Consider the following 66397-nt stretch of genomic DNA (forward strand, 5'->3'; position numbering starts at 1 on the left):
GCTACGTACCGGTGAGATCCATCCTGAACTGTTCTGCTCAGAGGCTACGTAGCGGTGAGATCCATCCTGAACTGTTCTGCTCAGAGGCTACGTACCGGTGAGATCCATCCTGAACTGTTCTGCTCAGAGGCTACGTACCGGTGAGATCCATCCTGAACTGTTCTGCTCAGAGGCTACGTACCGGTGAGATCCATCCTGAACTGTTCTGCTCAGAGGCTACGTACCGGTGAGATCCATCCTGAACTGTTCTGCTCAGAGGCTACGTACCGGTGAGATCCATCCTGAACTGTTCTGCTCAGAGGCTACGTAGCGGTGAGATCCATCCTGAACTGTTCTGCTCAGAGGCTACGTACCGGTGAGATCCATCCTGAACTGTTCTGCTCAGAGGCTACGTACCGGTGAGATCCATCCTGAACTGTTCTGCTCAGAGGCTACGTACCGGTGAGATCCATCCTGAACTGTTCTGCTCAGAGGCTACGTACCGGTGAGATCCATCCTGAACTGTTCTGCTCAGAGGCTACGTACCGGTGAGATCCATCCTGAACTGTTCTGCTCAGAGGCTACGTACCGGTGAGATCCATCCTGAACTGTTCTGCTCAGAGGCTACGTACCGGTGAGATCCATCCTGAACTGTTCTGCTCAGAGGCTACGTACCGGTGAGATCCATCCTGAACTGTTCTGCTCAGAGGCTACGTACCGGTGAGATCCATCCTGAACTGTTCTGCTCAGAGGCTACGTACCGGTGAGATCCATCCTGAACTGTTCTGTTCAGAGGCTACGTACCGGTGAGATCCATCCTGAACTGTTCTGCTCAGAGGCTACGTACCGGTGAGATCCATCCTGAACTGTTCTGCTCAGAGGCTACGTACCGGTGAGATCCATCCTGAACTGTTCTGTTCAGAGGCTACGTACCGGTGAGATCCATCCTGAACTGTTCTGTTCAGAGGCTACGTACCGGTGAGATCCATCCTGAACTGTTCGTACCGGTGAGATCCATCCTGAACTGTTCTTGAGGACTATAAACATTTAGGGGTACCCCGTTCAGGTTTTAGGTGTTATCAGAGAAAGTAAAAGATCAGTGTAATCTTTTTTTCATTTGCTGGTTTCTTTAGTTTTAGGGATTTTAGTAGTTTTTGACAGCGGGGCAGGGGCATTTTAGCATGGGGCTAAATATGTATTTCTTTACAAAATGTTATAGCGATTTATTTTTTTATTATTTACTCTAGTCCTACTAGACCCCAAGAAATTACATCTGGCCACAAAAGATCACGGGATCTACTGAATGTGTCAAACTGACATATTGAGCCTACAGTATGACACAGTGTGGCTTCCCATTTCTTCACATTCAGTAGATCCTGTGATCTTTTGTGGCCAGATGTAATTTCTTGGGGTCTAGTAGGACTATAGTAAATAATAAAAAAAAGAAATCGCTATGACATTTTATAAAAAAAAATACATATTTAGCCCCATGCTCGAATGCCCCCGCCCCCGTCAAAAACAGCTAAAATCTCTAAAACGAAAGAAAGCAGCAAATGAAAAAAAAATGACACCCATCTTTTACTTTCTCTCATAACAACCTAAAACATGAACCTTGGTTGAAAAAAACTAAAGTTGTCCTTTAACCGTTTTGAGCGGAGGAACGCTGCGTTTCTTTGGATCAATTAAGGAACTGCTATAGACTTGTGTGCGCGCAGTGTTTAATTAAGGAACTGCTATAGACTTGTGTGCGCGCAGCGTTTAATTAAGGAACTGCTATAGACTTGTGTGCACGCAGCGTTTAATTAAGGAACTGCTATAGACTTGTGTGCGCGCAGCATTTAATTAAGGAACTGCTATAGACTTGTGTGGGCGCAGTGTTTAATTAAGGAACTGCTATAGACTTGTGTGCGCGCAGCGTTTAATTAAGGAACTGCTATAGACTTGTGTGCACGCAGCGTTTAATTAAGGAACTGCTATAGACTTGTGTGCGCGCAGCATTTAATTAAGGAACTGCTATAGACTTGTGTGCGCAGCGTTTAATTAAAGAAGAGGACGGACGCAGACTTTATTATTTATAACACTAAGCGCGGTGTGGCACAGTTGACTTTGGGGGTTGTTCATTGTTTTGTTTGTAGTAGACGTTGTGACGCAAAGCGCTGCAGGGACTTGTTTGGGGCGGGAGGGGTTTTTGAACGTGATTATTGTTTGTTGACTTAAGATTGTTTTCTTGTTTATTAATTTTACTTTATAGGGAGAGCGACAGGGACAGACGCACTTTGCCAAGTGCATTGGTTTAAATGAACAGTTTATTCTGTCCGTTACCTTTTTGTGGAATCTCTATATAAATAAACAAACTAAAACCCTACCATCCCGTTGTTTCATTTTCCTTAGTAGTGATTTGCCTTAATGTAAGAAGGGGCGATTGTTACACTATAAGCAGTAAATGTACACTCCATTGATGAATGAGATGTAAATGTACACTCCATTGATGAATGAGAAGTAAATGTACACTCCATTGATGAATGAGATGTAAATGTACAATCCATTGATTAATGATTAAACATAGTTTAGTCAGACGAGCAGCATTATTGGTTTAGGAATGGAACACAAAGGGCAGGTCTACGCTGCTGTATTTTAACATCAGTTATTATAGGAATGGAACACAAAGGGCAGGTCTACGCTGCTGTATTTTAACATCAGTTATTATAGGAACGGAGCACAAATGGCAGGTCTATGCTGCTGTATTTTAACATCAGTTATTATAGGAATGGAACACAAAGGGCAGGTCTATGCTGCTGTATTTTAACATCAGTTATTATAGGAATGGAACACAAAGGGCAGGTCTACGCTGCTGTATTTTAACATCAGTTATTATAGGAATGGAACACAAAGGGCAGGTCTATGCTGCTGTATTTTAACATCAGTTATTATAGGAATGGAACACAAAGGGCAGGTCTACGCTGCTGTATTTTAACATCAGTTATTATAGGAATGGAACACAAAGGGCAGGTCTACGCTGCTGTATTTTAACATCAGTTATTATGGTGGTACTTGGAGAGCAAAATATTTTCTGAGGTGGTTCGTCAGTATAAATAGGTTGGGAACCGCTGGTCTAGAGGGTTTAAGAGGTCAAAATGCGCAGTGTAAATGGTAAATGGTGCATTTATATAGCGCCTTTATCCAAGGCGCTTTACATTCACCCATTCACATACACATTCATACACCGGTTGCGGCGGAAACCATGCAAGGCACCAACCAGCACATCGGGAGCAATTTGGGGTTCAGTGTCTTGCCCAAGGACACTTCGACATGTAGACAGGAGGAGCCGGGTTTCGAACCGCCGACCCATGGATCATTGGACGACCTGCTCTACCTCCTGAGCCACAGTCGCCCCGGTGTCCTCTGGCCTGGTCTAATGTTTACCTGGTGTCCTCTGGCCTGGTCCTGGTCCTGAGAGGTGGTCTGGTCCTGGTCCTGGGAGGTGGTCTGGTCCTGGTCCTGGGAGGTGGTCCTCATGGTACCTTCAGACGGCTCCTCGTTGTCGTTGCCCTTTTTTAGAGGAGGTTGTCCATCCTGGTCCGTCTGGACATCCAGGGGACGCTTCAGGGAGACCGACGGCAGTGAGACAGAGTCCTGAGAGACAGACAGACATGTCATTCACACCGCGGCCATGGCTACACTGTCCAATCCTTGGAGTCAGTGTTACTTCCATGTTGCGTAGCACTGTCCAATCCTTGGAGTCAGTCTTACTTCCATGTTGCGTAGCACTGTCCAATCCTTGGTATCTTTACCGTTCATGTGTGCTCTGCGGGCAGCAGCATTTGTCACGATCGCGCTAATGAAACCAAGCGCTACACGGTGACGCTACAGGATTATTATTTCATGTCAAAACGATAAGATGATGTCATCCAGGTAAAGTAGTGGCCTAATGCCTAATGTGTCACTCTGCATGTTTAACTAAGTTTTCCACATGTCCAAAGTAATTTATGAAAAAGACATGAGCCTAACTCTTTTTTTTTTTTAAATAATGAATTGCATTTTTATAGCGCTTTTCCAAGTGCTCAAAGTGCTTTACAATGGTTCATTCATTCATACATTGGGAGGTGAAGCGACGAACAGTCGACGCCAGCGTCCTCACTTCCCACATTCACACACCAATGGTGGCGAGCTTACACCGACCGACTCACATTGGAGGCAATGTAGGGTTCAGTGTCTTGCCCAAGGACACTTCGACATGTGGACAGGAGGAGGAGCCGGGATTTGAACCGCCGACCCAGGGATCATTGGACGACCTGCTCTACCTCCTGAGCCACAGTCGCCCTTCAATTTAAAATCATACTATCATTGTTGAGAATGATATAACACCATTTAGGTCAATGATATATAACAATAGGCCTATAGCAGCGGGTAGCCTATTTAAGGGCCAGTCAACTGTCTTCCATGAGAACGTTAGGTTTTGGTACGATGACGCGGAGTTGGGTTAGATGGTCTTACAGATCTGTTCAGGTTGTGGACGAGGTTCTTGAAGATCTGCATTCTTCCTTCTGCTCTGTCCTCCAACATGTCTCTCTCCTGGAGCAGACGCTCACTGGATGCGCACACACACACACACACACACACACACACACACACACACACACACACACACACACACACACACACACACACACACACACACACACACACACACACACACACACACACACACACACACACACACACACACACACATTATATATTATAAAGTGTATAATATTAGTATTATAGTATATTATATAAATTATAAAGTGTATAATATTAGTATTATAGTATATTATACATTATAAAGTATATAATATTAGTATTATAGTATATTATAAAGTGTATAATAGTATTATAGTATATATTATATATATATTATTTATTAAACGTACTTAAAGTCTCGCTGCATCTGGTCGATCAACTCGGTGAACTCTTTGGCCACTTCCTGTCTGATGTGAGCCTCAAACTGCAGCTTGTCTCCTCTCTCCTTATGCACTTCCTCCTGGAGACGAGCCAGCAGCGCCCCCTGGCTCTGTGGAGGACCCAATGCACACAATGTTCACACCCAACATCCAAATAGAGTGCGATTGGAAGAGAAGCGAAACCCCCGTTTTAGAATGCTGTTCTTTGATGCGCATTAGGATTCCAATACAGTTAACCCATTTTGGTGTTAGCATTATGTTATGCTTTAGCTAATGAAAAATAGCAGATCTACAAGCTCATAGTGCGCCACCGAGTGGCGCGCTACGAGCTTGTAGGTCTGCTATTTTTGAAAAATCGAAGAACGACTGACATAGAAACATAGCTTTTTCAGAAATTTGTCAGGATGTAGAAGACATTTTTAGAATCTGATGTCAGGTCAAAATGGGTTAAATATACAGGTGTGATGGTACAATTCTGGAGTTTACCGGAGTTTGTTGGAAAGTTTAACGGGAGTTTCCTGTAATATACACATGGACTGGACTGGATTAATCGCAGTAAAGCTTTCTGGTGTGAAGGCGACCTAAAATGACTGGACTTTGACGGACTAACAGTTCATCAGTGTTTCTGTCCTTGTCCTTTCTACTGCTGTTTGGATGCACTAAACAGTGTTTCCTTTGTCCTTTCTACTGCTGTTTGGATGCACTAAACAGTGTTTCCTTGTCCTTTCTACTGCTGTTTGGATGCACTAAACAGTGTTTCCTTTGTCCTTTCTACTGCTGTTTGGATGCACTAAACAGTGTTTCCTTGTCCTTTCTACTGCTGTTTGGATGCACTAAACAGTGTTTCTTTGTCCTTTCTACTGCTGTTTGGATGCACTAAACAGTGTTTCTGTCCTTGTCCTTTCTACTGCTGTTTGGATGCACTAAACAGTGTTTATTTGTCCTTTCTACTGCTGTTTGGATGCACTAAACAGTGTTTCCTTGTCCTTTCTACTGCTGTTTGGATGCACTAAACAGTGTTTCTGTCCTTGTCCTTTCTACTGCTGTTTGGATGCACTAAACAGTGTTTCCTTGTCCTTTCTACTGCTGTTTGGATGCACTAAACAGTGTTTCCTTTGTCCTTTCTACTGCTGTTTGGATGCACTAAACAGTGTTTCCTTGTCCTTTCTACTGCTGTTTGGATGCACTAAACAGTGTTTCTGTCCTTGTCCTTTCTACTGCTGTTTGGATGCACTAAACAGTGTTTCTGTCCTTGTCCTTTCTACTGCTGTTTGGATGCACTAAACAGTGTTTCCTTTGTCCTTTCTACTGCTGTTTGGATGCACTAAACAGTGTTTCCTTGTCCTTTCTACTGCTGTTTGGATGCACTAAACAGTGTTTCTGTCCTTGTCCTTTCTACTGCTGTTTGGATGCACTAAACAGTGTTTCCTTGTCAATTCTACTGCTGTTTGGATGCACTAAACAGTGTTTCCTTGTCCTTTCTACTGCTGTTTGGATGCACTAAACGGTGTTTCCTTGTCCTTTCTACTGCTGTTTGGATGCACTAAACAGTGTTTCTTTCCTTGTCCTTTCTACTGCTGTTTGGATGCACTAAACAGTGTTTCTTTCCTTGTCCTTTCTACTGCTGTTTGGATGCACTAAACAGTGTTTCCTTGTCCTTTCTACTGCTGTTTGGATGCACTAAACAGTGTTTCCTTGTCCTTTCTACTGCTGTTTGGATGCACTAAACAGTGTTTCTTTGTCCTTTCTACTGCTGTTTGGATGCACTAAACAGTGTTTCTTTCCTTGTCCTTTCTACTGCTGTTTGGATGCACTAAACAGTGTTTCTTTCCTTGTCCTTTCTACTGCTGTTTGGATGCACTAAACAGTGTTTCCTTGTCCTTTCTACTGCTGTTTGGATGCACTAAACAGTGTTTCCTTGTCCTTTCTACTGCTGTTTGGATGCACTAAACAGTGTTTCTTTGTCCTTTCTACTGCTGTTTGGATGCACTAAACAGTGTTTCTTTCCTTGTCCTTTCTACTGCTGTTTGGATGCACTAAACAGTGTTTCCTTTGTCCTTTCTACTGCTGTTTGGATGCACTAAACAGTGTTTCCTTGTCCTTTCTACTGCTGTTTGGATGCACTAAACAGTGTTTCCTTGTCCTTTCTACTGCTGTTTGGATGCACTAAACAGTGTTTCCTCGTCCTTTCTACTGCTGTTTGGATGCACTAAACAGTGTTTCCTTTGTCCTTTCTACTGCTGTTTGGATGCACTAAACAGTGTTTCCTTTGTCCTTTCTACTGCTGTTTGGATGCACTAAACAGTGTTTCCTTGTCCTTTCTACTGCTGTTTGGATGCACTAAACAGTGTTTCCTTGTCCTTTCTACTGCTGTTTGGATGAACTAAACAGTGTTTCTGTCCTTGTCCTTTCTACTGCTGTTTGGATGCACTAAACAGTGTTTCCTTGTCCTTTCTACTGCTGTTTGGATGCACTAAACAGTGTTTCCTTGTCCTTTCTACTGCTGTTTGGATGCACTAAACAGTGTTTCCTTGTCCTTTCTACTGCTGTTTGGATGCACTAAACAGTGTTTCTTTGTCCTTTCTACTGCTGTTTGGATGCACTAAACAGTGTTTCCTTGTCCTTTCTACTGCTGTTTGGATGCACTAAACAGTGTTTCTTTCCTTGTCCTTTCTACTGCTGTTTGGATGCACTAAACAGTGTTTCTTTCCTTGTCCTTTCTACTGCTGTTTGGATGCACTAAACAGTGTTTCCTTGTCCTTTCTACTGCTGTTTGGATGCACTAAACAGTGTTTCCTTTGTCCTTTCTACTGCTGTTTGGATGCACTAAACAGTGTTTATTTGTCCTTTCTACTGCTGTTTGGATGCACTAAACAGTGTTTCTTTCCTTGTCCTTTCTACTGCTGTTTGGATGCACTAAACAGTGTTTCCTTGTCCTTTCTACTGCTGTTTGGATGCACTAAACAGTGTTTCTTTGTCCTTTCTACTGCTGTTTGGATGCACTAAACAGTGTTTCTTTGTCCTTTCTACTGCTGTTTGGATGCACTAAACAGTGTTTCCTTGTCCTTTCTACTGCTGTTTGGATGCACTAAACAGTGTTTCTGTCCTTGTCCTTTCTACTGCTGTTTGGATGCACTAAACAGTGTTTCCTTGTCCTTTCTACTGCTGTTTGGATGCACTAAACAGTGTTTCCTTGTCCTTTCTACTGCTGTTTGGATGCACTAAACAGTGTTTCCTTGTCCTTTCTACTGCTGTTTGGATGCACTAAACAGTGTTTCCTTGTCCTTTCTACTGCTGTTTGGATGCACTAAACAGTGTTTCTTTGTCCTTTCTACTGCTGTTTGGATGCACTAAACAGTGTTTCTTTCCTTGTCCTTTCTACTGCTGTTTGGATGCACTAAACAGTGTTTCTTTGTCCTTTCTACTGCTGTTTGGATGCACTAAACAGTGTTTCCTTGTCCTTTCTACTGCTGTTTGGATGCACTAAACAGTGTTTCTGTCCTTGTCCTTTCTACTGCTGTTTGGATGCACTAAACAGTGTTTCCTTGTCCTTTCTACTGCTGTTTGGATGCACTAAACAGTGTTTCTTTCCTTGTCCTTTCTACTGCTGTTTGGATGCACTAAACAGTGTTTCTTTCCTTGTCCTTTCTACTGCTGTTTGGATGCACTAAACAGTGTTTCCTTGTCCTTTCTACTGCTGTTTGGATGCACTAAACAGTGTTTCCTTTGTCCTTTCTACTGCTGTTTGGATGCACTAAACAGTGTTTCCTTGTCCTTTCTACTGCTGTTTGGATGCACTAAACAGTGTTTCCTTTGTCCTTTCTACTGCTGTTTGGATGCACTAAACAGTGTTTCCTTGTCCTTTCTACTGCTGTTTGGATGCACTAAACAGTGTTTCTGTCCTTGTCCTTTCTACTGCTGTTTGGATGCACTAAACAGTGTTTCTGTCCTTGTCCTTTCTACTGCTGTTTGGATGCACTAAACAGTGTTTCCTTTGTCCTTTCTACTGCTGTTTGGATGCACTAAACAGTGTTTCCTTGTCCTTTCTACTGCTGTTTGGATGCACTAAACAGTGTTTCTGTCCTTGTCCTTTCTACTGCTGTTTGGATGCACTAAACAGTGTTTCCTTGTCAATTCTACTGCTGTTTGGATGCACTAAACAGTGTTTCCTTGTCCTTTCTACTGCTGTTTGGATGCACTAAACGGTGTTTCCTTGTCCTTTCTACTGCTGTTTGGATGCACTAAACAGTGTTTCTTTCCTTGTCCTTTCTACTGCTGTTTGGATGCACTAAACAGTGTTTCTTTCCTTGTCCTTTCTACTGCTGTTTGGATGCACTAAACAGTGTTTCCTTGTCCTTTCTACTGCTGTTTGGATGCACTAAACAGTGTTTCCTTGTCCTTTCTACTGCTGTTTGGATGCACTAAACAGTGTTTCTTTGTCCTTTCTACTGCTGTTTGGATGCACTAAACAGTGTTTCTTTCCTTGTCCTTTCTACTGCTGTTTGGATGCACTAAACAGTGTTTCTTTCCTTGTCCTTTCTACTGCTGTTTGGATGCACTAAACAGTGTTTCCTTGTCCTTTCTACTGCTGTTTGGATGCACTAAACAGTGTTTCCTTGTCCTTTCTACTGCTGTTTGGATGCACTAAACAGTGTTTCTTTGTCCTTTCTACTGCTGTTTGGATGCACTAAACAGTGTTTCTTTCCTTGTCCTTTCTACTGCTGTTTGGATGCACTAAACAGTGTTTCCTTTGTCCTTTCTACTGCTGTTTGGATGCACTAAACAGTGTTTCCTTGTCCTTTCTACTGCTGTTTGGATGCACTAAACAGTGTTTCCTTGTCCTTTCTACTGCTGTTTGGATGCACTAAACAGTGTTTCCTCGTCCTTTCTACTGCTGTTTGGATGCACTAAACAGTGTTTCCTTTGTCCTTTCTACTGCTGTTTGGATGCACTAAACAGTGTTTCCTTTGTCCTTTCTACTGCTGTTTGGATGCACTAAACAGTGTTTCCTTGTCCTTTCTACTGCTGTTTGGATGCACTAAACAGTGTTTCCTTGTCCTTTCTACTGCTGTTTGGATGAACTAAACAGTGTTTCTGTCCTTGTCCTTTCTACTGCTGTTTGGATGCACTAAACAGTGTTTCCTTGTCCTTTCTACTGCTGTTTGGATGCACTAAACAGTGTTTCCTTGTCCTTTCTACTGCTGTTTGGATGCACTAAACAGTGTTTCCTTGTCCTTTCTACTGCTGTTTGGATGCACTAAACAGTGTTTCTTTGTCCTTTCTACTGCTGTTTGGATGCACTAAACAGTGTTTCCTTGTCCTTTCTACTGCTGTTTGGATGCACTAAACAGTGTTTCTTTCCTTGTCCTTTCTACTGCTGTTTGGATGCACTAAACAGTGTTTCTTTCCTTGTCCTTTCTACTGCTGTTTGGATGCACTAAACAGTGTTTCCTTGTCCTTTCTACTGCTGTTTGGATGCACTAAACAGTGTTTCCTTTGTCCTTTCTACTGCTGTTTGGATGCACTAAACAGTGTTTATTTGTCCTTTCTACTGCTGTTTGGATGCACTAAACAGTGTTTCTTTCCTTGTCCTTTCTACTGCTGTTTGGATGCACTAAACAGTGTTTCCTTGTCCTTTCTACTGCTGTTTGGATGCACTAAACAGTGTTTCTTTGTCCTTTCTACTGCTGTTTGGATGCACTAAACAGTGTTTCTTTGTCCTTTCTACTGCTGTTTGGATGCACTAAACAGTGTTTCCTTGTCCTTTCTACTGCTGTTTGGATGCACTAAACAGTGTTTCTGTCCTTGTCCTTTCTACTGCTGTTTGGATGCACTAAACAGTGTTTCCTTGTCCTTTCTACTGCTGTTTGGATGCACTAAACAGTGTTTCCTTGTCCTTTCTACTGCTGTTTGGATGCACTAAACAGTGTTTCCTTGTCCTTTCTACTGCTGTTTGGATGCACTAAACAGTGTTTCCTTGTCCTTTCTACTGCTGTTTGGATGCACTAAACAGTGTTTCTTTGTCCTTTCTACTGCTGTTTGGATGCACTAAACAGTGTTTCTTTCCTTGTCCTTTCTACTGCTGTTTGGATGCACTAAACAGTGTTTCTTTGTCCTTTCTACTGCTGTTTGGATGCACTAAACAGTGTTTCCTTGTCCTTTCTACTGCTGTTTGGATGCACTAAACAGTGTTTCTGTCCTTGTCCTTTCTACTGCTGTTTGGATGCACTAAACAGTGTTTCCTTGTCCTTTCTACTGCTGTTTGGATGCACTAAACAGTGTTTCTTTCCTTGTCCTTTCTACTGCTGTTTGGATGCACTAAACAGTGTTTCTTTCCTTGTCCTTTCTACTGCTGTTTGGATGCACTAAACAGTGTTTCCTTGTCCTTTCTACTGCTGTTTGGATGCACTAAACAGTGTTTCCTTGTCCTTTCTACTGCTGTTTGGATGCACTAAACAGTGTTTCTTTGTCCTTTCTACTGCTGTTTGGATGCACTAAACAGTGTTTCTTTCCTTGTCCTTTCTACTGCTGTTTGGATGCACTAAACAGTGTTTCTTTCCTTGTCCTTTCTACTGCTGTTTGGATGCACTAAACAGTGTTTCCTTGTCCTTTCTACTGCTGTTTGGATGCACTAAACAGTGTTTCCTTGTCCTTTCTACTGCTGTTTGGATGCACTAAACAGTGTTTCTTTGTCCTTTCTACTGCTGTTTGGATGCACTAAACAGTGTTTCTTTCCTTGTCCTTTCTACTGCTGTTTGGATGCACTAAACAGTGTTTCCTTTGTCCTTTCTACTGCTGTTTGGATGCACTAAACAGTGTTTCCTTGTCCTTTCTACTGCTGTTTGGATGCACTAAACAGTGTTTCCTTGTCCTTTCTACTGCTGTTTGGATGCACTAAACAGTGTTTCCTCATCCTTTCTACTGCTGTTTGGATGCACTAAACAGTGTTTCCTTTGTCCTTTCTACTGCTGTTTGGATGCACTAAACAGTGTTTCCTTTGTCCTTTCTACTGCTGTTTGGATGCACTAAACAGTGTTTCCTTGTCCTTTCTACTGCTGTTTGGATGCACTAAACAGTGTTTCCTTGTCCTTTCTACTGCTGTTTGGATGAACTAAACAGTGTTTCTGTCCTTGTCCTTTCTACTGCTGTTTGGATGCACTAAACAGTGTTTCCTTGTCCTTTCTACTGCTGTTTGGATGCACTAAACAGTGTTTCCTTGTCCTTTCTACTGCTGTTTGGATGCACTAAACAGTGTTTCCTTGTCCTTTCTACTGCTGTTTGGATGCACTAAACAGTGTTTCTTTCCTTGTCCTTTCTACTGCTGTTTGGATGCACTAAACAGTGTTTCTTTCCTTGTCCTTTCTACTGCTGTTTGGATGCACTAAACAGTGTTTCCTTGTCCTTTCTACTGCTGTTTGGATGCACTAAACAGTGTTTCCTTTGTCCTTTCTACTGCTGTTTGGATGCACTAAACAGTGTTTATTTGTCCTTTCTACTGCTGTTTGGATGCACTAAACAGTGTTTCTTTCCTTGTCCTTTCTACTGCTGTTTGGATGCACTAAACAGTGTTTCCTTGTCCTTTCTACTGCTGTTTGGATGCACTAAACAGTGTTTCTTTGTCCTTTCTACTGCTGTTTGGATGCACTAAACAGTGTTTCTTTGTCCTTTCTACTGCTGTTTGGATGCACTAAACAGTGTTTTCTTGTCCTTTCTACTGCTGTTTGGATGCACTAAACAGTGTTTCCTTGTCCTTTCTACTGCTGTTTGGATGCACTAAACAGTGTTTCCTTGTCCTTTCTACTGCTGTTTGGATGCACTAAACAGTGTTTCCTTGTCCTTTCTACTGCTGTTTGGATGCACTAAACAGTGTTTCCTTGTCCTTTCTACTGCTGTTTGGATGCACTAAACAGTGTTTCTTTGTCCTTTCTACTGCTGTTTGGATGCACTAAACAGTGTTTCTTTCCTTGTCCTTTCTACTGCTGTTTGGATGCACTAAACAGTGTTTCTTTGTCCTTTCTACTGCTGTTTGGATGCACTAAACAGTGTTTCCTTGTCCTTTCTACTGCTGTTTGGATGCACTAAACAGTGTTTCTGTCCTTGTCCTTTCTACTGCTGTTTGGATGCACTAAACAGTGTTTCCTTGTCCTTTCTACTGCTGTTTGGATGCACTAAACAGTGTTTCTTTCCTTGTCCTTTCTACTGCTGTTTGGATGCACTAAACAGTGTTTCCTTGTCCTTTCTACTGCTGTTTGGATGCACTAAACAGTGTTTCCTTGTCCTTTCTACTGCTGTTTGGATGCACTAAACAGTGTTTCTGTCCTTGTCCTTTCTACTGCTGTTTGGATGCACTAAACAGTGTTTCCTTGTCCTTTCTACTGCTGTTTGGATGCACTAAACAGTGTTTCCTTGTCCTTTCTACTGCTGTTTGGATGCACTAAACAGTGTTTCTTTCCTTGTCCTTTCTACTGCTGTTTGGATGCACTAAACAGTGTTTCCTTGTCCTTTCCACTGCTGTTTGGATGCACTAAACAGTGTTTCTTTGTCCTTTCTACTGCTGTTTGGATGCACTAAACAGTGTTTCCTTGTCCTTTCTACTGCTGTTTGGATGCACTAAACAGTGTTTCCTTGTCCTTTCTACTGCTGTTTGGATGCACTAAACAGTGTTTCTGTCCTTGTCCTTTCTACTGCTGTTTGGATGCACTAAACAGTGTTTCCTTGTCCTTTCTACTGCTGTTTGGATGCACTAAACAGTGTTTCTTTCCTTGTCCTTTCTACTGCTGTTTGGATGCACTAAACAGTGTTTCCTTGTCCTTTCTACTGCTGTTTGGATGCACTAAACAGTGTTTCCTTGTCCTTTCTACTGCTGTTTGGATGCACTAAACAGTGTTTCCTTGTCCTTTCTACTGCTGTTTGGATGCACTAAACAGTGTTTCCTTGTCCTTTCTACTGCTGTTTGGATGCACTAAACAGTGTTTCCTTGTCCTTTCTACTGCTGTTTGGATGCACTAAACAGTGTTTCTTTGTCCTTTCTACTGCTGTTTGGATGCACTAAACAGTGTTTCCTTGTCCTTTCTACTGCTGTTTGGATGCACTAAACAGTGTTTCCTTGTCCTTTCTACTGCTGTTTGGATGCACTAAACAGTGTTTCCTTGTCCTTTCTACTGCTGTTTGGATGCACTAAACAGTGTTTCCTTGTCCTTTCTACTGCTGTTTGGATGCACTAAACAGTGTTTCCTTGTCCTTTCTACTGCTGTTTGGATGCACTAAACAGTGTTTCTTTCCTTGTCCTTTCTACTGCTGTTTGGATGCACTAAACAGTGTTTCCTTGTCCTTTCTACTGCTGTTTGGATGCACTAAACAGTGTTTCTTTCCTTGTCCTTTCTACTGCTGTTTGGATGCACTAAACAAAGTTGCATTGTATTTCATACAGCGACAAAATAAAGACCTTATCTTATCTAAAATTTGATCTTTTCGATGCAGTTACAGACTTATAATAATCTATAAATTAAGACGTTTATTTAACCCTGACGTTAGGCCTGACGTCGAAATCAAAAATAAAGTCTTCTGAGACTTTATCTATTTTTCAATATCTAAAGTATAACATAATGCTTAGTTAAAACACCAAAACGGGTTCCCGTCCAGAATGGGTGAACATGTGTGAGGAACACTGGATCAAAACAACGACAGACTGACCCTGTGTGGATGCTTGTTGGCGGTGACGTCATCATCACCATCATCATCATCTTCATCATGGAAGGTGCTTCCCAGGGTCTGCTCTTCCTCACTCTCACCATCATCATCCTCCTGTAGAGAGAGGTCAGAGGTCATCGTTTATTTGTACATGTGTGTATGTAGGTCTGTCTGTACGTCTGTCTGTACGTCTGTCTGTACGTCTGTTCCACACCCCCAAGGGGAGTGTTCCACACCCGTGGGGGGGTGGAACACTCCCCGTGGGGGTGTGGAACACTCCCCGTGGGGGGTGGAACACTCCCCGTGGGGGGTGGAACACTCCCCGTGGGGGGGTGGAACACTCCCCGTGGGGGGTGGAACACTCCCCGTGGGGGTGTGGAACACTCCCTGTGGGGGGTGGAACACTCCCCGTGGGGGGTGGAACACTCCCTGTGGGGGGGGTGGAACACTCCCCGTGGGGGGTGGAACACTCCCCGTGGGGGGTGGAACACTCCCTGTGGGGGGTGGAACACTCCCCGTGGGGGGGTGGAACACTCCCCGTGGGGGGTGGAACACTCCCCGTGGGGGGGGTGGAACACTCCCCGTGGGGGGGTGGAACACTCCCCGTGGGGTGTGGAACACTCCCCGTGGGGGGTGGAACACTCCCCGTGGGGGGGTGGAACACTCCCCGTGGGGGGGGTGGAACACTCCCCGTGGGGGGGTGGAACACTCCCCGTGGGGGGGTGGAACACTCCCCGTGGGGGGGTGGAACCAGGCTCTGGTCTCAGACCAGGCTCTGGTCTGAGACCAGAGCCTGAGCCTTGTCTCAGACCAGAGCCTGGTCTCAGAGCTGAAGACCCCGGACCCGGGCCGGCACCCGATTGGTTGAATGAAGGCCACGCCTCTTACCTGCACGTCCTCCAGGCTGCTCTCCCAGCCAATCCCGGAGCTCCTCCTCTTCCTGGGGGCGTGGTCCACCGGGTCGGGGAGCACCACGGGAAGAGCTCTGCTCGCCAGCACCACCACCTGGACGGGGGCGGAGTTATGGTTAATTAAGTACTCAAATAACGGATTACAGTAATGTAACATTTAGGACCCTACTAGGCAGGAAGCAAACCACAGTCCTAGAGACTTCTCAGGGCCTGCAGTCCCCCCAAGAACAGACACCACAGTCCTAGAGACCTCTAAGGGCCTGCAGTCCCCCAAGAACACAAACCACAGTCCTAGAGACCTCTAAGGGCCTGCAGTCCCCCAAGAACAGACACCACAGTCCTAGAGACCTCTAAGGGCTTGCAGTCCCTCAAGAACACAAACCACAGTCCTAGAGACCTCTAAGGGCCTGCAGTCCCCCAAGAACACAAACCACAGTCCTAGAGACCTCTAAGGGCCTGCAGTCCCCCAAGAACACAAACCACAGTCGTAGAGACCTCTAAGGGCCTGCAGTCCCCCAAGAACACAAACCACAGTCCTAGAGACCTCTAAGGGCCTGCAGTCCCCCCAAGAACAGACACCACAGTCCTAGAGACCTCTAAGGGCCTGCAGTCCCCCAAGAACACAAACCACAGTCCTAGAGACCTCTACGGGCCTGCAGTCCCCCAAGAACACAAACCACAGTCCTAGAGACCTCTAAGGGCCTGCAGTCCCCCAAGAACACACAAACCACAGTCCTAGAGACTTCTCAGGGCCTGCAGTCCCTCAAGAACACACAAACCACAGTCCTAGAGACCTCTAAGGGCCTGCAGTCCCCCAAGAACACAAACCACAGTCCTAGAGACCTCTAAGGGCCTGCAGTCCCCCAAGAACACAAACCACAGTCCTAGAGACCTCTAAGGGCCTGCAGTCCCCCAAGAACACAAACCACAGTCCTAGAGACCTCTCAGGGCCTGCAGTCCCCCCAAGAACACACAACGAGGCTCCATGCCTCCTGTTTGCTCTGGCATAGAGAAAGGACAACAGCTGGAAGCCTGGAGGAGCGGGGCAGTGACTTGGCCAATCACTGCTGACCATCCAACTGGAGAGTGTAGTGGTTGAGGGTTGAAACCTTAGACTCTAAGTCTAACTCTGGTGACGTCTCTATTAATATATACTCTAAGGCTTAGAGTATATATTAATAGAGATGTCACCAGATTTCTCCTCCAATCCACTTGCTCTAAAGCGCATGAGGTGATTTCACTCCTCCTTCCGGAGCCTGAGAGACACACACACACACACGAGTAAGACACACACGAGTAAGGAACTATTCATAGACTGGGAAGGAAGGAACTATTCATAGACTGGGAAGGAAGGGAACTATTCACAGACTGGGTAGGAACTATTCACAGACTGGGGAGGAAGGAACTATTCACAGACTGGGGAGGAAGGAACTATTCATAGACTGGGAAGGAAGGAACTATTCACAGACTGGGAAGGAAGGAACTATTCACAGACTGGGGAGGAAGGAACTATTCATAGACTGGGAAGGAAGGAACTATTCACAGACTGGGAAGGAAGGAACTATTCACAGACTGGGGAGGAAGGAACTATTCATAGAATGGGAAGGAAGGAACTATTCACAGACTGGGAAGGAAGGAACTATTCATAGACTGGGAAGGAAGGAACTATTCATAGACTGGGAAGGAAGGAACTATTCACAGACTGGGAAGGAAGGAACTATTCACAGACTGGGAAGGAACTATTCACAGACTGGGAAGGAAGGAACTATTCATAGACTGGGAAGGAAGGAACTATTCACAGACTGGGAAGGAAGGAACTATTCATAGACTGGGAAGGAACTATTCACAGACTGGGAAGGAAGGAACTATTCATAGACTGGGAAGGAAGGAACTATTCACAGACTGGGAAGGAACTATTCACAGACTGGGAAGGAAGGAACTATTCATAGACTGGGAAGGAAGGAACTATTCACAGACTGGGAAGGAACTATTCACAGACTGGGAAGGAACTATTCACAGACTGGGAAGGAAGGAACTATTCACAGACTGGGAAGGAACTATTCACAGACTGGGGAGGAAGGAACTATTCACAGACTGGGGAGGAAGGAACTATTCACAGACTGGGAAGGAACTATTCACAGACTGGGAAGGAAGGAACTATTCACAGACTGGGAAGGAACTATTCACAGACTGGGGAGGAAGGAACTATTCACAGACTGGGAAGGAAGGAACTATTCATAGACTGGGAAGGAAGGAACTATTCACAGACTGGGAAGGAAGGAACTATTCATAGACTGGGAAGGAAGGAACTATTCATAGACTGGGAAGGAACTATTCACAGACTGGGAAGGAAGGAACTATTCATAGACTGGGAAGGAAGGAACTATTCACAGACTGGGAAGGAAGGAACTATTCATAGACTGGGGAGGAAGGAACTATTCACAGACTGGGAAGGAAGGAACTATTCACAGACTGGGAAGGAAGGAACTATTCACAGACTGGGAAGGAAGGAACTATTCATAGACTGGGGAGGAACTATTCACAGACTGGGGAGGAAGGAACTATTCACAGACTGGGGAGGAAGGAACTATTCATAGACTGGGAAGGAAGGAACTATTCATAGACTGGGAAGGAAGGAACTATTCACAGACTGGGAAGGAAGGAACTATTCACAGACTGGGGAGGAAGGAACTATTCATAGACTGGGAAGGAAGGAACTATTCATAGACTGGGAAGGAAGAAACTATTCACAGACTGGGGAGGAAGGAACTATTCATAGACTGGGAAGGAAGGAACTATTCATAGACTGGGGAGGAACTATTCACAGACTGGGGAGGAAGGAACTATTCATAGACTGGGGAGGAACTATTCACAGACTGGGAAGGAACTATTCACAGACTGGGAAGGAAGGAACTATTCACAGACTGGGAAGGAAGGAACTATTCATAGACTGGGGAGGAAGGAACTATTCATAGACTGGGAAGGAAGGAACTATTCATAGACTGGGAAGGAAGGAACTATTCACAGACTGGGGAGGAAGGAACTATTCATAGACTGGGAAGGAAGGAACTATTCATAGACTGGGGAGGAACTATTCACAGACTGGGGAGGAAGGAACTATTCATAGACTGGGGAGGAACTATTCACAGACTGGGAAGGAACTATTCACAGACTGGGAAGGAACTATTCACAGACTGAGAAGAACCCCTATCCAGAAGAACCCCTATCCAGAAGAACCCCTATCCAGAGCGCGACTCCAGTCTCTCGAGACTGACGGATGCCAATGGAGAGTACTACTAACTACTGGTTAACTAGTACTACTGTACTAGTACTAATGTACTAGTACTACTAACTACTGGCCAATTCCAGGACTTGTCAGACCAGAACATTCTCTCTGTGACGCACGCGGAAGCTCCTCCCACACTGACTGACCGACCTGTCTCACCCAATCAGAACACACCCTACCCCACTGACTGACTGACTGCCAACTATACTGTGTGCATGCGTGCGTTCGTTCATGTGCGTGTGTGTGTGTGTGTGTGTGTGTGTGTGTGCATGCGTTTATGTTTGTGTGTGTGTGCGTGTGTGTACCTTCTGGGCCAGAGCAGAGAAGCGGAGCACGTTGAGCGTCTCGTCGAACACGGATGCCGATTGGTTGATGTTAACGATCATGGAGGCGTGGCCACGCCCACTCAGGTAGCTCTGAAGGTACAGTGTGAGTTTAGACTCTCTGAACGGAACGTGGAGCCTGAGAGACACACACACACACACACACACACACACACACACACACACACACACACACACACACACACACACACACACACACACACACACACACACACACACACACACACACACACACACACACACACACGGTGTTAAAAAGTGTTGTTGGACCATAGCCGTCATCATTTGGCTGTTTTTAGCCCAATTAGTGTTGTTTTTTTTGTGCTAAACTATTCTGAATGGATTCAGAATAGGGATGTGAATTATCGATTATTGCATTAATAGTTAATTGATACGTTTTGATAAGGTTATCGACCGTTAGTTGATAAGCAGCGTTTTTTTGTAAAAGATCTGAGAATCTTAATTTCCCTCAATGTCTAACATACAAATCTACATTTAGCTGATGTACAGAAATACTACAGAAGACGATTAATTCCTTAATCTAATATTGATGTGACCATTGACGATACAGGGCCATATCGTCAACATAAATATTAGATATAATAGATAAAGCGTTCATATTTTGAACGAGAGGCGGATGAGAAGTCAGAAATGAAGAGCTTAGTATAGCTTAGTTTATCCATCAGATGAAAACCTTAGTATATCCATCAGATGAAAACCTTAGTATATCCATCAGATGAAAACCTTAGTATATCCATCAGATGAAAACCTTAGTATATCCATCAGAAGAAAACCTTAGTATATCCATCAGATGAAAACCTTAGTATATCCATCAGAAGAAAACCTTAGTATATCCATCAGATGAAAACCTTAGTATATCCATCAGATGAAAACCTTAGTATATCCATCAGATGAAAACCACGTAGAGCTTAGTATATCCATCAGATGAAAACCACGGAGAGCTTAGTATATCCATCAGATGAAAACCACGGAGAGCTTAGTATATCCATCAGATGAAAACCTTAGTATATCCATTAGATGAAAACTACGGAGAGCTTAGTATATCCATCAGATGAAAACCTTAGTATATCCATCAGATGAAAACCACGGAGAGCTTAGTATATCCATCAGATGAAAACCTTAGTATATCCATCAGATGAAAACCTTAGTATATCCATCAGATGAAAACCATGTAGAGCTTAGTATATCCATCAGATGAAAACCATGTAGAGCTTAGTATATCCATCAGATGAAAACCACGGAGAGCGCCCTGGATTAGCAGAGACGAGGCATTCTTTCTGCCGCGCTAACAGCTAAGTGAACGGAACGCTAATATGGACGAAGAGCGAAGCGTACGGTGGCCTTTAAGAGTCCCACTCAAAAAAAAGAAAAAGGAAAAAATTCAGAATATTATTCTCTCGCCTGATATCATTGAGGATGCTATGGACGTGTACACACGTCCATAGCATCCGTCGATTGGATTCCCTACGACGTGTGGACACGTCGGATGGACGGAACCTGTTAACACAGCCGACGCGAATCGCGTATCAATACGTTATCAATTAATCAAACGTCGGGTGCGGATCACGTATCAATACGTTTCAATCACTTTTTTATAGCATACTTTCATTCATCTTTTTACCCACCCGGACAATGAAGAACCATCGCCCTATCATTGCTGCTTAGTCCCGCTCACGTGATCAGAAAGAAAAACCAAAAAAAAAAAAAAACCCCTCCCCTCCTGAAAACAGGAGGGCGGGCCGCTTTACGTGTATAAACCAGTGTAGAATGGATGCGCCCATGCCGATGTAGCCCGTGTGTGAAAAGAATCAAATTTCACCTAACCTCGCCACACCAGGCTTACTCGATTCCCCCCTCCCCTCCTGTTTCTCCTGCAGGAGGAGGGCCTTGCGAGATGGGGGCTCATGTCTCGGAAAAAAACATACGGAACGCTGTTACGCTGCCTAACACATGATCTGCAGATTCTGCACCAGATCGGCAACACACATGGACAGATGCATGTTTACTTCTTCATACTGTAGCGACCAAACGATCCCCGAGCCTACAATACTACGAACTAACAAACGAACTACAGTATCGAGAGGGGCCGCCATGACAACAGACAGTCTACCGTTGGTGGATCACGTATCGCCATGCAGAGCCGTCATAATCGGAGATCGCTCAGACGTGTGATTGTAACGCTTTTTTATTCATTATAATTGTAGTGATAAGACCGCAATGAACGCGTCGGGGACGTAATCGACCCGGGTGTAATGTATAACGAACTTTTCCGCGTCCTAAACCGTGCATGCCCAGGCATGTTCCCTATACTAGCTTGAAAAACAAAATCAGCTCATGATGACAACGCGTCTCACCGTTATACTATAGTTCTGAACCGAACGGTGGAATGGGACTTTTTATAGCCGTACGATCAAGACTTTTGCTGCCCAATGTGCCCATGACCCCCCCCCCCCCCCCCCAATGTTACTGCGATCAAAACAATGAAAGCAGTGAATCATCATCATCATCTAAAGGATGCAGAGTTATGAAGGTTTATAGTCAGACATTGACAGGCAGATATAACAATAAACACAATAAATATGCTATACATCCTATACACCGAATGAAAGCCCTGAATGTGTACTTTTACGAGGAAAAGAGTAAACATTTGTAACAATCGCCCTCTTCACAGCAAGGCAAATTGTTAACTAAGGAATAAATAAGCGGGACCGTAGGGTTAACTCTTAACACTTTATAGGGATACTCAAAAGTTGTATTATTACAGGTAAACAGTGCACATCACCATGACGTCTTTCCCTGTCTCTGTCCCTACTAAATAATAAACAAACAAGAAAACAAACTCAAACCAACAATCAATGATTACATTCAAACCCCCCTCCCACTCCAAACCAGTCCCAAAGTCAGCGGAACGCAACTGCGCTTCGAACTAAACAATTAATAAAGACCGCATCCGTCCTCCTCTTCCAACGAGGCGCGTGCACGCGAGAGTCTGTATAATAGTTCAATCCAACGCAATGAACGACACGCGTGGGGTACCCCTTAGTATTTATAATCCTTCAAGAACACTTTGGAATGATCTCACCGGTCACAGCAGCTCTGTTAGCCTCCAACCGCCGGCAGATATAGATTCCAACGTCGACCCCCGACGGCAGCAACAAGCGCGATGCTTTACCCGACGGGCACGACTGTTCTCCAAATGTTACGGCTGCAGATAAATGCGTTTAAGCTTTACTAACGGTTCAAACGCTATCTGGCGCCTGGAGCTCCTCTTCTCCTCCGTGCAGGCCTACACCCTGTTTGTTTGGGAGATCTCTCCCGTGTGTCACTTCCTACCTAAGTAAACTTGGGTGGTGGCATCAATCACTGACACCTGTCAATCACCCTTGTACCAGCCCCGTTACCTTTCATATATGAATAAGAAAGAATAAGACTCTCACAACCCACATGTTACATAGCTCTCGACAATAAATAACATGTACAGAAAATAAAGCAGAACAACATTAATAATGTGCTTTTGTCACAGTCCCCCCCCCCCCCCCAGCTGGAAGCTAATTCTCCAAGTCCTCCCAAAGGAGGGTTTGAGGTTGACCACATTAAACAGTTCCGCTTTAACAATCTTTCCGTTCCATTAGGTAAATTCAAGGGCCTATTTGACTCGTCTTATAACTGAACCTGACCACTTCGGGGGCACTAGCTTTGACGAGTATGCAGATGCTTTTGGGAGTGGAGAAGTTCTCGCCCAGTCCAAAGTGTCTGGCTGGAACTGCGCATTGTTCCGCCAGGTTTCATACTTGGCTTTTCTGGCCTGAGATCCCCCCACCCCTCGTTGAACTTCTCTGACCATGGCCCACCTGGTGCTGTAGTCAATGGTGACCTGCAGCATCGTGTTTCTTCTCCCGCATCTCGAGACCGGCCCCGTCGGGTCGATCACAAGGACAGGTGGTGCCTGGTCTCCTTGAGTGGGCTGCAACCTACCGGTTGGCTCGCTGTTCTCTGGCCTGCCCCGCTGACACACGTGACATCTGGCGATGTACTCCCACACGTCTCTGCGGATCGTTGGCCACCAGGACACTTCAAGGATCCGGAGAAGAGTCCTCAGCCGACCAGGATGACCACTAGTCCGACAGTCATGGAACTGTTCCAGGAAAGGATGGGTCAGGTCTTCCGGTACCACCACCTGGTACTTCCGTCTAGAGCCGTTGGTCGACCGCCTACGATACAGGATTCCCTGGATCTCCTCATAGCCCATGCGGCCCGTTCGCTGGTCGGACGGGTCCAGATCTTCCCGTAGACGGATGAGTTTAGGATCCGCACGTTGAACCTTCTTTAGGCCTTCCAGGGTTAACCCTGACGGCCACCTCTGGATCAGGCATTCCACCTCAGGTGGGACACCTCGACCCCGGGACCCTGGAGTGGCACCACCACCACCTCTCGATGGCGGAAACTCACCCTTGACCTGCTGCACCAGTTTGACGTCCGCGTGTGCCAACTGAGCCCCCTTCCTCGTCTCCTTTTTGAGTCCTTTGTTACCGCCTTGTCTATTAGCCTTCTTGGTGCTGGAGGGACGGCCATGGGAGTCCAGATGGTAGGGAGCGCTGGTGGGACAACCGTGAGGGTTAGGCAGAGTGTTGGACCCTAGGTGTGATGCACTGGCTCTTTTCATTTTCAACGCTTCACTGTTCCATTTCTCGTCAATCCTCATAAAACAGTTTTTCTGTACCTGCTCTACTGAGTTCTTGACGAGAATCTCCATTTCTGCCATTCCGCGATCCACGTACCCTCTTAGGACTTCTTCCCTATTAAAAGTACTCTCCATGGACATCTCGAACTCACCCTGCACACACTGCACCTGGTTTTTGAGGATTTGCAGCTCCTTCCTAATTAAGGCCAGCTCCACAGTAATAGTGCCCTCACTTCTCTCCATGTTTTTTTTTGTTGTTTTTTGCCGTGTATATTTCTTGTTTGATCTTGGCTTTTTTTTTTTACAGTGTACTATTTTACCCTTTTTACAACAATTACCAAATCAAGCTATCCCCATATTGTTTTAACCCGCAGTCCCCGTATGGGCCACCACCTGTAACAATCGCCCTCTTCACAGCAAGGCAAATTATTAACTAAGGAATAAATAAGCAGGACCGTAGGGTTAACTCTTAACACTTTATAGGGATACTCAAAAGTTGTAATTGACGAAGTCACAGGCAAACAGTACACATCACAATGACGTCTCTCCCTGTGTCTTTCCCTACTAAATAAAATAAACAAACAAGAAAACAAACTCAAACCAACAATCAATGATTACATTCAAACCCCCCTCCCACCCCAAACCAGTCCCAAAGTCAGCGGAACGCAACTGCGCTTGGAAATACACAATTAATAAAGACCGCATCCGCCCTCCTCTTCCAACGAGGCGCGCGCACGCGAGAGTCTGTATAATAGTTCAATCCAACGCAATGAACGACACGCGTGGGGTACCCCTTAGTAGTTATAATCCTTCAAGAACACTTTGGAATGATCTCACCGGTCACAGCAGCTCTGTTAGCCTCCAACCGCCGGCAGATATAGATTCCAACGTCGACCCCCGACGGCAGCAACAAGCGCGATGCTTTACCCGACGGGCACGACTGTTCTCCAAATTATTACGGCTGCAGATAAATGCGTTTAAGCTTTACTAACGGTTCAAACGCTATCTGGCGCCTGGAGCTCCTCTTCTCCTCCGTCTCGCCTACACCCTGTTTGTTTGGGAGATCTCTCCCGTGTGTCACTTCCTACCTAAGTAAACTTGGGTGGTGGCATCAATCACTGACACCTGTCAATCACCCTTGTACCAGCCCCGTTACCTTTCATATATGAATAAGAAAGAATAAGACTCTCACAACCCACATGTTACATAGCTCTCGACAATAAATAACATGTACAGAAAATAAAGCAGAACAACATTAATAATGTGCTTTTGTCACACATTGATCCCATGTACAGTCTGTCATAAATTGGTTACTGGGTGGATGCACATTGCGCCCACCAGATATAACTGCAGAGAAGACATGGACCCGAACTCAATATTCACAAAATAAGGCCTATAGCGACATATAAATACTATATACCGTATGAAACAGAAGACTCTCTGCTTTCATAAGAAAAAAACTTCTACTGTAGTAATAATAAAAATCACACCCATGTGAAGTGAGTGGTGCAACTCTGTCCCATATTCTGTTCTCTGCTTATTCAATAGAGCTCGCTATATACGGACTGAGGCAGAAAGTCATGTAAACCTTTTATTTACAGTTTGGTCTGTAAACTTCTACTGTAATAATAAAAATCACACCCCTGTGAAGTGAGCGTTGCAACTGTTCTGTACTTATTCACTACAGCTCGCTATATACGGACTGAGGCAGAAAGTCATGTAAACCTTTTATTTACAGAACAGCGAGCTCTATTGAATAAGCAGAGAACAGAATATGCGACAGAGTTGCACCACTCACTTCACATGGGTGTGATTTTTATTATTACTACAGTAGAAGTTTTTTTCTTATGAAAGCAGAGAGTCTTCTGTTTCATACGGTATATAGTATTTATATGTCGCTATAGGCCTTATTTTGTGAATATTGAGGAGTTCACGTCCATGTCTTCTCTGAAGTTATCTGGTGGGCACAAGCTGCATTCAATAACCAATTACTGTCTAACTGTACATGGGATCAATGTTTACTCTTTTCCTCGTAAAAGTACACATTCAGGGCTTTCATTCGGTGTATAGGATGTATAGGATATTTATTGGGTTCAATTTTATATCTGCCTGTCAATGTCTCTGACTTTAAACCATCCATAACTCTGCTCGCTGTTCAAGATAACCACTTCCAGGCAAATGCAGGTGTTGCAAAAAGGTCAATATCTCCAGAATGGAACATGGTAAAATCAAAATGTATTTTTTAAATTGAAGTGGACAAGTTCAGCTTTCTTTTGATGTATGCGTGTGATTCTCGCTATAAGAGAACATTTTGCTGTGGGCCCCCGAACAAGGCCTTTGTGCAATGTTAAACGGTAGCAACATCCAAATAGGCCTGTCGAGATCTCGTAGCAATCAAAGTGTTAACACTAGCGCGTCGGAGCGGTCTGGCTGACCGATTTTGAAATTTTGAAGTGGATTTTCTTTGCCCATGAAGTCCTGAGAAAGTTCCCCTTGCATGACTTTTTCTAAATGTTCGATTCAAACCCTCTGTTTTTTTTTCATCTGAAACGTTTTGGAAATATGATTTTAGACATAATTCTACTACTAAGTCTGCTCTTTTTCGGTCCGTGGGACCGCTCTTAGACTCCTCACCCTTTCTCCCCCGCAAGCAGTGAAGTTCACACCTCCCTCCCGGCTGGAGACGGGCATTGTTCAAGCTAATGTGTCATTTGCATTCCAACTACTTCCACATGTATAGGCAAACTTACATTACGAATGTACTCACAGCATAGACTAAATGTTGTTTAATAATAAAGTTTATAGCATGGTCTGTTTGACCCGACCGACATTTCCTTTCCTTGGAGCGAGAATGCTTGCCGATGCGCGATTCAAAATAAAAATGACAGTGTTTGAAATCAGTCCAACCCGATAGACGCCCCGAACCTCTAAATGTTTTGTCAGTGAAAAGATAACAGTTCTGTCCGTCCTTCTTTGTCTGTAAACTTTTCTGCACGCTACCAGTGGAACTGTGGAACTCATTTTCATGCATCACGTCTCTTTTTTTTTCTCTCTGAGAGGGAGAGAATATGTTCATGGATCCAAGTAACTGCCGGTGAGGTATGCGGAAGTGCATTTTAGATAACGCTGTAGCACTATTTGTGGCGGCGATGCGTCACATGACTTGTTCTATCCTATGGTGTATATATAAACCGTGCTGCTATAAAAATTCTGCTACGGACCTCTCTGCTGGCACAATCAATCAAATATATATAAATTACATCGATCATAGGCAGCGGGCCTGTAAGGCTAGGCAAGGCTTTGCCTTCACAAAAAAAGAGAAATAAACAGACATTGTTTGTGACTTTATTTTTCGGAGGGCACGCTAAACGAACAGTGTAAAAATGACATCAATGACATGAATCATTCCAACGCGATAGACCTCCCTCCCTATAATGTTCCCCCTCTATATAAAAATGACAATATATAACGCTAATGTCGTATTTCTCTGTGTGTGCCTGGCTCTGGCTGTTACAATAACGTGTGTTAGCCTATTGTATTCTCTCAATACAAAGTCGGACAGTGTTTGCTGCGCAAGGGTAATTAATTATAGTGACGATGTGAGCGCTATATTGAATATATAGCGCTCACATCATCACTATAATTATAGTTTGGTAAACTGAAATGAAAAAGAAAAAATAACTTGAGTTGTCCTGTCAGTTGAAACTGCTGCCTTGAATTAGTTGGAATGTAACATTTAGAAGACAATGGCAAGCCGTCAACGGGTGCAGGGAGGTGTGAAGAACATTAAACGAGTGGGGGAGATAATGGCCAATCAAATCACATGAAAAACACGGTCAGCCCAACTGTTAGCCGTCTTACTAGTAGAGATTTTAAATCAGGCATGCTAGTTAATGGTATACAACCTTGTATAGGTTTGTAAAACTTTAGGGTACTCAAAATGTCTGGGTTCACAATGGGGCTCTATGGGCTGGAAGGCAGACAGACAGACAGACAGACAGACAGACAGACAGACAGACAGACAGACAGACATACTTGGCGTGCTGGGTGTGTCTCAGGGCACTGATAACCTTCCCCAGGGTCAACAGGGAGGTGTTGATGTTTCCCGCCTCCTTCAGTCGATCTCCTCTGTTCTGAGTTTTAGCACAGCGTTCTGAGCCGGCCAGGTCACACAGACACAACCTGTTAAACATCATTATAATATTAATATTAATAATAACCGTAACCCTAACCCAGGTCACACAGACACAACCTGTTAAACATCATTATAATATTAATATTAATAATAACCGTAACCCTAACCCAGGTCACACAGACACAACCTGTTAAACATCATTATAATATTAATATTAATAATAACCGTAACCCTAACCCAGGTCACACAGACACAACCTGTTAAACATCATTATAATATTAATATTAATAATAACCGTAACCCTAACCCAGGTCACACAGACACAACCTGTTAAACATCATTATAATATTAATATTAATAATAACCATAACCCTAACCCAGGTCACACAGACACAACCTGTTAAACATCATTATAATATTAATATTAGTAATAATGTTCTGAGTTTTAGCACAGCGCTCTGAGCCCGCGGAATGAATTCTGTACTGGCCATATATGGAGCGTGTCTTCAGTGTACAGAGTTTGATGAGGTCACATCAACAGATGGAATGTCAGAACAGGTTCTGACATTATATCCATATACTAATATTGATGACATCAGGGATCTCCATATATGGGCTTAACACAGCCGACGCTAATCGCGTATCAATACGTTATCAATTAATCAAACGTCGGGTGCGAACCACGTATCCATACGTTTTAATCACTTTTTTATAGCATACTTTCATTCATCTTTTTACCCACCCGGACAATGAAGAACCACCCCCCTGTCATTGCTGCTTAGTCCCGCTCACGTGATCAGAAAAAAAAAAAAAAAAAAAAAACCCTCCCCTCCTGAAAACAGGAGGGCGGGCCGCTTTACGTGTAGAAGCCACTAAGCCAGTGTAAAATGGACGCGCCCATGGAATGATCCAGTCGGTGTGTGAAAAGAATCAAATTTCACCTAACCTCGCCTCACCAGGCTTTCCTCCTCACACCCCTGTGAAGTGAGCGGTGCAACTGTTCTCTACAGTTGCACCGCGCAACTGTAGAGAACAGTTGCACCGCTCACTTCACAGGGGTGTGATTTTTATTATTACAGTAGAAGTTTACAGACCAAACTGTAAATAAAAGGTTTACATGACTTTCTGTCTCAGTCCGTATATAGCGAGCTGTAGTGAATAAGTACAGAACAGTTGCAACGCTCACTTCACAGGGGTGTGATTTTTATTATTACAGTAGAAGTTTACAGACCAAACTGTAAATAAAAGGTTTACATGACTTTCTGCCTCAGTCCGTATATAGCGAGCTGTATTGAATAAGCAGAGAACAGAATATGGGACAGAGTTGCACCACTCACTTCACATGGGTGTGATTTTTATTATTACTACAGTAGAAGTTTTTTTCTTATGAAAGCAGAGAGTCTTCTGTTTCATACGGTATATAGTATTTATATGTCGCTATAGGCCTTATTTTGTGAATATTGAGGAGTTCACGTCCATGTCTTCTCTGAAGTTATCTGGTGGGCACAAGCTGCATTCAATAACCAATTACTGTCTAACTGTAGATGGGATCAATGTTTACTGTTTTCCTCGTAAAAGTACACATTCAGGGCTTTCATTCGGTGTATAGGATGTATAGGATATTTATTGGGTTCAATTTTATATCTGCCTGTCAATGTCTCTGACTTTAAACCATCCATAACTCTGCTCGCTGTTCAAGATAACCACTTCCAGGCAAATGCAGGTGTTGCAAAAAGGTCAATATCTCCAGAATGGAACATGGTAAAATCAAAATGTATTTTTTTAATTGAAGTGGACAAGTTCAGCTTTCTTTTGATGTATGCGTGTGATTCTCGCTATAAGAGAACATTTTGCTGTGGGCCCCCGAACAAGGCCTTTGTGCAATGTTAAACGGTAGCAACATCCAAATAGGCCTGCCGAGATCTTGTAGCAATCAAAGTGTTAATTGCGACAGCAGGTCACATTTACTATGATACGATCCCTGATTTACTATCATCCCTGATGATGTCATAGTGATGTCACGAGACCTGGGCACAATATATAGGGGCTTGCCCCATGTATGGGGATTTCATGTATGGGGATTTCATGTATGGGGATTTTGAGTGACAAAAAATGCAAGGTTTCATAGTTAACTGCGACCTTCATACAGTATATGCCCCAGACACAATCTGAAGAAATAAGACATTTAATACATATTAATGAATGTAAATGAGATGTTTACTGTATGTAAATATATGTAAATGAGATGTTTACTGACTCGCTGATGCTGTTGACACGAGGAACTGGAGCTGAGCCGTCTTCAATCCTCAGCAGACGAACCGAGAAGATACTGTGGCTGGAGACCCAAAACCAAAGACGCTTCATTAGAGACCCAAAACCAAAGACGCTTCATTAGAGACCCAAAACCAAACACGCTTCATTAGAGACCCAAAACCAAACACGCTTCATTAGAGACCCAAAACCAAACACGCTTCATTAGAGACCCAAAACCAAACACGCTTCATTAGAGACCCAAAACCAAACACGCTTCATTAGAGACCCAAAACCAAACACGCTTCATTAGAGACCCAAAACCAAACACGCTTCATTAGAGACCCAAAACCAAACACGCTTCATTAGAGACCCAAAACCAAACACGCTTCATTAGAGACCCAAAACCAAACACGCTTCATTAGAGACCCAAAACCAAACACGCTTCATTAGACCCAAAACCAAACACGCTTCATTAGAGACCCAAAACCAAACACGCTTCATTAGAGACCCAAAACCAAACACGCTTCATTAGAGACCCAAAACCAAACACGCTTCATTAGAGACCCAAAACCAAACACGCTTCATTAGAGACCCAAAACCAAACACGCTTCATTAGAGACCCAAAACCAAACACGCTTCATTAGAGACCCAAAACCAAACACGCTTCATTAGAGACCCAAAACCAAACACGCTTCATTAGAGACCCAAAACCAAACACGCTTCATTAGAGACCCAAAACCAAACACACTTCATTAGAGACCCAAAACCAAACACACTTCATTAGAGACCCAAAACCAAACACGCTTCATTAGAGACCCAAAACCAAACACGCTTCATTAGAGACCCAAAACCAAACACGCTTCATTAGAGACCCAAAACCAAACACGCTTCATTAGAGACCCAAAACCAAACACGCTTCATTAGAGACCCAAAACCAAACGCGCTTCATTAGAGACCCAAAACCAAACGCGCTTCATTAGAGACCCAAAACCAAACACGCTTCATTGGAGACCCAAAACCAAACACGCTTCATTGGAGACCCAAAACCAAACACGCTTCATTAGAGACCCAAAACCAAACACGCTTCATTAGAGACCCAAAACCAAACACGCTTCATTAGACCCAAAACCAAACACGCTTCATTAGAGACCCAAAACCACACACGCTTCATTAGAGACCCAAAACCAAACACACTTCATTAGAGACCCAAAACCAAACACGCTTCATTAGAGACCCAAAACCAAACACGCTTCATTAGAGACCCAAAACCAAACACGCTTCATTAGAGACCCAAAACCAAACACGCTTCATTAGAGACCCAAAACCAAACACGCTTCATTAGAGACCCAAAACCAAACACGCTTCATTAGAGACCCAAAACCAAACACGCTTCACTACAGAGACCCAAAACCAAACACGCTTCATTAGAGACCCAAAACCAAACACGCTTCATTAGAGACCCAAAACCAAACACAGTTCATTAGAGACCCAAAACCAAACACGCTTCATTAGAGACCCAAAACCAAACACGCTTCATTAGAGACCCAAAACCAAACACGCTTCATTAGAGACCCAAAACCAAACACGCTTCATTAGAGACCCAAAACCAAACACGCTTCATTAGAGACCCAAAACCAAACACGCTTCATTAGAGACCCAAAACCAAACACGCTTCATTAGAGACCCAAAACCAAACACGCTTCATTAGAGACCCAAAACCAAACACACTTCATTAGAGACCCAAAACCAAACACGCTTCATTAGAGACCCAAAACCACACACGCTTCATTAGAGACCCAAAACCAAACACACTTCATTAGAGACCCAAAACCAAACACGCTTCATTAGAGACCCAAAACCAAACACGCTTCATTAGAGACCCAAAACCAAACACGCTTCATTAGAGACCCAAAACCAAACACGCTTCACTACAGAGACCCAAAACCAAACACGCTTCATTAGAGACCCAAAACCAAACACGCTTCATTAGAGACCCAAAACCAAACACGCTTCATTAGAGACCCAAAACCAAACACACTTCATTAGAGACCCAAAACCAAACACGCTTCATTAGAGACCCAAAACCAAACACGCTTCATTAGAGACCCAAAACCAAACACGCTTCATTAGAGACCCAAAACCAAACACGCTTCATTAGAGACCCAAAACCAAACACGCTTCATTAGAGACCCAAAACCAAACACACTTCATTAGAGACCCAAAACCAAACACACTTCATTAGAGACCCAAAACCAAACACGCTTCATTAGAGACCCAAAACCAAACACGCTTCACTACAGAGACCCAAAACCAAACACGCTTCATTAGAGACCCAAAACCAAACACGCTTCATTAGAGACTGTAATGGCAGTTTTAGAATGCCAATTCTACTATTCAATAAGAACTATAATTGTATTCCATTCGGTCAAATAGGATGAGACAATCATTCACTACGCAGTCAAACCAACCAACAGCTGTCAATCTGACAGCTGTCACTATTGCCTCTACCTACTTGGGTGTGTTCTCAAATTAGTTGTTTCCTGCTTGCCTCCAACTATCTCCCATTTAGAGCAGTCTTCCTGTCAATCTAACAGCTGACTTGACTCCTCCATACTGTCAGCAAAGGTATACTTATTTGTGTGTCACCCTTATCTTTAGCGCAGATCCTTATATGAACATTTTGTATAGCATCTCTGTTATCCCATTTAGAGTAGTTTCCTGTCTGTCAGCAAACACCATGAACAACACCATGAACGGAGATGTTGTAACACCACCTGTTATTATCTGTCCATGTCCTGTTGTATTTGAATAAAACACCTGTCACTGACTGTCAATTTGGGGGTGTGTGGTTGGGAAATAAAGGGGAGGGAAAGGGACAACTTGGGGGAGGAACGGGGTGATGCTTCACTTTTGACTGTACGACGATGAGCAACCATGCTACGATTCTGCTGTACTGAGATGATACGAACGATGAATAAAGAACGATGATGACCATATGCCGGACTCCTTGTGCTGTGTCATGCCTTCGCCTCCCTCTGCTAATTGCCAATGATGGGACCTCATAATTTCCTTAACAAATGACGCGGTGTGAGCAGGGTATTTCAGAAAAATGGCATCAGCGTTGGCCAGACGGGTCATTAACAAATGACGCAGTGACGCAGGGCCGATATTTCGTCTTCACCATAGATGAGTACTTGGAAAAAAACCCGACGATTTTAAAGATGGGGGCAAAGCAGAGCCGAAAGAAACTTCGACAAGAAATGAGCGACGCACAGCAAAGGGAGGCGATACTTCGACTCCAGCTGGAGGACCAGAAAAAGCTAATCGACCAGGCAGAGTCACGAGTGACACTCTTGGAACAAGAACTTCAAACTGCGGCGTTACTACTACACGCCAACACAACCAACCACCCGGACCAAGCCAACTACGCCGAAACAACCATTCCTGTCAACGATGAAGATGATAGCTACTACAACGACCAAGGAAGGGACACACAACCCCACGTGTCCCTACCAAACAACAACTATTATGCCGACCGCAACCACAACAGAGACCAGCCAGAACCAGACTTTCAAATGACCAAACACAGAGGAAAAGAAATGACCAATCAACTGAGCGGCTTCCAGCTAGACCACATCAGCAAGCCTACCCCAAGACCAAGACAACACCCACCGCCGTGGGAAGCCTGGTGTAACCAGCCTGGCAACCCAGGACCATACCACAGCCGACCAGTGAGAGGACAAGTACAAACCCGAGCCAGGGTTGATGCTGTACTCCAGGAAAGGAAGGACAGAAGAAGACGGCAACTAAACCACGCACGCCACATGGGAGAGGATGAAGCCAGCGCAGCCAACACCATTCCTGTCAACGACTTGTGCTATTACTGCGGCCAGACAGGTCATATGAAACGTTGGTGTCCACTGAACCATGCTGCTGTATTACGCCGCACAGCAACGACGGGCCAGCAAATCAATTTTGGCTAAAGAAAACAAACTACGAAAGGGTAAATACAATTGAAAATAACTAGGTCTTTAGTTTGTAATTTACCCTATGTGATTTAATCTATTTAGTCTTACATGTGCAAGTAGTGAACTACAAAAGTTTTGATAAACTACTAAAAATCTAATCTAAATTTTAATCTAACTAGACTCCAATCTAAAATTTGTAAAAGTGTAGGCAAGAACAACAATGTTAGAAAATCCTAAAATAGGATGATAAGATATTGGAATTCATTTCCACGCACATATACTGTACTAAAAGGACTCCTCATTTAACACCCCGTGCCCAAAATGGCAAGAGGGGGAGGGGTCATTGGTACAGCCTATGTGTGGGTTAGTTAAAAGGAATACATTTATAGTTTTGCAAATAAATTAATATGGATCTAAGTAATTATTCAACAGTGAGTGTTTCAAGGTGTTAAATCAATAGTGTGAAATCAATCGTTTATGATGGTTTAACAAGGTTAAACGTCTAATATTATTTTATCTCCTGTCATTCTGGTATTTACTAGGTAGCACTAGGCCTTTAGTATAGAAAACAGAGAGAAAGGATTTATTTTCGGGGTGAGATCTGCAAAAAATCGAATCTAGTGAGCTTACGAAAGTTAAATAGTTCCTTTCTCTTCAAGGTTGAACGTCCTTTATCAGTATAGTAATACATGATATAAAGCAGTTTCGGGTTGAACGTCCCTTATCAGAAAGTCACTGGTATAAATATGAGATATTCTTTGGTTGAACGCTAACTTAAGTAATATAATACAGAAAATGTTGAACGAATGGAGATAATATTTAGACAGAGAAAACCTCACCTTGTTCACATTAGCAACAGTTTAATTTGAATTAATTCGATATTGGAAAAAACAAATGTCTGATTGACAGCCTTCCTTTCTCTCTCTTTCTCTGTCCAGCTGGCAGAATGGGGGGGGGAGGAAAGGTATTTGTGTATTTGTGGGTAACTGAGTTAAAAGTAGCAGAGAGCCTAAACTACAGGATTTGGTCACGGTCAGTTTATTTATTTATTTATTTTCGGGTGTGAAAACAGCCTGAGAGGTGAACTAAACGTGGCCATATTCAATTATTTTATTGTTGAAGTGTTTACATTCTATCCTAATAGAATCCATTTTAATTCTTTCCATTTGAATGTAAATCCTACCCTAATTGTAAGTTTAATCATTTCAGTTAATTTTGTTCTTAAACTAAACTATTATAGGTACGTGTAGTGTGGAATTACACTTTACCAACAAATAGTATTGGAAACGGAGCAAAGAATAACTACCTTTTCGAAAATTAGCAGATCTACAAGATCTTCTAGATGTGCCTATCTTCTAATTTAACTATAGATGTGTTTTTTTCTTGATTCTAGATGTGTCCAGTAATTTTTAAATTTCTTAATAGCGAAACCTTCTTTATCTGACCACTGTCATCAAACATGAATCTAGCCATACAGTTTTAATCATCAATATTTGTCATTCTAAAAATCTCCTGGGCCATGTAAATTAATAAGGTATCAATTTTCATATATAAAGCGGTGGATTGTAATGGCAGTTTTAGAATGCCAATTCTACTATTCAATAAGAACTATAATTGTATTCCATTCGGTCAAATAGGATGAGACAATCATTCACTACGCAGTCAAACCAACCAACAGCTGTCAATCTGACAGCTGTCACTATTGCCTCTACCTACTTGGGTGTGTTCTCAAATTAGTTGTTTCCTGCTTGCCTCCAACTATCTCCCATTTAGAGCAGTCTTCCTGTCAATCTAACAGCTGACTTGACTCCTCCATACTGTCAGCAAAGGTATACTTATTTGTGTGTCACCCTTATCTTTAGCGCAGATCCTTATATGAACATTTTGTATAGCATCTCTGTTATCCCATTTAGAGTAGTTTCCTGTCTGTCAGCAAACACCATGAACAACACCATGAACGGAGATGTTGTAACACCACCTGTTATTATCTGTCCATGTCCTGTTGTATTTGAATAAAACACCTGTCACTGACTGTCAATTTGGGGGTGTGTGGTTGGGAAATAAAGGGGAGGGAAAGGGACAACTTGGGGGAGGAACGGGGTGATGCTTCACTTTTGACTGTACGACGATGAGCAACCATGCTACGATTCTGCTGTACTGAGATCAGGCCTGGAATTTCATCATTTTAGGGGCAAGGCCACTTGGCCTTTATTGTGGTCAACTTTTTGAGGGCACAAGGCCAAGTGCCAGGGCATGAAGGCCATCAATTAAAACAATGATTTTAAGTCCCCGGTCATCATTATTTTAGCTTAAAGGTTAAGGATGATTACATTTTTTTTATTTAAAGGTGAACATTGGTTCAGAACAGTGCTTCTTAAATACATAATCACAGCTTTAAATAACAAAATATAAGTAGCTACTGTAAAATATTGTAAACATGTCTGTAACATGGGGTCCCAGTGCAGAGATGAAAATCATAATGAAATGGCCTAGGACCCTGTCACCCTAGGTTAATTCATATACATTTAATTTGGGGGTCCTTGAAATTAAAATGGCTGAGGATCACTGGATTAAACTGAGTTAATTCACAGAAAATACAATGACAGACAGCCTACATTCATTTTTATAGCCCTGTTTCTGTTCTGCCTTGTTTGTTTTTGTTCTGCTATATTGTCACAACTGTGTGATATGTTCCTTGTTTTTAATTTTCTTCTATTGTTTATACTGTGCAAATTGTTCAGCACCTTCTAACTTTGTTTCGAAAGGTGCTTTATAAATAACATTTACTTACTTAACTTTTGAATGAGGGCTTGGTTTAGAAAAGCCTATAGGCTATTTTGTGCTAAAGTAATATATTGAATAACATGTAAATGTAGATTTTAAGGCTAGACTGGCATATGGCATTGTGGGGCTGCAGGACTGAGGACTCTGGAGATAAGTCAAGTGTAAGAAGCATTTGTACAATTGTGTGCTTATATGAACATTTACCACGTTATGTCCGCATTGATGAATGATTATTAAGCGAGCGACGCGTGGTGTACAGTGAGCACGCTCTGGTGCTTGGCTACTAGCGTTTGGCTAGCGATATTAGCCGTGGCCAGCGTTGGCTGTTTAAACAATTTACTCTGTCAACTAACGTAGCAGACGATAGCGTGGTAAATGGTGGAGGAGTCCTGCAGTCTATGCTGTTGCGTGGTGTTGTTTTGTGAGTTTATATCCATGAAGACGAGTCACGTTGGTCTTAACACACAGGCTCTGTGTGATAATAATCCTGAAGCACCGCACCAGCCGGGCCGAGTGTCAGTGAGTGAGAGCTGTCAGTGCGTGTATACGTGCATGGAGCGGAGGAGGAGGGAGGAGGCAAAGTAACGCAAAAGAATCAAAACACTTGGCAAATGGCAACACAACTACAATACAGACAATACAAGTCTGCGCGAGACGTTTGGGGAAGGTTACTGTAATGACTGGAAAAACGGTAAAATGAACTGCTGTGGGCACCGGTCGGGGCACCGCGGCCACTGTGGCCGTCTGGGCATATCATTTTTCGAGGGGCACACGGCCAAAGAGAGGGGCAACGACGGCCATGGCCGCCGTGGCCGTCGTGAAATTCCTGCCCTGACTGAGATGATACGAACGATGAATAAAGAACGATGATGACCATATGCCGGACTCCTTGTGCTGTGTCATGCCTTCGCCTCCCTCTGCTAATTGCCAATGATGGGACCTCATAATTTCCTTAACAAGACCCAAAACCAAACACGCTTCATTAGAGACCCAAAACCAAACACGCTTCACTACAGAGACCCAAAACCAAACACACTTCAGGCATCAATTAATGAAAGAATAAATGAGTAATTAGTACCTCCGGCTGGACAGCTGGTTGAGTTTGGTGCTGGAGAAGCTCTGGTTCCTCCTCCCCAACCTGACCACCTTCAGAGCTTCATCTGGACCGTTCACCTGGACCCACCGGAGGTCTGACCGCACGCACACACACACACACACACACACACACATGCGCACACGCACCGCACCATACGCACACACACACACACACACACGCGCACCGCACATGCATGCACGCACCGCACCATACGCACACACACACATGCGCACCGCACATGCATGCACGCACCGCACCATACGCGCACACACACAACCACACACACACACACACACACACACACGTAAAGATATGGTTAAAAAAATTAAAGAAAACAGGTTTAATTACCTTTTTATCTTTCATTCCATATCGCTACACTTTGCCTACACTGATATAAATGTGTGTATTCTGTGTCCATGTCGAGGTGCCCTCTGCCCGTAGCCCCTCCCCTAGCCCGTAGCCCCTCCCCTAGCCCGTAGCCCCTCCCCTAGCTCGTAGCCCCTCCCCTAGCCCGTAGCCCCTCCCCTAGCCCATAGCCCCTCCCCTAGCCCGTTTTATGTAAAGACACAACACAAATATAATGTCCATGTTTTTGCTTGCTTGTTTACTTTATATCCATAATTATAAAAAGACTGTATGACGGAAGCATTTATATTGTATGCGTGATCGGAGCTTCCGTTGCTCCAACGTGACACACACACACACACACACACACACACACACACACACACACACACACACACACACACACACACACACACACACACACACACACACACACACACACACACACACACACACACACACACACACACACACACACACACACACACACACACACACCTCTGACGAAGGAGTTCCCCTTGACGTCCTGGCTGAGGCGCAGGGCGGGTCTCCTCAGGCCAGCGTGTGGAGCCTCCAGAAGGTCGTGGATGGTCTCGTTGTAGATCTCGCAGAAGGAGACCCACACGGAGAACAAGGAGTTCTGGAGGTCCATGTTGTCTAGGAGGACACTGCAGTGGTCCTCTGGGAGGACATTGCTGTCCTGGTGTGAGGAGGACGAGGAACCTGGTGGAACCACAAGGGGTTTTAAAGCATTATGTTATACTTTAGCTGTTGAAAAATAGCAGATCTACAAGCTCATAGCGTGGCACCGAGTGCCGCGCTATGAGCTTGTAGATCTGCTATTTTTTGGGAAAAATCGTAAACATTTTGGGGGCAAATCTTTTGAATATATATTCTTTCAGAGCGAACGTTTTTAACTCAAATCTTTGCTTCTGGGAGGAGGTCCCTGGAACTACATATTTTCAGATGGGGGTCCGCAGGCAAATATAGATAATTCTGGGGGTCCTTGACATGAAATAGGTTGAGCAACCACTGATATAGAAACATGAGGCTATTCAGAACACTGTCAGGATTTAGAAGACTTTTCGTAGAATGGGCCTCGGGTCTGATTGGGTTATTGAACAGCACATACCTTCCAGGGTGGTCCTGCTCGTCTGGGTCTGGGTCTGGAATATGAACCATAACATGTTAATACCATGAGGTCTGGAATATGAACCATAACATGTTAATACCATGAGGTCTGGACTATGAACCATAACATGTTAATACCATGAGGTCTGGAATATGAACCATAACATGTTAATACCATGAGGTCTGGAATATGAACCATAACATGAGGTCTGGAATATGAACCATAACATGTTAATACCATGAGGTCTGGAATATGAACCATAACATGTTAATACCATGAGGTCTGGAATATGAACCATAACATGTTAATACCATGAGGTCTGGAATATGAACCATAACATGTTTAATAACATGAGGTCTGGAATATGAACCATAACATGTTTAATACCATGAGGTCTGGAATATGAACCATAACATGTTTAATAACATGAGGTCTGGAATATGAACCATAACATGTTTAATAACATGAACAATAACATGTTTAATAACATGAGGTCTGGGTCTTCTGACAATCTGAAGGACAGAATATGAACAATAACATGTTTAACACATTGAGGCCCCGGAGCTATTTAATCAATTAATAAAATGTGCCCATCATTTATAGCGCCCGGACCCTTACCGGGGGACCGGAAGTTGTTGTGAATGTCTGTGTAGCAGCTAACAATAGCCACACCACTCTAGAGTCGATCGACAACAACGGGATGATTTAGATCGCGAGTTATGAACGTTTTAAGATTTTTGTTTTCGTCCACTAAACAGGCAGGGAACATTTTCGATGACGTGTCACTGTTGTGCAACACCGAGGATTGGGCAACAAGCGCTCCCAGGCTGTGGAGCGATGCGACCGGTTTTGATATCATTAATCTCCGTCCTATTTATCAATCTCCGTCTCGGGCAACTGACCGTGCACTTGGACTTGACGGTGATCTCTGTCTGGGGCCTCCAACCTGTTAATAACATGTCTAATAACACAAACATTGCCTTGTGATTGGCTGATCACCCCATAGCGATGATTTAATTGGCTGAGCAAAGTACATAATATTGAAGATAAAAGTGAGGACGCAAACTGTGATTGGCCAGAATGAGATATTTCAGGATAATATTGTTTACTAATGAATGACATTGTTTCGGTACGTTGGTGTTTAAACGTTAGCATTCCTACTTCATCTAGTGTAAACTCTAAGCATCTCTCTCTCTCTCTCTCTCCTATTGGCTGATCTGGGGTCAGTATTACCTCTCTGAACAGGCTCCTATTGGCTGATCTGGGGTCAGTATTACCTCTCTGAACAGGCTCCTATTGGCTGGTCTGGGGTCAGTATTACCTCTCTGAACAGGGTCCTATTGGCTGGTCTGGGGTCAGTATTACCTCTCTGAACAGGGTCCTATTGGCTGGTCTGGGGTCAGTATTACCTCTCTGAACAGGGTCCTATTGGCTGGTCTGGGGTCAGTATTACCTCTCTGAACAGGGTCCTATTGGCTGGTCTGGGGTCAGTATTACCTCTCTGAACAGGGTCCTATTGGCTGGTCTGGGGTTAGTATTACCTCTCTGAACAGGGTCCTATTGGCTGGTCTGGGGTCAGTATTACCTCTCTGAACAGGGTCCTATTGGCTGGTCTGGGGTCAGTATTACCTCTCTGAACAGGGTCCTATTGGCTGGTCTGGGGTCAGTATTACCTCTCTGAACAGGGTCCTCTTGTATCTCCTCTCCTGGGTCTGCTGGTCTGGGGTCAGTGTGATGACGTCTCTAGAGCGGTGAGGCTTCAGGGTGGTCTGAGTGGACACTCTGCCCTCCATGAGGCTGAAGAGGAGGCTGAGAGACCGAGGCAGCACGCCCGCTGACGACCCCTCTGAGCCTGCAATTTACAATGTAGGCATTAATAATAAAAATCACACCCGTGTGAACTGAGTGGTGTAAGGTTTTATATAGCATGGTCAGCTGTGGTCTGACGTAATGTCTGACGTAATGAAATCACACCCGGGTGAACTGAGTGACCACTTTCCTATATAAGGTAAGGTATTATATAGCCTGATCAGCTCTGATCTGACGTAATGAAATCACACCTGGATGTGATTTCACAACTGGCATTTTTTGTGAAGAGAAAATGAGCATGGTTGCTATGGTCATCCAGTTCACCCGGGTGTGATTTAATTACGTCAGAAATTATTTTGAACATAGCAACCATGCTCATTTTTTCTGCACACAAAAGCCAGTTGTAGGAGTGGTTTACACCACTCAATAATAATAGATTGCATTTTTATAGCGCTTTTCTATGCACTACGTGTTTACTCAAAGCGCTTTACAACGGTCCATTCATTCATACATTGGGAGGTGAAGCGGTGAACAGTCAACGCCAGCGTCCTCACTTCCCACATTCACCAAGACTAGTTAACTCACCTAGGAAGGTGAAGGTCTAGTTAACTCACCCAGGAAGGTGAAGACTAGTTAACTCACCCAGGAAGGTGAAGGTCTAGTTAACTCACCCAGGAAGGTGAAGACTAGTTAACTCACCCAGGAAGGTGAAGGTCTAGTTAACTCACCCAGGAAGGTGAAGACTAGTTAACTCACCCAGGGAGGTGAAGACTAGTTAACTCACCCAGGGAGGTGAAGACTAGTTAACTCACCCAGGAAGGTGAAGGTCTAGTTAACTCACCCAGGAAGGTGAAGGTCTAGTTAACTCACCCAGGACGGTGAAGACTAGTTAACTCACCCAGGGAGGTGAAGACTAGTTAACTCACCCAGGAAGGTGAAGGCTAGTTAACTCACCCAGGAAGGTGAAGGCTAGTTAACTCACCCAGGAAGGTGAAGACTAGTTAACTCACCCAGGAAGGTGAAGACTAGTTAACTCACCCAGGAAGGTGAAGGCTAGTTAACTCACCCAGGAAGGTGAAGGCTAGTTAACTCACCCAGGAAGGTGAAGGCTAGTTAACTCACCCAGGAAGGTGAAGACTAGTTAACTCACCCAGGAAGGTGAAGACTAGTTAACTCACCCAGGAAGGTGAAGACTAGTTAACTCACCCAGGAAGGTGAAGGTCTAGTTAACTCACCCAGGAAGGTGAAGGTCTAGTTAACTCACCCAGGAAGGTGAAGGTTAGTTAACTCACCCAGGAAGGTGAAGACTAGTTAACTCACCCAGGAAGGTGAAGGTCTAGTTAACCCACCCAGGAAGGTGAAGACTAGTTAACACACCCAGGAAGGTGAAGGTCTAGTTAACTCACCCAGGAAGGTGAAGACTAGTTAACTCACCCAGGAAGGTGAAGACTAGTTAACTCACCCAGGAAGGTGAAGACTAGTTAACTCACCCAGGAAGGTGAAGACTAGTTAACTCACCCAGGAAGGTGAAGACTAGTTAACTCACCCAAGAAGGTGAAGACTAGTTAACTCACCCAGGAAGGTGAAGACTAGTTAACTCACCCAGGAAGGTGAAGACTAGTTAACTCACCCAGGAAGGTGAAGGTCTTCCCAGCGTTGGAGACTCCGTAGGTGAAAACCAGAGAATCCTGACCCTCCAGAACGTCTCTGACCGAATCCTTCACCGTCCCTTCAAAGAGAGCCTTCTGACTGACCTCTGGGCCATACACCTGCACGCACACACACACGCACGCACGCACGCACGCACGCACGCACGCACGCACGCACGCACGCACGCACGCACGCACGCACGCACACATGCACACCACACACGGGTTAAAGCAAAAACAGAGGAAATCCCACAACGGATCATGATTTTCACACCATATGATGTGAAACGTTGTGAGAACAGGAACAGATCTACAAGCTCATAGCGCTGCACCGAGTGCCGCGCTACTGGAAGTCCCTGGAACTACACATTTTCAGATGGGGGTCGGCGGCAGAATACAGATAATTCTGGGGGTCCTTGACGTGAAATAGATTGAGAACCGCTGACAGAAACATGAGGGTTTTCAGAAAACTGTCAGGATTTAGAAGACATTAATTTTGTAGAATCGTCCTCAGGTCTAAAATGTGTTAACACATTTTGTGCCCAAAACGTCTGTGGACGTCCTGGGTATTACCGCACGTGCATAGCCCAAGACGTCTGTGGACGTGATTAAAAGAAATCAGAAAAATCAAAACACTTTTTTTTTTTTTTTTTTAACACGTGGTGCCAAAGTTTGTGTTTTCGCCATTGAGAATGCATTTGGCGTTTAAATTAAATAACTCAGAAACTATAAAACATTTCAAAGTAAAAAGTTCCAGCATGTGTCTCCACAGTCAGCTGAATTATAAAAAATGTGAATAGATTTTCTAGGTGAAAGTGATTTTGGGCAGTTTTGCGTGGGCTCTCAATGTGTTAATGTACCAATCTCTCCTAGTTCTACTAGATCCAACAACAACAACAATAAACATCCCACCTTGGAGAAGTGGAAGCGTTGTCCGGTGAGACTCAGAGACTTATCGCTGAGTCTAGAGAGAGGAGGCTTCAACAGGACGCTGTCTGGAGGCTCAACGTTTACACAGTCCTGAATGGAAACACCTCAACGTTTACACAGTCCTGAATGGAAACAACTCAACGTTTACACAGTCCTGAATGGAAACACAACGTTTACACAGTCCTGAATGGAAACACAACGTTTACAGTCCTGAATGGAAACAACTCAACGTTTACACAGTCCTGAATGGAAACACAACGTTTACACAGTCCTGAATGGAAACAACTCAACGTTTACACAGTCCTGAATGGAAACACAACGTTTACACAGTCCTGAATGGAAACAACTCAACGTTTACACAGTCCTGAATGGAAACATATTTTCAGATGGGGGTCAGAGGCCAATTACAGATATTTTTTGGGGTCCTTGACCACTGATATAGAAACATAGGGTATTTCAGAAAACTGTCAGGATTTAGAAGACATTTTTGAGATTCTGACGTCAGGCCTAAATGGGTTAAACATTTGAAATACTTTTAAACGGAAAGGATTTACGAGGATCAGAACTAAAGGATGAGAACTAAAGGATGAGAACTAAAGGATCAGAACTAAAGGATGAGAACTAAAGGATGAGAACTAAAGGATGAGAACTAAAGGATCAGAACTAAAGGATGAGAACTAAAGGATGAGAACTAAAGGATGAGAACTAAAGGATCAGAACTAAAGGATGAGAACTAAAGGATGAGAACTAAAGGATGAGAACTAAAGGATCAGAACTAAAGGATCAGAACTAAAGGATGAGAACTAAAGGATCAGAACTAAAGGATGAGAACTAAAGGATGAGAACTAAAGGATCAGAACTAAAGGATGAGAACTAAAGGATGAGAACTAAAGGATGAGAACTAAAGGATGAGAACTAAAGGATCAGAACTAAAGGATCAGAACTAAAGGATCAGAACTAAAGGATGAGAACTAAAGGATCAGAACTAAAGGATCAGAACTAAAGGATCAGAACTAAAGGATGAGAACTAAAGGATCAGAACTAAAGGATGAGAACTAAAGGATCAGAACTAAAGGATGAGAACTAAAGGATCAGAACTAAAGGATGAGAACTAAAGCGTACCTGGTCCTCTCCTAGGATAAGAACTAAAGGATGAGAACTAAAGCGTACCTGGTCCTCTCCTAGGATAAGAACTAAAGGATGAGAACTAAAGCGTACCTGGTCCTCTCCTAGGATAAGAACTAAAGGATGAGAACTAAAGCGTACCTGGTCCTCTCCTAGGATAAGAACTAAAGGATGAGAACTAAAGCGTACCTGGTCCTCTCCCTGTTCAGCCTCGCTGGGGGTCAGAGGTCGCACGCGGAGGAACACCTTCAATAGTTCCTGTTGAGGACAGGAAGTTCAACGTTTAGAACTTTATTTCGAACCCTGTGAGCTGTGTGTGTGTGTGTGTGTGTGTGTGTGTGTGTGTGTGTGTGTGTGTGTGTGTGTGTGTGTGTGTGTGTGTGTGTGTGTGTGTGTGTTTGTTGTGTGTGTTTGTAGAGAGCTCCAGAACTAACAACAACGACAACAACCTTAGGCTTTGAACTCAGGTCCGTCTTCAGGTCGTCCACTTCCTGTTGACGTCTGTCCACTTCCTGTTCCATCTGGACACATCAATCACAATGAAGATTTAATGTGTGGACTCTGGAATGAACTGCCCAACTGTTTTATGTAAAGCGCTTTGGGTACTTAGAAAAGCGCTATATAAATCTGAGCTATTATTATTATTATTATCATTATTATTATAAAACAAAAGACTAAATCACAATGAAGAGCAGTGTTCATCTGTCTGGCACATTATTAAAACAATCTAGAGTTGCAAATTACGGCTAAACTGAAGTATGGATACTGTTACTGAAGTATGGATACTGTTACTGAAGTATGGATACTGTTACTGAAGTATGGATACTGTTACTGAAGTATGGGTACTGTTACTGAAGTATAGATACTGTTACTGAAGTATGGATACTGTTACTGAAGTATGGATACTGTTACTGAAGTATGGATACTGTTACTGAAGTATGGATACTGTTACTGAAGTATGGATACTGTTACTGAAGTATGGATACTGTTACTGAAGTATGGATACTGTTACTGAAGTATGGATACTGTTACTGAAGTATGGATACTGTTACTGAAGTATGGATACTGTTACTGAAGTATGGATACTGTTACTGAAGTATGGATACTGTTACATGGATACTGTTACTGAAGTATGTATACTGTTACTGAAGTATGGATACTGTTACTGAAGTATGGATACTGTTACATGGATACTGTTACTGCAGTATGGATACTGTTACTGAAGTATGGATACTGTTACTGAAGTATGGATACTGTTACTGAAGTATGGATACTGTTACATGGATACTGTTACTGAAGTATGTATACTGTTACTGAAGTATGGATACTGTTACTGAAGTATGGATACTGTTACTGAAGTATGCATACTGTTACTGAAGTATGGATACTGTTACTGAAGTATGTATACTGTTACTGAAGTATGGATACTGTTACTGAAGTATGTATACTGTTACTGAAGTATGGATACTGTTACTGAAGTATGCATACTGTTACTGAAGTATGGATACTGTTACTGAAGTATGGATACTGTTACTGAAGTATGGATACTGTTACTGAAGTATGGATACTGTTACTGAAGTATGGATACTGTTACTGAAGTATGTATACTGTTACTGAAGTATGGATACTGTTACTGAAGTATGGATACTGTTACTGAAGTATGGATACTGTTACTGAAGTATGGATACTGTTACTGAAGTATGGATACTGTTACTGAAGTATGTATACTGTTACTGAAGTATGGATACTGTTACTGAAGTATGTATACTGTTACTGAAGTATGGATACTGTTACTGAAGTATGCATACTGTTACTGAAGTATGGATACTGTTACTGAAGTATGTATACTGTTACTGAAGTATGCATACTGTTACTGAAGTATGCATACTGTTACTGAAGTATGCATACTGTTACTGAAGTATGCATACTGTTACTGAAGTATGGATACTGTTACTGAAGTATGCATACTGTTACTGAAGTATGGATACTGTTACTGAAGTATGTATACTGTTACTGAAGTATGCATACTGTTACTGAAGTATGGATACTGTTACTGAAGTATGGATACTGTTACTGAAGTATGGATACTGTTACTGAAGTATGCATACTGTTACTGAAGTATGTATACTGTTACTGAAGTATGGATACTGTTACTGAAGTATGCATACTGTTACTGAAGTATGCATACTGTTACTGAAGTATGGATACTGTTACTGAAGTATGCATACTGTTACTGAAGTATGGATACTGTTACTGAAGTATGCATACTGTTACTGAAGTATGGATACTGTTACTGTTACTGAAGTATGTATACTGTTACTGAAGTATGGATACTGTTACTGAAGTATGCATACTGTTACTGAAGTATGGATACTGTTACTGAAGTATGCATACTGTTACTGAAGTATGGATACTGTTACTGAAGTATGCATACTGTTACTGAAGTATGCATACTGTTACTGAAGTATGTATACTGTTACTGTTACTGAAGTATGCATACTGTTACTGAAGTATGTATACTGTTACTGAAGTATGGATACTGTTACTGAAGTATGTATACTGTTACTGAAGTATGGATACTGTTACTGAAGTATGGATACTGTTACTGAAGTATAGATACTGTTACTGAAGTATGTATACTGTTACTGAAGTATGCATACTGTTACTGAAGCATGGATACTGTTACTGAAGTATGTATACTGTTACTGAAGCATGGATACTGTTACTGAAGTATGTATACTGTTACTGAAGTATGGATACTGTTACTGAAGTATGGATACTGTTACTGAAGTATAGATACTGTTACTGAAGTATGTATACTGTTACTGAAGTATGCATACTGTTACTGAAGCATGGATACTGTTACTGAAGTATGGATACTGTTACTGAAGCATGGATACTGTTACTGAAGTATGGATACTGTTACTGAAGTATGGATACTGTTACTGAAGTATAGATACTGTTACTGAAGTATGGATACTGTTACTGAAGTATGGATACTGTTACTGAAGTATGGATACTGTTACTGAAGTATAGATACTGTTACTGAAGTATGTATACTGTTACTGAAGTATAGATACTGTTACTGAAGTATGGATACTGTTACTGAAGTATGGATACTGTTACTGAAGTATAGATACTGTTACTGAAGTATGGATACTGTTACTGAAGTATGTATACTGTTACTGAAGTATAGATACTGTTACTGAAGTATGGATACTGTTACTGAAGTATAGATACTGTTACTGAAGTATGGATACTGTTACTGAAGTATGTATACTGTTACTGAAGTATAGATACTGTTACTGAAGTATGGATACTGTTACTGAAGTATGGATACTGTTACTGAAGTATAGATACTGTTACTGAAGTATGGATACTGTTACTGAAGTATGGATACTGTTACTGAAGTATGGATACTGTTACTGAAGTATAGATACTGTTACTGAAGTATGTATACTGTTACTGAAGTATGGATACTGTTACTGAAGTATGGATACTGTTACTGAAGTATGTATACTGTTACTGAAGTATAGATACTGTTACTGAAGTATGGATACTGTTACTGAAGTATGGATACTGTTACTGAAGTATAGATACTGTTACTGAAGTATGGATACTGTTACTGAAGTATGGATACTGTTACTGAAGTATGGATACTGTTACTGAAGTATAGATACTGTTACTGAAGTATGTATACTGTTACTGAAGTATGGATACTGTTACTGAAGTATGGATACTGTTACTGAAGTATAGATACTGTTACTGAAGTATGTATACTGTTACTGAAGTATGGATACTGTTACTGAAGTATGTATACTGTTACTGAAGTATGCATACTGTTACTGAAGCATGGATACTGTTACTGAAGTATGGATACTGTTACTGAAGTATGGATACTGTTACTGAAGTATAGATACTGTTACTGAAGTATGGATACTGTTACTGAAGTATAGATACTGTTACTGAAGTATGGATACTGTTACTGTTACTGAAGTATGTATACTGTTACTGAAGTATGTATACTGTTACTGAAGTATGCATACTGTTACTGAAGTATGCATACTGTTACTGAAGTATGTATACTGTTACTGTTACTGAAGTATGCATACTGTTACTGAAGTATGTATACTGTTACTGTTACTGAAGTATGGATACTGTTACTGAAGTATGGATACTGTTACTGTTACTGAAGTATGTATACTGTTACTGAAGTATGCATACTGTTACTGTTACTGAAGTATGCATACTGTTACTGAAGTATGTATACTGTTACTGTTACTGAAGTATGTATACTGTTACTGAAGTATGCATACTGTTACTGTTACTGAAGTATGCATACTGTTACTGAAGTATGTATACTGTTACTGTTACTGAAGTATGCATACTGTTACTGAAGTATGTATACTGTTACTGTTACTGAAGTATGGATACTGTTACTGAAGTATGGATACTGTTACTGAAGTATGTATACTGTTACTGTTACTGAAGTATGGATACTGTTACTGAAGTATGGATACTGTTACTGAAGTATGCATACTGTTACTGTTACTGAAGTATGTATACTGTTACTGAAGTATGGATACTGTTACTGAAGTATGCATACTGTTACTGTTACTGAAGTATGTATACTGTTACTGAAGTATGTATACTGTTACTGTTACTGAAGTATGGATACTGTTACTGAAGTATGTATACTGTTACTGTTACTGAAGTATGTATACTGTTACTGAAGTATGTATACTGTTACTGTTACTGAAGTATGTATACTGTTACTGTTACTGAAGTATGGATACTGTTACTGAAGTATGTATACTGTTACTGTTACTGAAGTATGTATACTGTTACTGTTACTGAAGTATGGATACTGTTACTGAAGTATGTATACTGTTACTGTTACTGAAGTATGTATACTGTTACTGTTACTGAAGTATGCATACTGTTACTGAAGTATGTATACTGTTACTGTTACTGAAGTATGTATACTGTTACTGAAGTATGGATACTGTTACTGAAGTATGGATACTGTTACTGAAGTATGCATACTGTTACTGAAGTATGCATACTGTTACTGAAGTATGTATACTGTTACTGTTACTGAAGTATGGATACTGTTACTGAAGTATGCATACTGTTACTGAAGTATGTATACTGTTACTGTTACTGAAGTATGGATACTGTTACTGAAGTATGTATACTGTTACTGTTACTGAAGTATGGATACTGTTACTGAAGTATGTATACTGTTACTGTTACTGAAGTATGGATACTGTTACTGAAGTATGTATACTGTTACTGTTACTGAAGTATGGATACTGTTACTGAAGTATGTATACTGTTACTGTTACTGAAGTATGGATACTGTTACTGAAGTATGCATACTGTTACTGTTACTGAAGTATGGATACTGTTACTGAAGTATGGATACTGTTACTGAAGTATGTATACTGTTACTGAAGTATGTATACTGTTACTGTTACTGAAGTATGGATACTGTTACTGAAGTATGCATACTGTTACTGAAGTATGTATACTGTTACTGAAGTATGTATACTGTTACTGTTACTGAAGTATGTATACTGTTACTGAAGTATGTATACTGTTACTGAAGTATGTATACTGTTACTGAAGTATGTATACTGTTACTGTTACTGAAGTATGGATACTGTTACTGAAGTATGCTACTGAAGTATGCATACTGTTACTGTTACTGAAGTATGCATACTGTTACTGAAGTATGGATACTGTTACTGAAGTATGGATACTGTTACTGAAGTATGGATACTGTTACTGAAGTATGTATACTGTTACTGAAGTATGCATACTGTTACTGAAGTATGGATACTGTTACTGAAGTATGCATACTGTTACTGAAGTATGGATACTGTTACTGAAGTATAGATACTGTTACTGAAGTATGCATACTGTTACTGAAGCATGGATACTGTTACTGAAGTATGGATACTGTTACTGAAGTATGGATACTGTTACTGAAGTATAGATACTGTTACTGAAGTATGGATACTGTTACTGAAGTATAGATACTGTTACTGAAGTATGGATACTGTTACTGAAGTATGGATACTGTTACTGAAGTATAGATACTGTTACTGAAGTATGGATACTGTTACTGAAGTATGGATACTGTTACTGAAGTATAGATACTGTTACTGAAGTATGGATACTGTTACTGAAGTATAGATACTGTTACTGAAGTATAGATACTGTTACTGAAGTATGGATACTGTTACTGTTACTGAAGTATGGATACTGTTACTGTTACTGAAGTATGGATACTGTTACTGAAGTATAGATACTGTTACTGAAGTATGGATACTGTTACTGAAGTATGGATACTGTTACTGAAGTATAGATACTGTTACTGAAGTATGGATACTGTTACTGAAGTATGGATACTGTTACTGTTACTGAAGTATGGATACTGTTACTGTTACTGAAGTATGGATACTGTTACTGAAGTATAGATACTGTTACTGAAGTATGGATACTGTTACTGAAGTATGGATACTGTTACTGAAGTATAGATACTGTTACTGAAGTATGGATACTGTTACTGAAGTATGGATACTGTTACTGAAGTATAGATACTGTTACTGAAGTATGGATACTGTTACTGAAGTATAGATACTGTTACTGAAGTATAGATACTGTTACTGAAGTATGGATACTGTTACTGTTACTGAAGTATGTATACTGGTACTGAAGTATGTATACTGTTACTGTTACTGAAGTATGGATACTGTTACTGAAGTATGCATACTGTTACTGAAGTATGTATACTGTTACTGTTACTGAAGTATGGATACTGTTACTGAAGTATGGATACTGTTACTGAAGTATGCATACTGTTACTGTTACTGAAGTATGTATACTGTTACTGAAGTATGGATACTGTTACTGAAGTATGCATACTGTTACTGTTACTGAAGTATGTATACTGTTACTGAAGTATGGATACTGTTACTGAAGTATGCATACTGTTACTGTTACTGAAGTATGTATACTGTTACTGAAGTATGTATACTGTTACTGTTACTGAAGTATGCATACTGTTACTGTTACTGAAGTATGTATACTGTTACTGAAGTATGTATACTGTTACTGTTACTGAAGTATGGATACTGTTACTGAAGTATGGATACTGTTACTGAAGTATGTATACTGTTACTGTTACTGAAGTATGTATACTGTTACTGAAGTATGTATACTGTTACTGTTACTGAAGTATGTATACTGTTACTGAAGTATGTATACTGTTACTGTTACTGAAGTATGCATACTGTTACTGAAGTATGTATACTGTTACTGAAGTATGTATACTGTTACTGTTACTGAAGTATGGATACTGTTACTGAAGTATGTATACTGTTACTGTTACTGAAGTATGGATACTGTTACTGAAGTATGTATACTGTTACTGTTACTGAAGTATGGATACTGTTACTGAAGTATGTATACTGTTACTGTTACTGAAGTATGTATACTGTTACTGAAGTATGTATACTGTTACTGAAGTATGTATACTGTTACTGAAGTATGTATACTGTTACTGAAGTATGTATACTGTTACTGAAGTATGTATACTGTTACTGTTACTGAAGTATGCATACTGTTACTGAAGTATGTATACTGTTACTGTTACTGAAGTATGGATACTGTTACTGAAGTATGTATACTGTTACTGTTACTGAAGTATGTATACTGTTACTGAAGTATGTATACTGTTACTGTTACTGAAGTATGTATACTGTTACTGAAGTATGTATACTGTTACTGTTACTGAAGTATGGATACTGTTACTGTTACTGAAGTATGTATACTGTTACTGAAGTATGTATACTGTTACTGTTACTGAAGTATGGATACTGTTACTGAAGTATGTATACTGTTACTGTTACTGAAGTATGTATACTGTTACTGTTACTGAAGTATGGATACTGTTACTGAAGTATGGATACTGTTACTGAAGTATGTATACTGTTACTGTTACTGAAGTATGTATACTGTTACTGTTACTGAAGTATGGATACTGTTACTGAAGTATGTATACTGTTACTGTTACTGAAGTATGGATACTGTACTGTTACTGAAGTATGTATACTGTTACTGTTACTGAAGTATGCATACTGTTACTGAAGTATGTATACTGTTACTGTTACTGAAGTATGTATACTGTTACTGAAGTATGCATACTGTTACTGTTACTGAAGTATGTATACTGTTACTGTTACTGAAGTATGTATACTGTTACTGTTACTGAAGTATGTATACTGTTACTGTTACTGAAGTATGTATACTGTTACTGTTACTGAAGTATGTATACTGTTACTGTTACTGAAGTATGTATACTGTTACTGAAGTATGGATACTGTTACTGAAGTATGGATACTGTTACTGAAGTATGGATACTGTTACTGAAGTATGCATACTGTTACTGAAGTATGTATACTGTTACTGTTACTGAAGTATGGATACTGTTACTGAAGTATGCATACTGTTACTGAAGTATGTATACTGTTACTGTTACTGAAGTATGGATACTGTTACTGAAGTATGTATACTGTTACTGTTACTGAAGTATGGATACTGTTACTGAAGTATGCATACTGTTACTGAAGTATGTATACTGTTACTGTTACTGAAGTATGGATACTGTTACTGAAGTATGGATACTGTTACTGAAGTATGTATACTGTTACTGTTACTGAAGTATGGATACTGTTACTGAAGTATGGATACTGTTACTGAAGTATGTATACTGTTACTGTTACTGAAGTATGTATACTGTTACTGAAGTATGTATACTGTTACTGTTACTGAAGTATGGATACTGTTACTGAAGTATGCATACTGTTACTGAAGTATGTATACTGTTACTGTTACTGAAGTATGTATACTGTTACTGAAGTATGGATACTGTTACTGAAGTATGGATACTGTTACTGAAGTATGTATACTGTTACTGAAGTATGCATACTGTTACTGAAGTATGGATACTGTTACTGAAGTATGCATACTGTTACTGAAGTATGGATACTGTTACTGAAGTATAGATACTGTTACTGAAGTATGCATACTGTTACTGAAGTATGTATACTGTTACTGAAGTATGCATAATGTTACTGAAGTATGGATACTGTTACTGAAGTATGTATACTGTTACTGAATTATAGATACTGTTACTGAAGTATGGATACTGTTACTGAAGTATGTATACTGTTACTGAAGTATGCATACTGTTACTGAAGTATGGATACTGTTACTGAAGTATGTATACTGTTACTGAAGTATGGATACTGTTACTGAAGTATGCATACTGTTACTGAAGTAAGGATACTGTTACTGAAGTATGTATACTGTTACTGAAGTATGTATACTGTTACTGAAGTATGGATACTGTTACTGAAGTATGCATACTGTTACTGAAGTATGGATACTGTTACTGAAGTATGTATACTGTTACTGAAGTATGGATACTGTTACTGAAGTATGTATACTGTTACTGAAGTATGCATACTGTTACTGAAGTATGGATACTGTTACTGAAGTATGGATACTGTTACTGAAGTATGCATACTGTTACTGAAGTAAGGATACTGTTACTGAAGTATGTATACTGTTACTGAAGTATGTATACTGTTACTGAAGTATGGATACTGTTACTGAAGTATGCATACTGTTACTGAAGTATGGATACTGTTACTGAAGTATGTATACTGTTACTGAAGTATGGATACTGTTACTGAAGTATGGATACTGTTACTGAAGTATGGATACTGTTACTGAAGTATGGATACTGTTACTGAAGTATGGATACTGTTACTGAAGTATGGATACTGTTACTGAAGTATGGATACTGTTACTGAAGTATGGATACTGTTACTGAAGTATGGATACTGTTACTGAAGTATGGATACTGTTACTGAAGTATGGATACTGTTACTGAAGTATGGATACTGTTACTGAAGTATGGATACTGTTACTGAAGTATGGATACTGTTACTGAAGTATGGATACTGTTACTGAAGTATGGATACTGTTACTGAAGTATGGATACTGTTACTGAAGTATAGATACTGTTACTGAAGTATGGATACTGTTACTGAAGTATGGATACTGTTACTGAAGTATGGATACTGTTACTGAAGTATGGATACTGTTACTGAAGTATGGATACTGTTACTGAAGTATGGATACTGTTACTGAAGTATAGATACTGTTACTGAAGTATAGATACTGTTACTGAAGTATAGATACTGTTACTGAAGTATGGATACTGTTACTGAAGCATGGATACTGTTACTGAAGTATGGATACTGTTACTGAAGTATGGATACTGTTACTGAAGTATGGATACTGTTACTGAAGTATGGATACTGTTACTGAAGTATAGATACTGTTACTGAAGTATGGATACTGTTACTGAAGTATGGATACTGTTACTGAAGTATAGATACTGTTACTGAAGTCTGTTACTGAGTATGATACTGTTACTGAAGTATGGATACTGTTACTGAAGTATGGATACTGTTACTGAAGTATGGATACTGTTACTGAAGTATGGATACTGTTACTGAAGTATGGATACTGTTACTGAAGTATGGATACTGTTACTGAAGTATGGATACTGTTACTGAAGTATGGATACTGTTACTGAAGTATGGATACTGTTACTGAAGTATGGATACTGTTACTGAAGTATGGATACTGTTACTGAAGTATGGATACTGTTACTGAAGTATGGATACTGTTACTGAAGTATGGATACTGTTACTGAAGTATAGATACTGTTACTGAAGTATGGATACTGTTACTGAAGTATGGATACTGTTACTGAAGTATGGATACTGTTACTGAAGTATAGATACTGTTACTGAAGTATAGATACTGTTACTGAAGTATGGATACTGTTACTGAAGCATGGATACTGTTACTGAAGTATGGATACTGTTACTGAAGTATGGATACTGTTACTGAAGTATGGATACTGTTACTGAAGTATGGATACTGTTACTGAAGTATAGGATACTGTTACTGAAGTATGGATACTGTTACTGAAGTATGGATACTGTTACTGAAGTATAGATACTGTTACTGAAGTATGGATACTGTTACTGAAGTATGGATACTGTTACTGAAGTATGGATACTGTTACTGAAGTATGGATACTGTTACTGAAGTATGGATACTGTTACTGAAGTATGGATACTGTTACTGAAGTATGGATACTGTTACTGAAGTATGGATACTGTTACTGAAGTATGGATACTGTTACTGAAGTATGGATACTGTTACTGAAGTATGGATACTGTTACTGAAGTATGGATACTGTTACTGAAGTATGGATACTGTTACTGAAGTATGGATACTGTTACTGAAGTATGGATACTGTTACTGAAGTATAGATACTGTTACTGAAGTATGGATACTGTTACTGAAGTATGGATACTGTTACTGAAGTATGGATACTGTTACTGAAGTATAGATACTGTTACTGAAGTATAGATACTGTTACTGAAGTATGGATACTGTTACTGAAGTATGGATACTGTTACTGAAGTATGGATACTGTTACTGAAGTATGGATACTGTTACTGAAGTATGGATACTGTTACTGAAGTATGGATACTGTTACTGAAGTATAGATACTGTTACTGAAGTATAGATACTGTTACTGAAGTATGGATACTGTTACTGAAGCATGGATACTGTTACTGAAGTATGGATACTGTTACTGAAGTATGGATACTGTTACTGAAGTATGGATACTGTTACTGAAGTATGGATACTGTTACTGAAGTATAGATACTGTTACTGAAGTATAGATACTGTTACTGAAGTATGGATACTGTTACTGAAGTATAGATACTGTTACTGAAGTATAGATACTGTTACTGAAGTATGGATACTGTTACTGAAGTATGGATACTGTTACTGAAGTATGGATACTGTTACTGAAGTATGGATACTGTTACTGAAGTATGGATACTGTTACTGAAGTATGGATACTGTTACTGAAGTATAGATACTGTTACTGAAGTATAGATACTGTTACTGAAGTATAGATACTGTTACTGAAGTATGGATACTGTTACTGAAGTATGGATACTGTTACTGAAGTATGGATACTGTTACTGAAGTATAGATACTGTTACTGAAGTATAGATACTGTTACTGAAGTATGGATACTGTTACTGAAGTATGGATACTGTTACTGAAGTATGTATACTGTTACTGAAGTATGGATACTGTTACTGAAGTATAGATACTGTTACTGAAGTATAGATACTGTTACTGAAGTATGGATACTGTTACTGAAGTATGGATACTGTTACTGAAGTATGGATACTGTTACTGAAGTATGGATACTGTTACTGAAGTATGGATACTGTTACTGAAGTATGGATACTGTTACTGAAGTATAGATACTGTTACTGAAGTATAGATACTGTTACTGAAGTATGGATACTGTTACTGAAGCATGGATACTGTTACTGAAGTATGGATACTGTTACTGAAGTATGGATACTGTTACTGAAGTATGGATACTGTTACTGAAGTATGGATACTGTTACTGAAGTATAGATACTGTTACTGAAGTATAGATACTGTTACTGAAGTATGGATACTGTTACTGAAGTATGGATACTGTTACTGAAGTATGGATACTGTTACTGTTACTGAAGTATGGATACTGTTACTGAAGTATGGATACTGTTACTGTTACTGAAGTATGGATACTGTTACTGAAGTATGGATACTGTTACTGTTACTGAAGTATGGATACTGTTACTGAAGTATAGATACTGTTACTGAAGTATGGATACTGTTACTGAAGTATGGATACTGTTACTGAAGTATAGATACTGTTACTGAAGTATGGATACTGTTACTGAAGTATAGATACTGTTACTGAAGTATGGATACTGTTACTGAAGTATGGATACTGTTACTGAAGTATGGATACTGTTACTGAAGTATGGATACTGTTACTGAAGTATGGATACTGTTACTGAAGTATGGATACTGTTACTGAAGTATAGATACTGTTACTGAAGTATGGATACTGTTACTGAAGTATGGATACTGTTACTGAAGTATGGATACTGTTACTGTTACTGAAGTATGGATACTGTTACTGAAGTATGGATACTGTTACTGTTACTGAAGTATGGATACTGTTACTGAAGTATGGATACTGTTACTGTTACTGAAGTATGGATACTGTTACTGAAGTATAGATACTGTTACTGAAGTATAGATACTGTTACTGAAGTATGGATACTGTTACTGAAGTATAGATACTGTTACTGAAGTATGGATACTGTTACTGAAGTATGGATACTGTTACTGAAGTACATTTAAATAAATGTGAGTACTTATTATTCCACCACTCACTGCTAACCCCACACACACACACACACACACACACACACACACACACACACACACACACACACACACACACACACACACACACACACACACACACACACACACACACACACACACACACAGCTAACACAGAAAACAAAACAGACCCAGTTAGCATGTTAGCATCACTCACACACACACTGAGCTCACCTCTGTGGAGACGAACGACAGACTGGATGAATTAACTGAAGGTTTAATTATAAAACAAACAGTTTAAAACTGTCTCTCTGATCTTCATCCGGCGGGAATTAAACTAAACTATGTTTAATTATAATAAAAACTGTTGAAATCTCTCTCTCTCTCTCTCTCTCTCTCAAAAAACAAACTAGCAGCGGGCAACGAACGGTTTGAATCCGTCCAATCAGAGCGCAGCAGAGCCCGCCCACGTGGTGACGTGACCGTCCAATCAGAGCGCACGCAGAGAGCCGGCCCCACGAAGAAGGAACGGCCTGTGACGTCACCGCCCGAGTTTAGCATGGAGGAGCAGCCGGAATTTTGACCGTGACGTGACGTAGCAGGTCGCATCCTTCTTTTTTGGACAGGATCCTTCATACGTCACGTGTATCAGCAAGGGTTTATTTTATTATTATTTGTATTTCTCTACATCTTTATTGACAATAAAACAATCACACAATCATCTTATTAATAAAAACACAAATAGACAGTTTTAATTTTTAATTTTGCAGATATATTTTGTATGCTACTTCTTATTCTTATTCTTGTTTTATTGTAGTTTATGCTTTTATTTAATGGAGTCTACTTTAATCCGTGTACCTTAATTTCGTTTTTTCTAAATAAAATCCAAAATGAATAATAAATTAATGGCAAAATGACTTAAAGTCGTTCGAACGAAAGGTACACGGATGTACTGTTACTGTGATCCTACAGCGACACCTCCTGGTATGAAGATGTACTGTTTTATTTGTTTTTTTTTTAAACCAAAGCTTTGATTCATAATTATTATAATGATCATTATAAAAGTAACTATATGGTAATTAATGATTCGAATCATCAATTACCATATAGTTACTTTTATACTAAACTATAAATTACCCTATTGGCCTGAATATATAAAGAATATGTTTTTTTTCGTACGAGTCGTATTATAGTCAGACTAGAGAGACTATCTGACATGCAATGTTCTTTTTCCAATTTCCACAAATGAGTAAAGTAAATAAAACTGTTGGGTGTGTAGATTTATTATATATTTTGACATGCATTAATGTTTTATTGTCGCGTGTCGTTTTAAACTGAAACAAGGGATTGTATCCAGTTATCAGACGACGTGATAAGAAACGGCATGCGCGCGCATAAAGGCAGCATAAGAACACCACCTCTCATAAGATGCAATGGAAAAGTTCTAACTGCATCACGTGTAAAAAATGCCCCATCAAACTTTCAGATGCTGTTTTTCTCCCAGTGTGGAGGAAGAATGATTAGGATTTTGATTGTGATCTCTCGCCTTTTAAATATACAATCCTTGGTTTCTGTTGTGTTTGAACAATAATAGCAATTCAAAACAGTTGTCCTCAAAACCACACCTCCAGTCGCTGTCATAAGAACGGGAGGTGCGCTCATGATCACGGCAGCAGAGCCTATTTGTGCACGGCTGCACGCGCACCTGCAGCCCATCAAGTATAATTTATACTTCGTCCCGCGATGGTGTCGCGCACGCAGACCTCTACGCTCACAACAGTCGCATCTGCGATGCGATGTGAGCTTGTATATCAGCTGTTCTCTGTACAATACTGTTGGGCTTTGAAGTATAAATGTCTCCTAGGGTGCATCTCACTAGCCAACTCACAAGAGGAGGTTGAATGGACTGAAACCAGCGCTCCCCAAAACAACAGGTTTGGAGATCTGTTGGGAATTGATTACATGAAACAGTCACCCGTGCGCCCAGTCCCAATGTTTGTAAACAAATAATTGGTCTATAGGCACAATTTATGACAAGTTGAAGTTTGACCTAAACACTAGATCATGTGACCTAAACACTAGATCATGTGACCTAAACACTAGATCATGTGACCCTGACCCTAAACACTAGATCATGTGACCTAAACACTAGATCATGTGACCTAAACACTAGATCATGTGACCCTAACCCTAAACACTAGATCATGTGACCCTGACCCTAAACACTAGATCATGTGACCCTGACCCTAAACACTAGATCATGTGACCCTGACCCTAAACACTAGATCATGTGACCCTAACCCTAAACACTAGATCATGTGACCCTGACCCTAAACACTAGATCATGTGACCTAAACACTAGATCATGTGACCTAAACACTAGATCATGTGACCCTGACCCTAAACACTAGATCATGTGACCCTGACCCTAAACACTAGATCATGTGACCCTGACCCTAAACACTAGATCATGTGACCCTGACCCTAAACACTAGATCATGTGACCCTAACCCTAAACACTAGATCATGTGACCCTGACCCTAAACACTAGATCATGTGACCCTGACCCTAAACACTAGATCATGTGACCCTGACCCTAAACACTAGATCATGTGACCTAAACACTAGATCATGTGACCCTGACCCTAAACACTAGATCATGTGACCCTAACCCTAAACACTAGATCATGTGACCCTAACCCTATAACACTACGTTGAAACCGTACCACTACCGTACCACTACGTACTAGTGGCCGTACCACTACGTGGTACGGCCACGGAGCCGACTTGGGGACCCAACACAAGGACAACACAAGAGACGGTCACGGCCACACAGCCAACTCAAGGTACGGCCACGGAGCCGACTTGGGGACCCAACGCAGCTCCTCCAAGGAAAACAAACAAATTAACGGAGCTGAACGTGAATCCCCCCCACCGCCCACCCCTTTTTTCCCCTCACTGTATATGTTTCTTTTCCCTTTTTACCTCCTTTATGATGAATTCCTGTTCTGTCTATAGAAGTGTCTATTTGTACGTCTCTAAATGTTTTGATGATTTGAACATGGTGGACCCTATTGGAAACAAGTGTAATGCTTAATTGGGTCGTCCACTCACAGTTAACAGCCTTTGTATTGAGTTTGTGCTTGAAATGTACTGTAATTCTGCAAACTGTTAATACATTTTTCAATCAATCAATCAATCAAGTATAAGTCATTTTACACTTGGTTGCATGCTGAAAATAGCCGATCTACAAGCTCACAACGTGTTGCGCTTGTAGATCAGATATTTTAAGCACATATAAAAGCGATCAATACGACGGCATCAAGGCCCGCCAAAACACATTTTAGTCGACTAAATCACCTGTAGATGTATTACCAGACAAATACACAAATACATGCAGGTGACTAAAATGTGACTAAAACTAAATGAAAACTATTCAAGAGACTAATGACTAAAACTAAAATCAAAATTTGCTGCCAAAAACAACACGGACGTGGACAAAACAGAATCCATTATTTTGGGTCCAAACATTCCCTCCGTAACTGAAGGGTTCTCTGCCATCCACTAGGGGGCAGTATTTCTTTATCTTTACCCTTCTGTGGAGTGAGGAGACAGCCTTTTTGTTGGTTCACATTCAGAGATGCATGTTGTGTTGGTTGGAAGTTCCTCCCCTAATAACTGCAGTGGTGGACAAAGTAGGCTACTCAATTGTTTTACTTAAGTAAAAGTACCAATACTGCAATTTAGAACTACTTTGTTACAGGTAAAAGTACGGAATTGAAAATGTACTTGAGTAAAAGTACTGGTTTTATCTAGCATTAGTATTATAATGACTCAAATGTTAAATAATCTGCATATCAGCACCCCCACCACCTCAGGACATTGTGGTACTGCAGCTAAAACTGCGTTCAAAGTCCAGAAAGAAATGACAAGGACTGGTTATATCAGAGTGGTGATTGAGGCTCAGACAATATGATATTAAATATTAAAAGCCGTTTTAAAATTCATGTTATTTGCGCTTTAATGTATGTTTTCTAATCAACATTAAAATCTCCAAAGTAACTAGTAACTAAAGTTTTCAAATAAGTGTAGTGAAGTAAACAGATCTGACAACATGTGGCCCTTTAAAACAGATCTGACAACATGTGGCCCTCCTTTAAAACAGATCTGACAACATGTGGCCCTCCTTTAAAACAGATCTGACAACATGTGGCCCTTTGAAACAGATCTGAAAACATGTTGCCCTTTAAAACAGATCTGACAACATGTGGCCCTCCTTTAAAACAGATCTGATAACATGTGGCCCTTTGAAACAGATCAGACAACATGTGGCCCTTTGAAACCGATCTGACATGTGGCCCTTTGAAACAGATCTGACAACATGTGGCCCTTTGAAACAGATCTGACAACATGTGGCCCTTTGAAACAGATCTGACAACATGTGGCCCTCCTTTAAAACAGATCTGACAACATGTGGCCCTCCTTTGAAACAGATCTGACAACATGTGGCCCTCCTTTAAAACAGATCTGACAACACGTGGCCCTTTAAAACAGATCTGACAACATGTGGCCCTTTGAAACAGATCTGACAACATGTGGCCCTTTGAAACAGATCTGACAACATGTGGCCCTTTAAAACAGACCTGACAACATTTGGCCCTCCTTTAAAACAGATCTGATAACATGTGGCCCTTTGAAACAGATCAGACAACATGTTGCCCTTTGAAACAGATCTGACAACATGTGGCCCTTTGAAACAGATCTGACAACATGTGGCCCTTTGAAACAGATCTGACAACATGTGGCCCTTTGAAACAGATCTGACAACATGTGGCCCTCCTTTAAAACAGATCTGACAACATGTGGCCCTCCTTTGAAACAGATCTGACAACATGTGGCCCTCCTTTAAAACAGATCTGACAACACGTGGCCCTTTAAAACAGATCTGACAACATGTGGCCCTCCTTTAAAACAGATCTGACAACATGTGGCCCTTTGAAACAGATCTGACAACATGTGGCCCTTTAAAACAGACCTGACAACATGTGGCCCTCCTTTAAAACAGATCTGACAACATGTGGCCCTTTAAAACAGATCTGACAACATGTGGCCCTTTAAAACAGATCTGACAACATGTGGCCCTTTGAAACAGATCTGACAACATGTGGCCCTCCTTTAAAACAGATCTGACAACATGTGGCCCTTTAAAACAGACCTGACAACATGTGGCCCTCCTTTAAAACAGATCTGACAACATGTGGCCCTTTAAAACAGATCTGACAACATGTGGCCCTTTGAAACAGATCTGACAACATGTGGCCCTCCTTTAAAACAGATCTGACAACATGTGGCCCTTTAATTAAAACAGATCTGACAACATGTGGCCCTCCTTTAAAACAGATCTGACAACATGTGGCCCTCCTTTAAAACAGATCTGACAACACGTGGCCCTTTAAAACAGACCTGACAACATGTGGCCCTCCTTTAAAACAGATCTGACAACATGTGGCCCTCCTTAAAACAGATCTGACAACATGTGGCCCTTTAATTAAAACAGATCTGACAACATGTGGCCCTTTAAAACAGATCTGACAACATGTGGCCCTTTAAAACAGATCTGACAACATGTGGCCCTTTGAAACAGATCTGACAACATGTGGCCCTCCTTTAAAACAGATCTGACAACATGTGGCCCTTTGAAACAGATCTGACAACATGTGGCCCTCCTTTAAAACAGATCTGACAACATGTGGCCCTTTAATTAAAACAGATCTGACAACATGTGGCCCTCCTTTAAAACAGATCTTTAAAACAGACCTGACAACATGTGGCCCTCCTTTAAAACAGATCTGACAACATGTGGCCCTCCGTTAAAACAGATCTGACAACATGTGGCCCTCCTTTAAAACAGATCTGACAACATGTGGCCCTCCGTTAAAACAGATCTGACAACATGTGGCCCTTTAAAACAGATCTGACAACATGTGGCCCTTTAAAACAGACCTGACAACATGTGGCCCTTTAAAACAGATCTGACAACATGTGGCCCTCCTTTAAAACTGATCTGACAACATGTGGCCCTTTAAAACAGATCTGACAACATGTGGCCCTTTAAAACAGATCTGACAACATGTGGCCCTCCTTTAAAACAGATCTGACAACATGTGGCCCTTTGAAACAGATCTGACAACATGTGGCCCTTTGAAACAGATCTGACAACATGTGGCCCTCCTTTAAAACAGATCTTTAAAACAGATCTGACAACATGTGGCCCTTTAAAACAGATCTGACAACATGTGGCCCTTTAAAACAGACCTGACAACATGTGGCCCTTTAAAACAGATCTGACAACATGTGGCCCTCCTTTAAAACTGATCTGACAACATGTGGCCCTTTAAAACAGATCTGACAACATGTGGCCCTTTAAAACAGACCTGACAACATGTGGCCCTTTAAAACAGACCTGACAACATGTGGCCCTCCTTTAAAACAGATCTGACAACATGTGGCCCTTTGAAACAGATCTGACAACATGTGGCCCTCCTTTAAAACAGATCTTTAAAACAGATCTGACAACATGTGGCCCTTTAAAACAGATCTGACAACATGTGGCCCTTTAAAACAGACCTGACAACATGTGGCCCTTTAAAACAGATCTGACAACATGTGGCCCTCCTTTAAAACTGATCTGACAACATGTGGCCCTTTAAAACAGATCTGACAACATGTGGCCCTTTAAAACAGACCTGACAACATGTGGCCCTTTAAAACAGACCTGACAACATGTGGCCCTCCTTTAAAACAGATCTGACAACATGTGGCCCTTTAAAACAGATCTGACAACATGTGGCCCTTTAAAACAGATCTGACAACATGAGGCCCTCCTTTAAAACAGATCTGACAACATGTGGCCCTCCTTTAAAACAGATCTGACAACATGTGGCCCTTTAAAACAGATCTGACAACATGTGGCCCTCCTTTAAAACAGATCTGGCAACATGTGGCCCTCTGGCTTCCCAAAAGGGGTGAAGTGGCCCTTTAATGACAGACAGACAGACAGACAGACAGACAGACAGACAGACAGACAGACAGACAGACAGACAGACAGACAGACAGACCAAGCAGGGTGGCATTGGGTCCCATGTTTACAGTCTTTGCTCTTTGAACCCTGACCTCCCAGTGTGACCCGGCCGGGGGTCGACCCCTGACCTCCCAGTTTCAGGACGGACGCTCTGACCACTCTGACCACTCAGCCACTGAGCTGGTCCCGAAAAAATAGCCGATCTACAAACACAAAGCGACGCGTTGTGGGATCTATAGATCGGCTATAGATCTATAGATCGGCTTTAGCCTTGCTGTTAAAAAAACTGATTCGGCTATATAAATATATATATATATATATATATAAATATATTTATATATAAATATATTTATATATAAATATGTGAAGGCTAATTTAGAAAGCGGGTTGAAAAACGCCCGTAAAAAAATTATAATCAAACTGAACGTTCATGAAATCGGCCTCCTAAAATGTGTATGTCCTCACGAGAAAAGTATGTGTGCGTGGCCGCATGCATGTGTGATTGTGTGTGTGCGTGTGCGTGTGTGTGAGTGAATGTAGCACACCTTGCAAAGCGTTTGAGGAATGCAGAGCCTCCACATGAGCGTGACCTCAGTCATATGTCACTAACACACGCATGACACATGTCATGTGTGTGTGTGTGTGTGCGTGTGTGTGTGTGTGTGTGTGTGTGTGTGTGTGTGTGACACATGTCATGTATGATGACACGCAGGCATGTCATCGCCACAGGGGGCGCCGCTGTGACATGTGTAGCATGTGTTCATTCACCTAGGGTGACCAGATGTCCCTCTTTGCGTGGGACAGGCATCAGTGTTCACATCGAGACCCTGTCTGTCCCACATTGTGACTGACAGACAAATCATG

The 66397-nt window shown here is 41.6% G+C and overlaps 1 protein-coding gene across 1 annotated transcript; it reads right to left on the reverse strand.

Annotated features, from left to right (window-relative positions):
* Nucleotides 1–3402: 3402 nt before the first annotated feature.
* LOC306918038 (kinesin-like protein KIF20B) lies at nt 3403–58841 on the reverse strand (the record flags this gene model as incomplete). Its single annotated transcript, XM_079530933.1, has 17 exons — nt 58687–58841; nt 45531–45602; nt 45271–45339; nt 43939–44046; nt 43008–43146; nt 41242–41420; nt 39569–39602; nt 38935–39159; nt 38074–38185; nt 30248–30325; nt 27891–28037; nt 19115–19271; nt 15501–15617; nt 14616–14726; nt 4893–5032; nt 4474–4567; nt 3403–3612 (listed from the first exon to the last, which is right to left on the reverse strand). Coding segments are annotated over exons 2-17 (1992 nt in total), but the record flags the coding sequence as incomplete, so codon positions are not given.
* Between the last annotated feature and the right edge of the window lie 7556 nt (nt 58842–66397).

Source organism: Electrona antarctica (assembly GCF_951216825.1).
Source record: "Electrona antarctica genome assembly, contig: scaffold_182, whole genome shotgun sequence".
Taxonomy (NCBI): domain Eukaryota; kingdom Metazoa; phylum Chordata; class Actinopteri; order Myctophiformes; family Myctophidae; genus Electrona; species Electrona antarctica.